This window comes from Crocodylus porosus, unplaced genomic scaffold (genome assembly GCF_001723895.1).
Source record: "Crocodylus porosus isolate Cpor-Errol unplaced genomic scaffold, CroPor_comp1, whole genome shotgun sequence".
NCBI lineage: Eukaryota > Metazoa > Chordata > Crocodylia > Crocodylidae > Crocodylus > Crocodylus porosus.
Window position 1 is genome coordinate 13395106 of NW_017728928.1, and position 70463 is coordinate 13465568.

The window sequence follows — 70463 nt, forward strand, 5'->3', positions numbered from 1 at the left end:
TAAGCCATGCATACATTTGCAAGATCACATACTTTGACTAAACAATTGCCCTTGGCACCTATGTTGGCCATAGAAAGGCCTGATCTGAAGTCTATGTTCAGTGGCTTCTAGATCAGGCCAAGTGTGTGTAGGTAATTCAAGAGAATATAGGGAGAAACACTTTGCTCATCACAGGCTTCCCTTCAGAGTAGCTGCTCCACCAAGAACCCTACATCCCAGGGACCGTGGAATCACCATTCAAGGACGCTGAAATCTGCTGTAGACTCAGCTGGGCAGACTTTGCAGCTTGGGCCTGTTTTTATACCACCCACTATACCACACAGTTTCTATACATGGTGGTCTATACCACACTGTTTCTATACATGGTTATGTCATTTGCCACAGTAGATGGAGGGAGTGGAAGGCTCACTGCCCAGCCTGATTGCTGCTGGAGGTGGGAGCTAAGTGCCTCATGACCTGTGGAAACTACAACCCAGGGAGATACACCCCATGTGATTTTTCCCCTTCTCTGTGACTAGAGGATCCACTCATTTTTCTAGCTCTTTGGGAAACCTGCTGGGAATCAGCAGCTGAGCAGAGGGGAAAAGATACTAAAAGAACCTAAAAGTGGTCACTAAAAGCTCCTGCCAGTTATGTCTTGAAAGTCTTTGATCCAGCTTGAAGCTCCTTCCAAGGCCAAAGCCTGCACTGGATGAAATAAAGACATTGGCCAACAGGAGTTTAGGGCTTTATCTGAAGACTGTTAATCAAAGGTAGTTTTTCTATTATTTTGGATGGGTTTTGGATTAGACTCATAGGCAGGGTCTCCAGAGCTTTGTTTTCAGTCAATCATATTCTAGAAGATGGGAGGTCAGGGTTTGAAGAAAGAGCCACTCAAGAGCATAAGTCTGTGCTCGTCTTGCTCATGGTAGAGCAGCATCTCTCTCCCTGGGCAGTCCCACTACTTGGGAAGCCAAGGGACCATAGCTGAGTCTACTCCTTAAGTCTTACTCTACTCCTTAGAGTCTCCTCCTTAGAGTCTTACTCTACTTTTTCAACTTCTGTTCAGATCTTGTCCCCTCAAAGCAGAGGGATGCACTGTTGTGAGGTTCTGCCATCCCTTCACCATTGGACCACCCCCAAAGTCATAGTGAACTCATTCTAACTAAACAGCTTGCTCTGCTACTCTTGAAAGACCTCAGTCACTTGGTTAACTTTTACTGTTTTACCAAAGCAGCCCTGCAATACCATCCTGAGAATTCATGAGACCTGGGGCAGCCTCCACTTGCCTCTAGCTGGAATAGCTTTCTGCAGCTCCCTTTCTTCCAGACCCATGAAAGATCAGTTTGACTCTCAGACTAAGAAACAGTGGCCAAGTCCAGAGAATAAGGGTTAAGTCACATAAGGGATCCATTAGTGCATAGGAGTGTCTAGCATTCCAATAGAACAGCCACATCCAACTCCTACAACTTGGCTTACCTACAATCTAGGATTTTATTCCGCCTTAGCGCCCAGTCACAAGCTACATCATTATAAACCACGTGTCCCCTCATGCAGACATGTCCTAAGTGCATAACCAAGTATAAGCTGGTGTCATCCACCTGCTGAGGGAGCCAAGAAAGTCAAAATCTGCTTATCCTCATCCCTGACTTCAGTTTAGATTGCCTCATGTGTAGATGACAAAGGACTCAGTAATCTTCCCCTTCCCACTCATTTATGCATGATTTCTCCCCCAGGATAAAGGACTATTTTGTTAAGCTGAGCAAACCTTGAATGGCTCTGAGAGCATCTCGGAATCGGCTAGAGATTTTTTCTCCTCTTGCTAAGCCTTGGTGCATCTCACCGGCAGACCCATGTATCATTCTCCCCATAGTCACAGCCAGGAAATAGCAGCTGCAAGCGAATTCCTACATCCCTCCCTTCCCCATAGTACAAGCCATGGTGGAAGCCTCTGCAGCAACTGGGAGCAGATGATCCAACTTGTCCCCAGTCATGGAGTCTCTTGTAGAGCCTTCTGCTACTCATACCAAACCAGGGAACCTGATGGCAAAGGTGCTATAAAGGCTGGAAACTGGATGAATTGCAGAATCAGGTCTAGCTCTGGAGGATCAAGAGACAGATTATAGCCATGCAGGTGGTATCTGTCCTGGCAAAGTCCTTCCCTGTGCATTATAGGCTCATGCTTATGTCTGGTCTCTAGCCACAGCCCATTCGTATGATAGAAAACAGGCATTTCAACTGGAGCTGTCAGCAGCTCCTGGAGGAGGGAGGGCACCCGTGCCAGACAAAGGCAGATGGCAGGGCATGCGTGAGAACCAAGGTGGCCGTGCTGGCCTTGCATCCCCATCGCTTGCACTCCACTCCCAGCCCAGTTGGAAACTCCAGCTGGGCAGATTTACAGTCCCCTGCCCTGCTAAATAGCATTTTTGGTGGGTTTCCCCCTCCACACCTGATAACTCCCCCACGACAGCCTAGCACACAGCAGCTCCAAACTCACCCGCTCTGCATACCACCTTCCTCCAACCCCTTGACCCTGCAGTGGGACAGTCTCCCCTCCTCAAAGCAGGAAAAACCTTGGCTTCTATGTCCAGCTTGCCAATTGCTCAGTGGTAACACGTGTCAGGGGACAACCGGGACACAGATGTTCCAGACTTGAGCCAGGAAACAACAAGCAGAACCTGAGAACAAGGAGTCAGAAGCCCAGAGCTACACAGAGAAACAAGGGTGCTGAAAAGGCTGCTGTTTATAGGCAGGAAGCTGCAGGTAACTAGGGTCAGATGGAGGCAGTCAGGCCAGGGGCAGCCAGACCTACTCGGGCTCCCAGGGCCAGCTGGCACTAGCCAGCCTGCCTGCTGCCCAGACTCCTGTAAGGGTATCCCAGGAAGCAGTAGGCCAGACAGCTCGGAGGGCCCAATGCTCCACGGTGCTCAGCGGCTTCTGTGGGGCTCTGAGCTGCAGCAGTCAGAGGGTGCACAGCACCTTGTGAATGCCCAGCCCCAGCCAGGATCAGGCTCTAAGAGCACTTGTGCAGCCCCCAGATCCAGCTTTCTGGTGACCGGAGCGCGACGTTCTCTCCCTTGCTCACGTCAGCACATTAACCTTGCCCATCTCGCCGCCTCTAAAAGCCACAGTTCCTCCCTGTGCTCCGTTGTTCCCACCCGGGTCTCCAGCAGCCGGGTCACTGCCTAGTGTTCCCGCACTGCTGGTGGTGGGGAGGTGGGCTTTGGTTCTGCAGCCCAGCCCATGCATGGGCCCCAGCGCCATGACGGGACAAACCTCATTTACACCAGGCAGCACCGATGCCTAAGAGCCCAGGAACATTTGCATGGGCTGGCCAAGCTGCTGTGCGAGCACGTTCAGGGCTTGGTATGTGTATATATAGAGCGAGGGAGGTACACTGCCTAATCCCTTGTGGCTCAGCAGGTATTTCCAGCCCCTGGCTGACCACACCAGGGAAGATTTACTGATATAGCGACTTGCCGGTGACCAAAAGGCATTTCCAGAGGGCAGCAGCACAGGAGACGGGAGATGTCGGTGATCAGCGCCCTGCCGTTCCTGAAGCCCGTTCACCTGATGTCTCCCCGCAGCTCCCCTGGCCGCCAGCGCCGACACACGCTCCCGGCCAGCGAGTTCCGGTGCCTCAGCCCCGAGGACGCCATCAGCGTCTTTGAGATCGAGAGGGAAGGTAAGGACCGCTCTCTCACGCTGCCCTTCCTTGCCAGGCCCCTTCCTAGGTTTAGAGCCCGTCCCTGTCCTCTAATAAAAATGCTAGAGCGGCCATGGAAATGTCCCTCAGGGCTGGAGACTACACAATTAAATCACACCTGAGAAAAAGCTGGGGATTACCACCGCAGCTTTCATAGAAACCGAAGCCCGAAGAGCTTTATGGAGTCAAAGGCAGGGAGAGAATGAGCCACCAGCCAGGCTGGGAACACCAGGGGAGTCTCTAGTGTCAGCTCCATTACAACAGCTGTGTCTGAAAACTCATCTTGCCCTTCCAAAAACAGTCACTGCTCCCTGTTCTTCCAGCCCCCAAGCTCAGAGAGAATCACAGAGATGGTGGTGACTTTGGGGTCACTAGGAAGGAGGCGGCTTGAGGGTGGACTCCTGCTTCAGGGCCACGTCAGGGTCTCATTTTGTGCCTCGAGGAATGATGCCGGTGAGGCAAAGCCCTGGCCCTGAAGCTATGTTTTTGGGACACGTGAACCTGCTCCCCAGACAGGCCTCCTGCTGTCAGATGCCAATGCGCACCTCGCAATGGCTTGGAGAGCACTTGATCCTTTTCTCCTACTACGCTAGCAAGGGCAGAGTCACCTGGGCCAGGAAAAGTCACCTACCCCCCGGCCGTGTACCTCCTGCACATTGCAGCCATCTGGACCAGACTTGCTAGCATGAAATAATCTTCTTGGCCTCCGCCCCCAGCAGGGCACAGACTAAAAGCTTCTTAGATCCAGGAACATTTGTAGTCAGTCCAGTTATTTTTAGGAGGATTCTCTGAGTCTTCAAAGCCCTGAAGGTGCTGAGCCATATCCAGTGTTGCTCCCAGAGCTACACCCTGGCTTAGCACTGGATTTAAATTTTGCTGTTTGTTCCTTCTCATGACCATTTCTAAGGTGCGCCAGGAAACCTGCACCGCCAAAGACGAGTCATTCCCAAGAGGAATTCGGCCGAGACTCGGACAAAAATGACAGGTTACCCCAGCTGTTGCTAGAAGGCAAAAGGTGTTCCTGAAGGTCACACGTTTTGGGAGCGCAACATGCTTTCACCTCTGCCCCAACTACCTATCATCAGCCCTTCCCCAAGCTTTGGCAGCTATTGCATTTCTAAACCAGCGGGGTTTGGTTTTCCCCATATCAATTAGTAGGAACTGAAATGTGAAGCTACATAAACCTTCATGCCTGGCTTGAAACCAAACCCCAATGCTGCAGGAACGATTGAGAAAACTGCTGGCAGAACAGGTTCAAGTAGCGAGTCGTGATCCCGTTGAGGACTTTTCTGGGGTCTGAGCTGTGTGGATGAGAGAGCAGGCATCAGTTCAGAGGGTGGTCCTGCAGGGAAAATGGAGGGCTTCGCTGCCCAAGGGTGAAGCACCCAGTCTCTAAAAGGTAGGTAGCTGAGGAAGGGCACATGAGAAGGGGTAGCCCTGCTGCTTCTGGCTGCTTCTACTGAAAGCAGAAAAAGGCTCAAGTTGTTTAGAGCTGGATCCAAACTCCCAGACTTAAGAGCATAGGACTAGGAAGGGGCCTCTTCAGCCACTGATCTCAATCCCCTGCATTCACAGGCAGCCGTTCGCCTAAGGATTCACCAAGACAGCCACTTCAGACTCGCATACAGCTAAAGGGCACAAGGCCAGAAACCCCCTACACCACGTGACATCTAAAAACAGGGTCATGAGGGCACTGCCATTGCAGCGACAGATCTAGCGAGTTAACTCGTGCTCAGAGGAACCTGAAAGAGGACCATGCCTCGGTGCAGTATTCTTCCCCCCTCCCCCTCCCCGCAGTCTGTGCCAGTCCGACCTGGGGGCAAAACTCTTTCCTGACCTGCCATTTGGCAGCCAGTTTGGTCCCGAGTGGAGGAGTGAGGCCCTCTAGCCCAGTCCCTCTGGGCCTTCAATCCCAGGCTTCTGGTTCATGCCCGTTATGTATATTAGCATCAATTAGCCCAAACCCAGAGGCGCTGTGGCTTAGCTCTCTTTTCACGTGGCCTTTTTGTTCTTTTCCAGCATTTATATCTGTTTCGGGCGATTGCCCTCTGCACATGGATGAGATCCGACACTTCCTGAACTTGTGCCCAGAGCTGTCACTTGGCTGGTTTGAGGAAGGCCGGCTGGTCGCCTTCATTATAGGATCTCTTTGGGACCAGGACAAACTCAGCCAGGTAAGGGCGGATCCCAATAGCTCCTCTCTCTTCCATGTGCTTTTCATGCTTGGTAGCAAGAGGAGGACAACGACGGATCTCTGGAGACAGGAGTCCAACAAACGTAGGTGGGACTGCTCCTCAGCCAGGGGTCACGAACAGTGGCGGGATGGTCACAGTGGTGTCAGTTTATCAAGCTCTGCAGCTTTCCTTGGAAAGCCAGTCAGCGAGACCACGGGCCCCATTTTTCAAGTTAGAGACATGAGTGAATTATATTCACCTAAGACATCCAAGAGGACGGTGCCGTGGTTAGAGCTCGACCCTGGGACTTAAGTCCCTACTGAGCCTCAGATCTCCTAAGTGACCATATCCCTCTATGCCTCAGTTTCCCTAGCTTAACACAGGGATAATAGCCTTGCTTTCCCTCACAGAGGGCTCATGAAGGTAAATGCATTGAAGATGATGAGGTGCTTGGATACTCTAGCAATGGAGGCCCCCTGATTTTCTAGATAGGGGGCAGTAGGTGGGCTCATGCCCCCCTGCCCCAGTGAATGCAGGGCTGCACCCCATTGCACAAGCTCTAGTGGGGGAGGCAGAATCACAGCCTTAAAGAGCTTACGCTGCAAGAGAAATGGGTCGAGGGGAAAGAGGAGTACAGCCTCTGGGCCAAGCGGTCAAAGTCATTACTCATCACGCTATGATGGATGTAAAAGCTTCCCCCTTGTCGCTAGTAGGCAGCATAGCAGCTTGTGGAGAGGCAGTTGCTTTGAGGCCCATGTCGGGATCTGTCGTCGCAGGAGCGGGGACGGGTGAGGCAAGCAGAGGAACTAGGCTTTGAGACGGATGCTCAGCCCACATCGTTAGACTTTGCTGTTAAGACATCATCTTCCATTTTGCGGCCTCAGTTTACCCCTCGTTGCATCCTGGGATTGCCAGTTACATCCCATTCCCCTTCCCTAAATAACTCCCCTCTCCCAGTTGCTTAACATGCCCAGAACAGCTCCAGACCCGTGTCTGGATGCCAGGACACCTCCAGCCTTCTGACAAGCAGCAAAAATAGAAGCGGGAGCTCAGTTCTCCCACTCAACCAACCGAAACATGACCTCACCCAGCCTGCGAACAATTAATTGCAGTGCAAACACAGCCATTCCCTTAATGACAAACACACTTACTGCTTATAAAGCACTTTTTGACTTCGAAGCACTTTACAAACTAATCAATTTCTGGCAGCCGTGCAGCACGGAGTGGGTGTAGCAGGGGAGGAAGAGGGAGTTCTTGGAGTGCTAATCTCTGCAGGATAACTCAATTTCTCTGAGAGTCTTCTCATCACTTATTTTTATTGCCTTTGCTATTAAAATGTGCTAAGTAATTTCCAGAAGTGATTGTTTTAGCTTTTAAAAGCCCCATTACAATTACATGTAGTTAAAAGTAATTAAAAAAAAAAATCCATAAAGACTTCCTTGGGGAGGGAGTGAGCTAACTTTTTGGAGTGGGGGGACAGAGTCAGGACTCCTGGGGTCTTTGCCTAGCTGTCAAACTGTCCAGGCTTCTCCGGGCTTGATCATCAGGAACAGCTGAGCAGGCGCTGCTCCCATCAAAGCCATTGGAAGACAGCAATTGAAGGCTCAGCTAGTCAGGGAATGAAGTCAGGTCCTGAGCTTTCAGTGCCTCAGTTTCCCCGTATGTAAAGCAGGGATAGTGGGAGGGAGGCTCCGAGCCTTTGCTTAACCTGCATCCAGGCAGCACCTCTCCTCCAAGCGCCTCACAGAAACGGGTGTGAAGAGGGCTGCGCCCCTGTGAGACCGTGGCACTGCCCATTCACCCCAGCTGAGTTCAACCAGCTGCCAACAGTCATCCTACACACGCTTGAGTGGAGGGGACTGCAGCAGGAACCAACCTCCCTCTAACACGCTTTGCTCCATCCCCTCTCTCTCTCGGCAGGACGCCATGACTCTGCACAAGCCCCACGGCACCACGGTCCACATCCACGTGCTGGCAGTGCATCGCACCTTCCGCCAGCAGGGCAAGGGCTCCATCCTGATGTGGCGCTACCTGCAGTACCTGCGCTGCCTGCCCTACGCGCGGCGGGCTGTGCTCATGTGCGAGGACTTCCTGGTCCCCTTCTACCAGAAGTGTGGCTTCCGGGTGCTGGGCCCCTGCGAGGTCACCGTGGGTGCATTGGCCTTCGTCGAGATGCAGTGTGCTGTGGGGGGCCATGCCTTCATGCGCAGGAACAGCGGGTGCTGAGACACCCACTTCCCCTCCAAACTTGGATGCTTCTCAGGCAATATTCCAGACCTTATGCCTACCCCTTGCAACAACCAGCGGACACTTAAGACTGCTGTAGCTCTGTTGTGCCTGGCAGTCTGCCTGGCTGCCTTTTAACCAGCAGCTAGAGACTGGCCCAAGCTCTGTTGTTTTGGACATCTTAACTGGTCCAAACCCCATAAGACCCATGGCAATTGCATAGGAGGAACCAAAATCATCAGGAGTGTAGCAAATGCCACTTCATCTTCTCCAACCCAATGCCCAGTAAGCAGGTGTGATAAGTGTTGAGTTGGTCCCCGCCAAGAGCATCCCTTAGTCCTTGCTTCTAGCTACCAGCTTTCAAGGCAACAGTGCTAGCAACAGAGCCGCAACAGCAGGTTAGCCCATTTGAGAGGGGGAAATATTACCCGAGAAGCAGCATAGCAGGGGGTCGATTAATTGATTCCCTCTATTTTCCCTTTCATTAATGGCCTTGGAGCCTTTGACATGAGGCAGGACCACGCTCTGCTGTGGCTGATGCATCTCTCACTGCTGACAAAAGCCATTCACATCTTTTCATGCTAGTTGTTCACTGTCATGTTCTGCTGAGACGTACTAAGTGCAATCTGTGCACACGTGCATGTGGTGTAAACAGGTTGAGATACAGACAGCTCTGCTAGGCTATGGCAAGCCTCCCCCTCATCCTTGCACTCCTGATGGGACAGGTTGACAAGTGATGGAAGTCTAAGAGCTGATGTAGTAGGTGCCCAATGATGGGTGTCCCTGTTCCAACAAAACAGAGCACCAGCTTCCAACCCAGCCCAAGGGATGCTATCAAAAATGCAGCGTATAAGGCCTGGTAGAGACCAAAATGACTTGCAACTGAACCCTCTCTGAAAAGCACAGCAAGGAGACAACTCCATTGCAGACTGGAGAGGCAATTCCCTTCAGCCACCCCTGCATGGTTACAGAGGTAGTTACATAAGTAGATCCATTAAGAAAGATGCATGCATGGATCTGATCTAGCGAAAAATAAATCAAAGCTACTGCTATAATGGGTCCCAAGAATCCCAGGTGGCAATCATTCCTACCAAACTGATTTCATCATTGCACAAATTGTTCAGAACTCAAGATAGCAGCAACACCTGGTTTTCTCCTTAAGAAAAAAGAGCAAGTGCTGTATCCCTCTTCACTATACAAACTAGCTCTGTAGGAAGACAAGAGCCTCTTGGATCCTGCCACCCTAGTTCACTGGACCAACAAAAGTCACCTGCAAACATCCAGTGCCGTGGTCTTCTAGTTAGTTCTTTTGTTAATCGGCAAATAAAGAACTATTTGTTGCGTTTTCTAATTAGGCTCAGGGCCTATTTATTTTGTCCTAGAATGCAATTCAATATCCTGTAATGGAAATCAGGTGAAAGGAGGGTATGGCACTCAGGCTGCATGCAGAGAAAGCCACAGGAAAAAAGCACCTTCTTTCTTTTTAGCCAATTCAGAAGTTTGCAGAAAAGTTGGGGATTGCCAGCCTGCTACACCAAGCAATGGCCAGCACACAGGTGGGGTACATAATGTAACAAGTGCCAAACTGGATCAAAGCAATCTCCTGCTATCTTGTCTCCAATGTTGTTAGTAGTGGATGTTTTAGAGGGAGAGCATATGGCCAGGTATATTTACAGTGATCCACCCTGTTGTACCTTCCTTGCATCCACCATTATTGGAGATGCCAGGGGATACATCCCTGATAGGTCTGTTTAATAGCTATCCATGGGAATGACAAAGTGCGGAGGTAAAAACACCACTCTGGTGGAGAAGCTGAAAGGTTTGGGAGCTTCCAGAACCAAACGGGAGGACTGCCCCCTCTTTCCACCCATGCCGCTGCCTTCCACTTGTTGCCCCAACAAGCATCTGGGCTTGTTGAAAAGTAAGAGGTGTACAGCTGTTGGCATGTAAGAGTCTTATCTGCTTCTGCAAGTAGTCCATAGCAGGTCTTGCCTTCTTGTCCTCCCTTCACAAGAACTGCTGAATGAGTTTTGCCTGCTGGCACTCAGAAATATTTGTCAGGAATAAAAGCAGAGTAACAAGTGTCCTAGGAATGTCTGCGGTCAGGAGGCGAGAGCTGCTTTGTAGCGAGGGACAATATGAAGGGGGCCGGTAGTGGTAGGTAGAGATCAGACAGTGCAGCAGTTATACTGCGGCAGCTCTGCCTGCAAATGCTTTTCATTCCCTGTGCCTGGAGGAGGGCAGCTCAAGGCACATCCTGTTCTCTCTCACTTGGGTCAAGCTGGCCATCTTCATTCCCACCAGTGCAGTAGTTTGAGTTTAAAGCAAGGATATGACTTCCTTCTGCCCCTACTGATGCTGTTCACACCCAGCATAACACATGAGAAGTTAACCAGCTTTCTCTCATGAGCCAGGGACACCATGGTCAGCCCAAACACTTAATGTCTTGGCTGGAGACACTGGCCAGGGAGTTGCACATATTATTACAGTAAGCGAGAGTCCTAGCCTAAATGCAGTTATACCAACAAAATATGATTTTGGTGGTAGAACTTATTTGGTTTAGGAAATGGGTATAATCACTCTTGGAAAAAGCATTTTGATACTGGTACTTACAGCACCTACCTGAGGATGGATGGACAGAGGGCAGAGCAAAGCTGACAGACATTTCCCAGCAAGGCCTTTGACCACTCAGACAGCTCCTGCCTGTTGGAGTACCGAAGTCCCTTGTTTAAATGACAGGACTTCTCAGGGTGGACAGAGTCCCAATACCTCCAAGGTAAAGTCATGAAACTCAGACACCTGAAGCAGGAGATGGGTCTTGCATATACTGTCTGCAGGAGCCGGGGTTGGAGGAAGGAAGTGTTCATTGTGGAAGTAGGTGGCTGCCCCAGCACTGAAATGGTAACGATCTACGCCTGGCATAGGCAATGTGGAATCTCAAACCTACTTGAGATGACCATAAACCACAAGGTTGTGTGACAAGGTAATAAGTAAAGCTAACTGCACTCTTTCTTGCATTAGTAGGTGCATCATGAGCAGGTCTAGGGAAGTGATCCTTCCCCTCTATGCGGCATTGGTCAGGCTGGAGTACTGCATCCAGTTTTGGGCGCCCACTTCAAGAGGGATGTGGATAGTCTTGAGGGTTCAGAGAAGGGATACTAGTATGGTTGAGGGCCTGCGGGTAAGATCCTATGAAGACAGACTGAAGGACCTGAATCTCTTCGGCCTCCGCAAAAGAAGGCTGAGAGGTGATCTTGTGGCTGTCTACAAACTCTTTGGGGGGGTGTCAGCAGGGAATAGGGGATACTGTTTATCAGGGCACACCTAGAGGTTCCTAGAAATAAATGGCCACAAAGTAAAGGAGAGTAGATTTAGATTGGATATCAGGAAGAAATTCTTTACGGTGAGGGTTGCCAAAATATGGAATACACTTCCAAGGGAGGTGGTGCTTTCCCCTACCCTGGAAGTGTTCAAGAAGAGATTACAAAGGCACCTGGCTGGGGTTATTTAACCCCAGCGCTCTTTCCTGCCTAGAGCAGGGCGTTGGACTTGATGATCTACAAGGTCCCTTCTGACCCTAGAAATCTATGAAATAACCACGACTGTCATCACTTGCCCATGACTCGGAGCACTAGTGAGACTCACAAGCACGTTGTCAGACTGAGGGTAGGAGCTACAAGTTCTTCAGAACAATATTGCAGGAACTCAGCTTAGGGTTGTTCAGAGTTCACCACCCAACCTGGCACCATCCATACAAACAGCAGCAGTGGGCGTTGTGGGCTTCTCTGTAAATACGCATTAGAGGAAGAAGAAAAACAGTATTTAAAAAGCACCAGGAGCGAGCTGTCTGGCAAGTTCCACAGAAAGCAAAACCTGGTTAAATTTGCACTAACAGATCCAGCGCAGGCAGACACTGCAGAAGGAGCTAGGAGGTTGTGAGCTTACAGCACATTAGCTATTCTGTACTCAATGCCTGTGCAAATGCTTTTAATCCTTTAATGACACTGAAGAATACTACAAACTTGAACTTTAGCTTACCTTGACATATATCTTGTTTGTGCAGCCATACCCCAAACCAATGAGGAAGAAAACCCATTTGTAGAGCACAGATTCTCCCCAAAGTGCCGCTTCATTGTGCCACGTAGTTTCATACAGGAGGGATCCAGCACCAGTGAAACTTCAACTTCGGTAGGCTTTGGCTCTGATCTAGATAGGTACAGCATGAACCACGTACAGGGTGAACTGAGAGCCAGGCTAGCGCACCGTGTTAAAGGAAGGTTTGACAGGAGACTTGGAAGACCTAGGTTTCAAGACCCTGCTTCCCCCAAGAGGTCCTGTAGGACTTTGAGGGCACTACAGACACACTCAAAAATGCAAAGGCAGCCATATAGACATAGCTAGCTAGCTCAGATGCAGCTGGGAGCACAGGAAGGGCTGTGAACTTTGCTCCCAAAAGCTGGATAAATGATTTATCCACCTGTGCTGAGCTCTGCCCCACTAGGACAACACTGTTAGAGCACCTGAGCTATTTTAGGTCAGGTACGTCTACACAGAGCTGCAGAACAGATGCACTCAGCTTCTCTGTGCCTCATCTCTTACATGCTCCAGTGAAAACAGCAGCACTATGCTTCCACACAGGGATGCTGTGACAGTAAGGACATTAAAGACTGTAAAGTGCTCAGATGCCGCAAGTAAGGAGTCTAAAATACCCTAGATAGGTACAACATACAGTGCTCAGTAATACATGGGAACAAAGCTTTAACGAGACCTCTCCTCCAGCTCTTGGCTGGGCATTAGGGTGAGGGCACCTTACTGAGAACAGAGGAAGCTGAATTTGGAAGATGCTTCAAAAGTAGTAGCTAACCTGAGATCCCCAAGAAGCCTTAATGAAGAGTACAGCCATAGTGCAACCATTTGTGTTCCACCAAGACCAACACATCAATTAAATAAGCATCAACCGTGTTTCTGCATTCCCTCCTTGCCATAATGGTGTCCTACAGAGCTCACCACTCAATCTAGTGTAATCCATACAATGGCAACATAGGTGAAGGCTGTGGAGCGTGGGCTTTTCCACAACTACACACACCAATTAATTGATTAGAGGAGGAAGAACACTGTAATATTTAAAAGCATTGGTAAAAGCAAGGAGACGTTTCAGGTTTTTTTTTCCCCCCAGAAAGAGAACTGAGAAAAGGTGTGGGACTGGAAACTGGCCAGCAATCCCGTGACTGAATGCACATACCCTATGAAAACTTGCAATCAGGCCAGGCACACTGGGATCACTGCGGAAAATGCATCTTCTTTGCTAAAGAAGGGGAAGGCTGGGGTCCAAATGCAAGGCCAGTGGGAGCAGCGTCTATTTAGAAAGAGGTGACCACAAGCCAAAGCAGCTGATCCAAGAGCAACATGTACTGGTTCCTCATTCGTTGAGGGCTAAGTGACACACAGGGCTCCATCCTTGCTTCACAGCTGGGTGAGAACAAGCCAGGCATGTATTATTCTGACTTTAACTGGTGCCATGTGCCTACCTAGTTACACTGGTGCCAGTTTTTCTGGAAAAAATTTCCAGCTGCTCCCTTTGGCTCACTCCTGGACATTATCACTTATGCATTGCTTGGGCAGTATGTGAGACCACGTGCTCTAGAAAGCACCGTCCCCCTCCTCCTCTGTAGCAGAAGGGCAGCATAGGCAGTGGCCATGAAGCCTTTCCCCTCATGGCTACACCAGAGTACTGGCTCTGGCACAAGATGGTAGTTTGGGCTCTTGCAATTATTCAGGCCTTCCCCTTGCTCCTGAGAAGGTCAGCTGAGGGGGTGGTTTGAAGTGCAGCTACGTATCTGTGGTGTGCAAGACTGACCCAAACCCTCAGGGCTCCCAGGACACAGAACAGGCCTTGCCATGACTGCGGCCTGACTCTGACCTTGGAAGTGAAGCTTGTGCTCCCATAAATCGACATGTTCTCCAGATCGGCTGAAAGGAGGTTCCTTCCACTGCTACTCAGAGGGAATCATTTTATTTATTGAGGAGGTCTCTTAAAAAAAAAACAACCAACAACTTGATTCAAATGGACTTTAAAAAGAGATTGCAATTAGTGAGACTCTTCCAAGTAACCAAGCAGTAACTACAGTAGCAACATGTTCCAAGTACTGCACGCAACTAGCCTGCTTTGTTACTCTTCCCAAGCCTCATGGTTACCAGGAAGAGAGCCAAGCCTCATGGTTACCAGGAAATTCAGTTTTGGTTGATCCAGCTCGTTCAAATGAAATTAATTAACATATAGAACAGGCCATTAAACCACAGGATAACATCTGTTATGCTGTGATAACCAGAAAGTTGGGGCACTTGGGCTATAAGAGATGAAGAAAAATAATGAACATCTGGTGTTGATGCACTTTCCTGTCCATCACAACCAGGATTTTCACACAGGATAGGGATCCTGTTGTTCCACCTTCACCCCAAACTTACCCCTTTATTTCTTTCAAGCTATGGAGGGTGGGGTAAGCACTTTGAGTCCTGCCAAGCGAGTGGCCTGGAGGACAATGAGGAGAAATCCAGAATTCCAGTAGTCTGGGGCAAAATGAGTTTCCAGCCAGTAGTGACTAACCCTAGGCTTTCAGCCTTGGGGTGAAACAGGTGCAGAGCTGTCAGCCCTGGACTATTTTGTTAGTTCATTTTCTACAATACATCAGTGGGTGTATTTTGGGAGGGGGGTGGAACTTAACTTTGGTACCAAGATTGTGATGGAGGCAAGTCCAGCATCTTGGCGTACCCTGCATTTCTGTTTAAAAAGAAACTCCACCGTAATAAAAATAATTCTATTCACTGCATCAAACTCCAAGGAGCAAATAATTTTAAAAGGAGAGATGCTTTAACGATTAAAGAAGAAGTTACTCATCAGCCAGTCTGACGAGGAAGATTAGGACTAAAGAAGCAAAGCTTTGCTGTGCGTCGGATTCTCCTTCCCTTCCTCAAACCGCGTGGTCCCTTCACTCAATCTGATTTTGGTGAATTCCCTGCACAACAAAGCAGTTCTCAACTTACGGAAAGGTAGCAAATTACTCCCCAACCCAGAACATGTAATCAGAAGCACCTCTGAAAGTCAGATTCCTAATGTCACTGGAATGAGTGAACTCAAGTCTTTTTTTTTTTTTTTTTTTTTTAAATTAAATTAGAGTTTCCTGCGATAGGAACAGCCATCCCACAATCTGGTTTCTAAGAGCCTATTCAAAAGGGGGAAGCATATCTCTTCAGACCGACCCTGCGTCAGCTTGCAATGTGTCACTAAAATGCCAACCCCTAGAATTGTGCAACAGCTTTGTTCCTCCAACGGGGCTGCTAGAACAGCCACTCCTATTCCTAAAGGCCACACAAGAATTCCCAGTCTTGTACCCAAGAGAGCAGCAAGTTCAGGCATTATGGCTGATCTCTGCTGTTTTCCCCTAAAGTGTTATGATGTAAGAAAAATATCCGCATATAAAAAGTACCCCCTGCAAAATGGGGCAAAGAGTTCACAGTATGATTCACAGTACCTGCAAGGCACCGCGGCAGGGTATGTTGCTACAAATTCTGGAGCTCCCATCTCATGCCATGAGGCATGAGAAGAACTAAGAGGAGGAGAGGACTGCAGGACAAGGAGACCAGGGCCAAACATGCAGCAGATTAAAAAAAAAAAAAAGGCAGTTTGCTGAAGGCCCAGATATGGACATCTGGTCAGAAAGGCGCTTTCAAAGCTGGCCCTGAATCACCTCTGTCTTGGGGATTCAGGTTTCAGGAGGAAGAATCCAGCAGGTCCATGCCAGAAGGAGCCATCACTGAAACCTCCACCAAGGGTGTTGGGGGTGGGGAAGGGGGGAAAATCAGAAGAGCTGGTTAGGGCTGTTCTACATAGTAGTCCTCAGGGGCAAATCTCCCATGGCTGAAAGCATAGTCTGGGGCACAAGGTATATTTCCCCACTTGGGAACAAAAGCACCAAAATCCACCTCAGCTACTCTCAACCCTCCAGCAGCCAGGCTGGGCTCCAGGCCTGCCGATTATGGCTTTTTGGTGCTGGATGTCTCACGTGGTTCTGAACAGGTGCAGGTCCACCCCTCCCTACCTCCAGCATTTTAACCAAAAGCACAGCCCCACTTCCCTGCCTCCCCACCGCATCAGAACAACAGCACCTGCCTGGCAGTCTGTACAACTGCTAAGGGACAGGTAAAGCTCCAAGGGAGTCCTGTACCAGGAGCAAATGTCTCGCAGTTCCATATGGCAGGCAAGGCGGCCAGGGCACTTGGAGGCACCGCTCTTTCCATCCAAGTTATGTTCTGACCTGAAGTTGCAACCCAGTCACCATTAAAATCCACTTGGTTCCAAATTTCCTGTTAAAAAAGAAATCTCTGCCCCATCTTGGGGGTCAATGCAACACCTGGTCCAGGTCGTACTTCTCACAGAACTTGCTGGTGAAGGGCAGGCAGGTGAGATGCTCGATCCAGTGCCAGTTGATGGGGTACACATAGAGCCAGACAACCAAGGAGGCAAAAAGCCCTGTGAACACCACCAGGGAGACGATGATCATGACCCGCTTGCGGTACTTGTCCATGGTGCCGAAGGTGATGTAGGGGAGGAAGGCGAAGGACAGCAGGAGGCCACTGAGAAAGCCAAATATGTGTGCGATGTTGTCTATCCAGGGCAGGAGACCACAAACAAAGAGAAAGAGGACAATCCCAGAGAGGTTCAGAAAGGCTTTCCAAGGCTTCTCCAGGACCTGCCAGCTCTGGAAGAGCTCTACGAAGAGGCAAGCTAGCAAACCAAACTGGGATCCTGCTGGGCCAACCTAGGAGAGACAAAGGAAATGGAAGAGGGATTTACAATGGGCTCTGCTCAAAAAAATCTACTTGGAGGAGTCAAAACAGTGGGAGGAGGAGTTTGGAGACCTGGGGTCTACTGCTTATGCTGCCAGTAGCCTGCTGTGACACCTTGGCCAGGTCAGTAAGCTACTTCCCCTCCCAAACCTTGATGACTGGTACAGAGGCAGAGGGCTGGTCCAACAGTGAGCATTGCAAAGGCTCACTGACCTTGACTAATGCCCGCACAGGTGTCAATCATTTAAATCCCAGTGAGGTAGAACTAATGACTGTTCCCTGCAACAAGACAGAGCAGAGGCCACTCATCCAGCACCAAGTGAAGGCAGTATCTGGTATGATATTGGTTCAGCGGTGATCACTTTTCTTGATGCAGACATTATCCAAGGCAGCAGGCAGCTGCAGAGGACAAGCCAGATCCTACCATCTTGTCTCCTCGGACTTGCTGTAGTTCCCCAGGCAGGTGGGTGAAATGTGAAGAGCGCCAGCTACATCCCCAGGGCTAGGAATGAGATAGGATGGAGGGGATTTTTTTTTTTTGGATATTCAAGCACACAGAAACTGGGCTCTGCAGCAGATGAGGGCCCTGGCTGCTCTCAAAAGCCCTTTAAAAGGCTCAGCACAAGGGACTGGCATAGAGATGCACGTTACCTCCTACTGCTTGGCCTTTGCTCTCTGAGCCGGGAGGCCAACCCCAGAACCTGGTCCAGAGCAAGTGCACAGAAGCAGGACTGGCAGCCTGGTATTAGTTTTCAGTTTGCTTTCCGCAACAGGTGGGGAGGAAAGAAGAAACCTGCTGACTTCATCAGCTGTGGAAACACTCTGCTGCAGTGACTACAAGAGGTGAGAGGTGGAGGGTTATGAGAGGAAGAAAGAAATGGCCAGACAGGTTTCCTGGACAGAAAGCTGCCATCAGAGCGGATGCAGGGGCTGCTCTGACCTCCTGAGAAACTGCTGGAAAAAAGACAACACGGGCCTCCAGAGTCTGTACTGTTGATAGCTCAGCAGCAGCTGTCTTCCACAGCAGGCCCAAGCCTCCTGCCCAGCCCACGGGCTGACTCCACTGCTCCCATCTGACACGCCAAGGGAGGGATTAGCTGTGTGCAAGCTGGTTTTAAGCCCAGCAGGAACTGGGGGCTGGCAGATTAGCCATCTGCTTCTCACGTAAAGCCATGGAGCATGTGCCCACTCACATGCAGGGGCTGGGGCAGAACGGGCACGTGTGAGCCCCGCACGTGGAGGCAGGGGAGGCTGTGCCCCTGGCTTATTAGAGAAGACAGAGGGGATGCAACTTGGATGACAAGCTCCACCGGCATCTACTGCACCAAGCTTTGGTGCCGAGGACTCCTGGCCAGCGTGCGAGAAAAGGAACACAAGCCAGATCCCTGCTGGCCAGGAGTCTGGGGAGAGATCTGGGTTTAAGCGGACAGTGGAACGGGCCAGTTTAGGTTAAACATTGTCATCCATTTACAGAAGACTCCAGGTCCATGATACCCCCTGGGTGCATGCTCCGAGGTGATGTTCCCTACGCTCTCTGTAGATGGTCCAAGGCAGTTCAGAGCTGCGCAGGCCTCCAGCCCCTACGGCCATGGCCCGTGAGGAGAACAGATGAATCTAACCCTGCCTCCTTCACATGGGGTGAAGTTGCAGTGGAGAGTCAGTGCTGAAACAAACAGCTACCTCTTCAGCAGACACCGCCCCTCAGCATTTTGGGGGAAGGACTACTATGATAGCCCTGTCTGATGGCCTCCATCTCTCAGGGATGTGGCCGTCTCCTCTCCCTTCTGCCCTAAAAGGGTAGGGTAAGGCAAGGCTTGTAAAGAGAGAAAACTTCAAAACCATGGCATGCAGTGGATAGTCAGTGAGTGCCCACAACCACCTCACCTGTGATGGAGACTCTGCTAAGAGGCTGCCTCGAGGTGGGGCCTAGGGCTGCGCTTCCGGGAGACTTCTCCAGGTCAGGCAGCGGATGGTGGGGTTGGGGCATGCCAGGCCAGCAAGGAGCACGAGCCGAAGACAGGCAACATCTACCTCAGACTAGGGTCACAGATTAATCCCTCCAAAACCTCCTTCCTTGCCCTGTGAGCTTGAGCTATTGATTTAAGGAGCTGAGAAGCCAGACACCAACTCCACCTCTCCCTCTGCTCCATCCCGAGGCTAATCCCGTCATCCACTGCCCTTCAAATCACAAGCCGCCAAGGCCATGCTCCTGAGCCACGGGGCAAGTGGAGGTAGCTTTACTATTACAGTGAACAAGTGTCCCCAGAAGCCTCATTAGCAAGAGCAGTGCCAGGTAGAGGATACCAAGGGAAAGCAACTGTCAGCCGAATCCATGGGGGGAGAAGGGGAAGGTAGGGGGAACACATTAGGAGGGATATCAAATGAAGTCAAGTCAAGACATGAAGTTAGGAGCAGTCTTTTCTTCCCATGGAGACTCTTCTCATCACCCCACCCTCCACAAAACAGCAGAACAGGCAAATATATGGGGTATCTACCCCAGTTCAGCCATTCCCAACCACTAGGCCAGCAAGGTGATATGGGTGGATCAGAGGGATGGACACCTGTACGGCCGATCGGTTCCTCCCTGGCCCCCCACCTATGTTCCCAAGGCACCTGGCAGCATCCTGCTGAGATTTTGGGCTTCCACGAGGGCTCTGGGCCCTGAGTGGGGAGCAAGTGAGAGCCATGCTCAGTGTGATGGGTGGGTTCATTAACACTGCTGAGTGGCAGAGTGAGTTCAGGGGTGTCTGCAGCCTGCCTGCCCAGAGGAACATGAGGAAAACAGGCTGTGGGGCTGCAGAGCAGGAAAAGCGGAGGTTGACTACAGGAGCAGAAAGGTTGCGGATTACAGCCCTACAATCTCCCATGCTTCCAGAGAGGTTAGCCTGTATTAAACCATCACTTGCCAAAAGTCTCTCAGAGCTTCAGGCTTGGCCTCTAGCTCCTGTCCCCGTCACCTCCCAGAGCTCGGGGGCAAGGCACCAGAGCCAGAGGTAAGACCTGAATAAATGGGAGAGGGAAGCTTCCTAGACCCCCCACCTCTAATTTTGAGCAGAGATGGAAGGTTGTCCCAACCCGATGGTTGCCTGGGGACCTGCATGAGGTAGGCTGGCATGTCTCTGAGTTACTCCAAGCCCATTCACATTCCCAAAGCCTCCAGCACAACCTTACACCTACCTGCTGCCTGAGCAGTGAGGCCAAAGGCTGAACCCGTCTTTGTGAGGGTAGCCCTACCTTTTCAGCCTCAGAGCTAGTCCCTAGGAAGCAGACAACTGGAGACTCTGTGGCAGGATGGAGTGGGGATGTTGGTAGGGCTGAAGCCCATCCGTGCCCAGCACCTACTCACATCTCCAAGGATGTCCCGCTGCACAAAGTAACCCCCCTTTGCAACCAGTCTCTGCCTCAGTACTGCCCCAGCCCCCATCTCTAGTATAAACACCTCCCCGTCTCTGCTGCTCTGAAGTCAGGGTAGTTGAGAGCTGGGAGGGTTAAAGCCAGAAGGGAAGAAAACACCCATCCTGCTCTGACAGGGCACCCTTACCTCTGCCCGGTACGGAAGGAAGAGGGCACTAGCCAGGTTGCCTGTGATACCACTGAGGATGAAAATGATGGAGATCCTGTGCCAGCCCGCCAGCTTCTCCAGGTCCCTGAGTACAGTCATCTGGAAAATCACCGACACCAGGCAGTGGACAATCCTAGGGAAAGGCACACACCACATTCAGATGATCAGCCCTGGGCTCCTGTTCGCTTTTGCCTTCTCCGTCAGCCAAGCCCAGCAGGGCAAGTTCTGCTCAGGCCTCATTCAGTCAAAACCAGAGGTTTCTTACAGAGATTCCTCCGGAGAAAGAGTCAGACTCAGTCTCCACTGGCAGCAGGCAGAAACCCTCCAGGTGACCATTTGGGGCAGAGGTACAGGGACTACCTCCAAGTTGCAGGCAGGGCATTGCCACACCGTAGCAGGGGTCAGGGTGTACAGAGACAATGGATGCATCAGTGTGCCAGGCGTTGCCTGTCCTCCCATGGCCTGGCTGGGCAAGGCTGCCAACTGATGCTCCTAGACAAAGACGGTCCACCTCGCTTCCCCCACAGCCCCTCCGTCAGTCAGGCCTGTGCCCCCTGCCTTACCCTGCATGCAGGAACAGGGACAGCCAGAGCCTGTAGAACTGGTCAGGGATTTCTGGGTTCAAGAAGGGCAGAAGGCCACACACCTCATCCAGACAGTGGACCTGCAATGAAAGAGGAATGTTACAGCATGGGACAAAACCCCTGCCTTGATCAGAGAGATCTTTGGGAGAAAAGAGCCTGGAGAGCAAAGCCCAGGCACGACCCACTGCACAGATGGGAAGGCACAGCCTGTGTTAATGGCAATGGATCTGGTCCAACCCAAGCAACCCAGACATGCCTACAGTGCAGTCGTTCCAATGAGCTGCCTTCCCAAGGGAACTGGCTCAGGTCCGAGCAAACCCAAGAGATTAAGAAAGGACAGAACATGGAAGTGGTGTCGATGTCCGGCAAGGCGTTTTCATTTCCCAAACTACCAATGCCAGTGCGTTCCCTTGTTAGCTGCTCTGATGCTACCGCAGGCCACTCCAAGACAGCAGGCCAACACTCCTTGGTCCCCCAACTGCATCCTCCCGTCTCTCTGCCTGGGACCAGCTAAATCAAGCCCTGTTTTTTATTCCCAACAATCCCCATGGATTTGAGGAGCAACATCATGAAGGACAGCTGGCAGAGAGCTCCAGTGTCATTTCACAGGGGTCAGGGTCTTTGCCAACAAGAAAAGCTTTAGTCACAGGGTAACCACTTGGGTTGGAGGAGTTCTGGGAAAACCCAAGGCCAGGGGTTGTGCTCACCTGTGAGCAAAGAGTCGCCTCTTCGTGGAAGTAGCCGTGCATGAACTCGCAGTATTCCCGCGTTGTGATCTCGCAGCTGGTGGAAAGGACGACAAAGGTGTCACTCGACACACAAACTCTGTCCCAGCACACTTATAAACTCCTCACCTCACTCGCCTGTGTGCCCCTGACCAGGTGGAGAGGGTCTGTCTGGTCACAGGCCCTGTCTCCACCCTGACCTATCTACAGCTGTGCTGCATTTACCAGGCCTGGGGAAATCTCTCAGCTCCCCAATTATGAATGTACAGGGGCACTTTCCACTTTTCACATGAAGGGGATGCTCTGTCCACATCAGAACAGACTTACAGGAACCCGGAGTCTCCCAGTTCAGGAGAAGGCCTCCTTCAGGTTTTTTCTGGATGAGGAGCTAACAGGAGGAGGAAACTCCACCAATGACCCAAGGCCAAAGTGGGGCAACAGCCTACGTAACAGGCCACCCAATGGGTACAATGGGACGTGACCATGTCAGCCTCCCCAGAAGGATGCACCCAGAGCCAGGTGGATCCTTCAGGAGCTCCCAGTCAGAAGCCGGCCCGGGTCAGTCCTCTACAGCGCCTCTTCCTTATACTGCTTGGGATTGACACTATGCCTTCCAATGGGCATCTGCAGAGAATGGGGTCCCACCTGGCCCGGTCCAGTGCTTTTTGGCTGCCTGAGAAGAGAAGACTAGGCACAACTTACCTGCCTTTGGTGCCAATGCAGCAGGGCCTGCCTTTGATTTTACAGTCCATGTGCAGAAAGCCGGTATAGTTGGTTTTGATCTGATAGGTGCAAATCTAAAAGGAAGAGCAGGGTGAGAACTGCAGCCTGGCAGCCTCTTAGTATGTGACAATGCACATATCAAGACGAACGGAGGGGGCCAGGTGAGGGAGTGAAGTGACATGCCCCAGAGAGCTGGGGGCATTTAGGCCCCAGTGGGGTATGCGACATCCATGGCTTTTCCTTTTGCCCCATGCTAGTTTCAGTGTGGCCAATCTGGCAGCCACCACACATGTCAAAGAAGCCCCCTCGTTTGGCACAGGAAGGAAGATGCCAGGAGTCCTTGCATTATAATGCTTTAACTTTCACAGGCAGGAAGCCCCTCCTCTGAATGCCACGGACACCTCTGACCACAAAAGGAAAAGTGATGCCGAGGAACCAGGCTCCACAAAGCCCATACAACCGCTTACCCCATCCTCTCCTAGTCACTAGCCCCAAGACTTGCCTCTTCAGGACAAGGCTGTGCACCACAAACAGGGCCCAGGAAAGGTAAGAGGAGGAGAATGGATTCCCAGCAGCTGGCAGCAACCTTACCGGCCACTTGGTAATGTCGTCCGGCCAGATGTGAGGGGGGTTGGATGCTGGCTCCTCACATGTCCTGTGGGGGAAGGAGCCACCAGTGAGGATGGTTCTCACTACACTGCCTGTGTTTGGGGTCCTCCCCTCACAGCTGGGGAGGGGAGACCCTTTAGCCAGCAGACCTTGTTGGACTGTCCTCAGGCCTAGGCAGTTCCTTTCCTGCAACAGTGTGGGGTCCCCAGGGCCTAGAATTCATTCTCTTTGGTCTACAGAGGTTGGCTGGGGAGAACAGGGAACCAAGCGCGATGACTGCTGTGGGCAACTGAAGGTGTAGCTGGCTATCACCTCGCACGTGCCCAGATGCCTGGCAATGGGCATACAATACAGGCATTACACAGGCAAACTCTTCACTCCCCTTCCTCATCCCCCATGTGAAAGCAAAATGATAGACATCCTGGATAAGGCGCAAGGCAGAACCAGGACACTTGGGGCATCTATACACATGCAATGGGGCTGCTCCAGTGTGCTATAATTACAGCATACTGAAGCAAACTCAAGGAATCGAGTCTGCTGGAGCATGATAACTACCGTGCTCCAGCATCAGGTGTATCAGCAACCCTGCGCTGAAAAAGGGAGGCAGGGGCACTTCAACTGAAACTCACTGAATTAGCTTTAGTTAAAAAGTGCCCCCACCACCATTTTTTCAGCGCGAGAACATGGATGCATGCGATGCTCCAGGTGCTTTAATTGGAGCAGCTCTTGGAACCGCTGCAATATTAAAAGGGTCCCCCGCTCCCGGAGCACACCTAGATATGCTCCTGGTTTGATTTTCAGCTCTCCCACACCGCCATCCTACTGTGTGAGCTCTGGCAAGGGCATGTCTTCATTCACTCTTTTCCACCCCTCTTTACCCCTAAAATGGATCAGATGTGTTTAGATGCAGAGCACCATGGGTATCAATATTCCCCTCAGCACCACTTTGCTGTGCTTCTTATAGAAGAGACAGAAGTCCCAAAGACAAGGCACTGATATAGATCCTTAGCAGACACCTGCCAATTCAACATCGTGATGGCCAGCTCCCTGCTCCTTCCCCAGGAGAGGTGCTTGTACCTGGGGTCCTGATGGCACACAGCCCCCGATGTTCGCTTCTGGCTGGAGTTGCTGGTAATGGCTGGAGGGTTGGCATCTGGCCACTTTATGAAAGTCGCCAGTGTCTCCTGAAAGAGGAATTTTGAGAGTGGATTTTCACTGCTATGAATGGAGGGGCTTGAGGCATTCAAACAGGCACCTTCTAAAGTGGCTCTGCCCAGTTACATGCTGCCATATCACTCTTTGGGCTACTGAACATCAACCTGGCCTGGGCAGCAGGTCAAGCAAGATGCCTCATTTCCTCTGTATGATGCTCTTTTACCCCACCTCCCTCCGCACCACCCATCATGACTCCTCCACTCTATTCACTTAGGCTCCTCTCCTTGTCCTACCACCCTCTGGGTGATTCACTCATTCCCTTCCCAGAGCCAAAGCAGACAGGAGCAGGTGCATCCCATTATGACAATCAAAGCTTTGCTGCCTGGTCAGTCTTGCAGCTGCACAAGGATCCCTTGGTACTCACTGAGCAATCCTCCCGCAGGGTCTGGATGCAGCCCGAGTTGTCATTTTGGATGCAGCAGCCTGAGTTGTGCTCGCGGTTCCTCTCGCGTTGAACAAGCTTCTCCACCTGATGGTCCTTCCGGATACATGGGGAGAATTTGGCTCCCAGGTGAATCAGGTCAATCTGGAAGGCAACACCATTCCAAAAGCGGGGTTGGCTCCAGGTAAAAGACAATCTCTACATCAGTTCCTTCACCTAGCTCAATTCCTCTCCCAATCAGCTGCCAGCTGTTCCCAAATATGCCACTACACAAGGCCAGGCCACGTCAACACTAGGAAAGGTGAGCCTGATGTCAATAGCGTGCACAAGATGCATGCATTTTATATGCCTAATAAAACTCCCTTCCTTCATGATGGGAGCTGCCTCTACCAGATCATAACCAGAATATTAGGATCCTTGCTGTATACATAGATGGTGTTAATTCAGTGACAGGAAATGCACCGAAGGGCTTTGGGGAATGGTTCTTCAGCGCCGCTCCCCCCCACACCCCCAAGAGCTCTTGCAGATCTGCATCACAAAACACAAGTAGCAATGGAGATGGAGAGAAAGCAAGTCCAGAGCTGTACTTGGCACTGCAAGACATCAAGCCAGATGTGCTGGGAAAAGCTTTGCATCTGGCCAAAGTCTGCCCGACTCTTGAGTCATCCTCCCCATATTTCATTGTACTGGCAGCTTAATTTCTCTTGGCCTTCTGGGAAGCTGGGGGGGAGTCCCAAGCAACAGCCCTGCCCCTTACCGAGCTTGGGCCGATCCAGAAGTTCTCCTGCTGAATGTACTTCACGCTCTCGTACACCCCTTTATTTCTCAGCACCTGCCAAATGGTCAAGAAGTTCAGAGGGCAAATCACACCATGGGCTGGCCAACAGGAAGCACCAAAGACCTCATATGATGCAAACAAACAACTCTGCACACCCAAGATCCCGGCTGCAGCTCACGCTGCCATCAGCAACCAAGATTCTTCATCCCATCTGTACTGCCCAGTCATTTTTACTGGGTTGCCTGGTGTAACTTGATATAAACTTGGCTCAGGGTTCTTCTTCACTGGGGGTGAGAGAGGAGGGAAAGGCCAACTTCATTTTCACGTTTGTTTAGGCACTTAGAGCCCTCATTGCTGTAGTATCTGAGTTAAGGGCTTTTACCTGCATGATACCCTTGAGAGAGAAAACAAAGCTATTCCCCTTTTTCAGACTGGGAATGGAGGATCAGAGTTAAATGACTTGTTGAAGGTCATACAAGCAGCTGGTGGCAAGGAACGGGACCTGATCCCAAGTTTCCCCAGTCCCAGCCTGGTGCGCCATCATTCTGACTATGATCCCAGGCTGTAATTCAGGAATGACAATCCGGGTAAAAACAGAGAAAACTCCCTTCTCCCTGCAAGCGGGGCACATATGCTATGAAGTCACAAATGCACTAGCCACAGAGCCATGCCAGGCCCACTAAGCTCAAAAAAAGCACCAGAAAATACAGTGACTTCCTCTGGGGGGGAAGGGAAATCAGAGTAGGTGTAAAGAGGTAGAAGGTTACGGAAAGAGGATGATATGGTGGCTGTCTTCATAGGAAGACCCAGTTCCCATCTTCCTCAGTGCTTGGGTGACTGGGGGAGAGAGAAGCAACAACCACTGAGAAAGTCAAGTCCGACTGGGACAGTGCAAAGGTAGAGCCTCTTGACGCAGTCTTGCTTTGGTCAGCAACTGGAACACTGGTGCTGTCCAGGCAGGAAGTGACAGCCAGAGGTGACACCAGCCCCATGCCCTGCTTGGCAAGATTGCACTGAAACAGCCATATGGGATCAATCAGGATCTAATAAACTTACTAACTCTGTCTTCACATGCTGGGCGAAGCCAATGGGCGCGATCCCATAGGTACATATAACCAGCAGGGTGATGATGATATGCACAAAGGTGATCCAATAGGTGAAGTATGGCCTGGGAGAGGGGAACAGAGACAGGAATTACTTTTCACAGAGACTGCGAGCGATTTGGGCGCAGCCAGTTCTCATGTTAAACCAACAGATCCTCCAGCCTGAAGTGGCAGGGATATTGCAGCTTAGATGGAAGGAGCTTAGGACTCGATATAGCATTGGCAGAGCTGTGTGGGTGTGGGGGCCAGCAAAGGATTGAAGTAGAATGGGGTGCTATAGGTGGCTGAGAAGGTCCACTGGCACATCTGCAGGACAGGGGTGAGGTGCCAGAACTGGTCTATCAAGGCACTTTGTGGGTCAGAACGTAGGTTCATTGGCAAAGCTACTGGCAGGGCAGGGTGTCAAGACAGGTACAGCAAGGGGCCTGCAGTGAGCATTGCAGTGCACTGCAGAAGTGTGGGAGGCAGGCACCACAGCTGGAATGCCAGGGGTGCCGCATGTCTGGATGGAGATGCGCTGGCAGAGCTTCCCAGGATGACAGCTGTGGTGTCCAGCCTAAGCCCAGCCCCTTATAAAACAAGTGCTGGTCTCCCTCAGGCAACCAGAACCTAGCTCTCACCTATGACTGTCAGTGTTCTCCAGCTGAGACTGCACCATGCTGCTGAGGCTGCGGCGATACGTCCTGTTCAGCCACTTGCCGACCACCCCCAGCCCGTAGTATCGCTTCTTGCGGTCGAAGGCGAAGTGTTTCACTTTGGAAGCAATCCGTTTGCCCCTTTTGGCCTCACTAGCAGTTGGCCCCCAGACCTTTACACCTTCCTTCCTGCAGCAAGAATAGCCATTCAAAAAGAGCAGGTGATTGAATCCCAGACCTCCTTGGGCCTTATCCCAGCATGAACCCATCCTCCCAGAAGCAAAAGGAGATGCCAAGATAAGGGAAATGTCTTGGCTTCATCTCTACTGAATATCAGACTCATTCAACTCTGCTCCGCTCCTTACATAATCAGCACCATCAGGGATGGTAGTAGCTCTGGGTATGCCTAGGACTGGGACGCCAAGAGCACCATGGCATGTCCGAAGGAAAAAGCAGACAGATTTCTGGGACTGGGCCTTGACATAACTCCAAGCCCAGACATGGCTCAATCCAGAACCAATACTCACTGACATGGCTGCTCCACCTCGAGGGATTGGGCTTCTTCTCCCAAATGCTGCATTCGCAAGTAGTTGGCCGAGAGGGGTGGCGACTCAAAGACGTCATCTGGCATGGAATACATCTCATCGTGCATCTCCATCTGAGGGCAGCACAGCAGAGACAACTGTGACGGCTCAGCTCATCCTAACAAGCCTCGGTTTTGCCACACAAATGCAAGCTGACTAGACCTCTGGGCTCAGATCTACAAGGCTCCAGGTTGGCAGAGGCCAACTGATTCTATGTGGAGATTAACCCCTGGGTCAGCATCACAGGAACTGGTAGTTTCTTCACTGAGCATTGACAGCATTTTGTAAGTGGGCTGAAGACTAGGCCTGTGCAAGCGGCTAGTATTTGCTTCGGATTCGGCCAATTCGGGGGACAGAAATTCGATTTGATGATTTGAATCACTGTCCCGATTCAATTCTATTGAATCAGCCAGGCCCATCCCCCCAGCTCAGCAATGGCTACCCCGCCTGCCCCAGCTCCCAGAGAAAAAAAGCCCCACTCACTGGGTGCTGCCAGGCAGGAGGCGATCCCCGCTGCCCCTCACTGCCCCACGCTGCATGGGGGGCTCAGTATGAGCCCCCTGACCCGTCCGCCACTGTCCTAGCCCACCCCATGGCTGGCCCACCCACTGTGGCTCTGGTCCTTTAAGAAAAAAAAACCCAAAAAACAAAAGAACAGAAACATAGTAGCTGCCAGGCCCCTCCCCTTAAAACTGATCCCCCACCCAGGCAACATGCAAGGAAATGCCAAAGAATTAAAATCACCCAGCCAGCATTGTAGCAGATTGGGAGTATAGCATTCTCTGCTGGGTCAAGCATCCATGCCTGTACTGCTGCAAAAGCTCTCTGGGGGAGGGAACCTGTCACATCACAGGTGACCATACCAATCTTAGAGCTAAAATCAAAGGGCATCAGCAAGAGCAAGCCCACAAGGAGGCAAGGGAGAGTGGAGATGTGGACTGGACTTAACCCATCTTCTAGACACTGCAGCTAGAAAACCAAATCTGTGAGTTTGCCCCAGGCTCTCTGTTACTTTAAGATAAAGGCAGCCCAGCCAGGGGGCATTACAGGGCAGGCAGGGGACAACTGGGCTAATGGTGCAATTAGCAGCCAGCCCAGGCAGTCACCTGACCAGAAGTAGGCAGAGCCCTGGTAGTACATAAGTCTGGGGTTTGGGCTGGCAAGCCAGTCTGGCCCTGCTTGCTACAAGGGTAGGAGCTCCTGCCCAGGAAAGGCTCCCAGGGATGCTGGTCTGATTGCTGCCTGTGGGAACACAGAGGCCCAGGGAGCTCCAAGGAGCCAGGCTGGGAGGTATGCCGCATAAGGGTAAAGAAGGCTTGCCCTCTTAAAAAAGGTACAGAGGGCTGCTTTCTCTGTTGTTGTTAAGTTATAGCCTGGGTGCTTGTTTACTTTATCATTTGTAGCAGCAGTTTCGGGTTGGAACTATAGGGGTGGCAGGAGGTCCCATTAGTGCCCAAGGGGCAGGTTCAAGGCTCGAGCACTTATTTAGCCCATAGTGGATGGAGAGAGCAAGGTGCAGCAAGCCAGGGGCCAGGGGGCTGCTGATGGAAGGGACAAGCAGAGCTTGAACCATAAAAGCCACGTCCAATTCAGTGGGTCCAGGCTAGAAAGCCTAGTGAGAATAAAGGGGCAAGCCTAGTGAGAATGAAGGAGGCCGAAGCCCCAAGCCCCACACAGGGAACAACACTGCAGTAAGACCTGCAAGGCTTGGGGCATGGTAAAGGGGAGAACTTGGAGCCATGCAATTAGCCCTTAAAGCCTGAGGTGCCCTTTGGTGGCACAGTTAGAGTGAGGCCCAGCAAGGGGCCTGAGGGCTAGTGAAGCCCAATGGGGCGCCTGGGTGCAGACAGAGACCAGCAGGGTCCAGCTGGACTGAGGCCACACAAAGACCTGTGGCAATATTCATTTATATTGCCATTAAGGCATGGCAGGCGAGGCAGGAAGGTGCCTTAGGGGCAGAGTAGGACATGATCACAGAGCCACAAGGGGGTGTCACAGCTACCCCTGGAACCCAACATGTTAGAGTTCAACCCCCCCCCAAAAAAATCCAACCAAAGGCTACAGACAGGAGTTAGGACAGAGCCAGCCTTGGGTCTCTGAGGACTCCCTGATGCCTCCTGACTCATAGGGCTGGATATGTGGATTGTGAGGCAGGCAAAACTTGGCTCAGAGGGGTCAAGCTGGGCCGTCATGGAACCTTGCTTGCCTTACTGAAGAAGGAGGAGTCCAGTGTGTCTGCTGCATCCACTGCATCGTCATCCAGGAAGCTGGGATACATGAAGCTCCGTTTGGTAGTTCTTTGTTTTGGTGCCAAGGGCTCTAATGCAGAACGCCCCTTTCAAGGGAGAACAAAGAAAAGCAATGAGTAGTGAAGGAAAAAATGACTCCAGTATTTGCACAGAGGTCAGCCCTGGGGCTGCAACTTATGTGCATAGGTTCCCCCAGAGAAGACAGACATCAATGCTTTAACCTTTGATTAAGGTATTTTGGAGCATTTCACCTACCTTCTGCAGCTCCACCAGCATCAACTGATAGTTATTCCATAACATGTATCGTTACCCCAGTGACACCAGCTCCACAAGCACCTTTATTCTCAAGTGGTTAAGCTTACACTGTGATGACTGAAGGTGAGGCCAGCCATTGTCAACACAATACACTTCTGTGTTCTGACGGTGCTAGAACTAGCAACCATACTAATTAACACATGTCAAGACACCTCTCAAAGAATGTCAGCCACATAATCCAACTACACTGCAAACCAGTTTTCTATAGCTGGTGGGAGCAGGCTTTCTCCTGCAAAAGGAGAGGAGAAAAAAAAGAACCCTCCCTCCCCCACAAAAAAAGGAGCATGGTGTTTAAGGTTGCCATCTGATGCTGATCTTCCATTTTCACACAGCCACCCAACTTCTCTCACTGAAATTCTGCTCTGAAAAAAGGGGAATTGAGGATGCGCTGAAATCTGCAAACCAACATTTTCCTATTATCATGAGGAAAAGTGAATTTGGAGGCCTGTAAGTAAGTCCTCAAGCAAGACCTGGCAAATCAAGCATTGTAGGGAACGCCCCCCCAAAAAACTGCACTCACTGCATTTGAGACCCCTGGGGCAACCGTAGGTGACACCAAGCCCAAGTGGAGATCTTGGTCTTCGTAACACAGACATGCAAGTCCAACACTCTGAGGGAATTTCAGTAGATGGTACCATATTACCACACAGAACTCACTTTGATTAGAGCTGCAGCTGCCCTGAAGCTCATGCGGGCGACAGATTGCCTCTTCCTTCGGGGCAAACGCGCATAGCCCGACCGCACACTGTTGAATGATGCCAAAGAGACGACTCCTGGGGTCAAGGGTGGTAGAACCGGGTGAGGGGTCCGAGGACGATCAACTTCATCTGGATGCCGAAACGGACGGCCCCTGGCCAAGGGGTCTACAATCTTAAAAGTTACACATAGGAGAGATGCTGGAGTCAATGAACGAGCCTGGACTGTTAGCTACCTGTGTAGAAGGAAAGGCAGGTACATATTTTGCAAGTAGATCCTAGTGTAAATGGGCCTTCTGTTGGGATTGAACTCAGACCCTTTGATTGACAAGCCAGAGCTGCTACTGCTGATACCACAAGGTCACTCTTAGATGGTATTTTGGGCAATACTTAGAAGAAAAAAACAAATTATCCTACTGGAAGACACTGGCCACCTTGCTACCCCTTGCTACACTGCAGCCTGGAGGGAATGGCTCAGATTTGGGGTCTGTTTTAACATTCAGATAAGACTGAGGCCAGGAAAGGCCCCTGAAGGTCTTACCTTGGGCATCTTGGATGGCTTTGGTGACTCGGTGCCTTGGAAGGAGAGCACCTCCTGGCTGGGGAGCTCCAAGTCGCGGTAAGGGGCCTTGAGCTTGCCATACCTCAGGCTGCAGTGCTGCAGGCTCTTGCGTTGCCAGTGTTGTCGCTTTCCTTCCCAGTCGCTGCTGACACCAAACCAATCTGCCGTCCCCCTGGAGACCCCAGGTGAGACAGAAGTCATTGCTCAGCTGAGACAGTCTGCATGCCACAGCCTGCACAGGCTAAGCACATGGGGAATGAAAAGCCAAACAACGAGGGCCACACAGTCCCTACAATACTGCCCATGACTTGGCACTGTGCCTATCTAACATCTCCCTTACATTCCTTTTACTGTTTACAGATTTACAAAGCAAGGCAGAACTGATTGCAACTGGGCTCTAAGGGACTATAGGAGGTAACTGCTCAGTTTGGCATAAGCAGTGCTCAGATCCCGTTTTTCACATGAATTACACGAGCGTGGTGATATTAGCTCAGTCACTTTATCAAGGCCGCTCACCACCCCCAGCAGAAGTCGATCTGCAGCCTCTGCCCCAACTCCGCCCTGCCAGGATGGGTTGGCTCCCTGAATGCCATCACCACCAATGGTGGCAGAGCACCAGGCAGACCTTGCCAGCATGATGCAGAAACAGAAGTATAACCCACTGTGTGAAGTTCTACGTAAGTCCTGGTAAGAAACTCTCATCCCCAAGAATTGGCTCTGTGCTGAAAAGGCAGCTGTTCTAACCCTAATTAGGGACTCTTGAATTGTTCTAAAAATAGGAATTGTCCATATGAAAACAAAAATAGAGAACATTAGCTTCTCTGGTATACAGCTTCAGAGTCCTGGATATACAGCTTCAGACTCCTGCTGCCTGGTACCTCAGTACTGTGCCTGGAGTCGAAGCAGAGGTCGTCTCATGAGAAGCAAGGAACTATTCCCCTCCTCTCAACCCAGCGCACCCAAGCACTGGCTGATGTCCTCAGCACTGCACACCACTTACTTGCGAATGCTCTGGGACAGGGAGGTCTGTCTGCGGAAGCCAGGCTGCCTCTCTGAGGGACTGTCATCTCTCCTCCCTCTGGGTTCTTGCAGGCTCACGCTCTTCTGATACACTGGGACTTTGAGAGGCTGGAAAGCACAGTAAGCTGTTAGGTGAGCCGCGCAGGGGAGAACACATCTCTGGACAGCACAAGTCACTTGGCCTCATGCTGCTCAGCCAGCTGGGTAGTAGCTAAGCCTGATTATGGTCTTCACTGTAGCTGAAACATTATGGGGTGCCCAGAGGAGACCTAAAGTCTGAACTTGATTAGCTGCATAAAGCATGACTGCTGGTGTCCTCTCCGAATAGGAGCTGCACCTCCAAATGCAAAACTGAGCCCCTTCCACCTGCCTTTCAGCAGCACGGCACCCATGTAATATCCCATGGTGGTTTCTTGGGGAGAATGACTGCTCCCAGCCAAGGGCTGAAAAGATCAAGTGTGCTTGCTGTGGTCAGGAGGAAACCACTACTAACCATCTCATACTGGCTAGAAGCCCACCCCTGGGAGGCTGTAACTGCTGACACATACCACCCCGGCAGGCAGCTGGAGAGCAGCCTGGAGAACGCAACCATTCAGGGCTCACATGGGTGTCCTACCATTCCTTAGGGGAGACCCTATCCACCAAGATGACGACCACAGTAAAGAAAAATGCTTTCCCACCTCAAGGGTCGCTGATGCTTAGCAGGTTAATCAGCCAATCAGAGCCTGGATTTGATGCCCCTGTGCACGCTTACCACTTTCAGGCTGCTGTCGTCTTCTGCTGGCACTGGTGGAATCGTGATGGAGAGGTTGGGGGGCTTCTTGCTCTGCAGGCGGCTGCTGCTGCTGCTGGAGCGGCTGCCCCCGTTCTTATCGCTGGACGACATCTTGAGCGGGTGGAGCTAGGCAGGCTGAAGGAGGAAGGGCGGGGGGGAGGGGAGGGAAAAGAGAAGGGGAGAACATAAGTTAGTCCATAGATTTTTGGGCCAGCATTGCTGACTGCGCAGGGGTGGGTGTCAATCAGTCCCCTCTCCAGGGAGGAGGCCAGGTAACGGCTGCGATGCCCATTCCATGGATTTATCGCAGTCCTTCCCTCGCTGCCTGCTGCAGAGTAAGCAGATACACGCCAGAGCCCATCAGAGAAAGTATTAACCATTAATGGTTCTTAGTGCTGCAGAGATCCTGGCAATTCTTTAAGTGCTTCTCCTGCCACCACAAGATGAATGCGGACCAGTGGGGGCCTCCACTTTGCCCCCATCCTATGAGAGATCAGCATTGTACACCTTGAAGTCTTCCTTGTAGAGGGCCTACATACTACCCAAATATCACAACAGCTTTCATGAGCTCTAAACCAGCCTCATTTAACAAATGAAAGAAGCCAAATCATCTACCCAAGGCAGGAAGTCAATGGAATCAAAAATCCCCAGTTCCCAGGCCCTTCCTCCAAGACCTTCTGCAGCTTGACAGTGCTGTGGGTCTCAGGACACCTGCTACTCCCAGCGGTCCAAGTTGTGGTGCTGCCCAGAAAGGCTGGATGTTGCTAACTCCAGGCTTTGAAGATGCTTCCCTCCAGTCCAAGCCACTTGTCTGATTTTGTTGGCCATGCACAGCCCAGGAGCTGAAGGCCCAAGAGATTCTCTGATGCCATTTCACTGCCCAAGAACTGCACTTACTCAGCACAGGCCTCCCATTAAAAAAACCCAAAAAACCAAAAATGGAGCCCCTGTTAGCCCAGAGCAATCGAAGCTGAACAAGAAAACTATTTGCAGACCATGACACCTGTTGGCCAAGGGGATGCTCTCCCAAGTGCTGCAGTGGAAGTGTGCAGTTGGCAAGATTTTGGAGAACAAAGTAGCTATGTTGAAAACAGCCCTACACTAGTGGGGAGAAGGACTAGATGATCAGAAAAGCTTCGCCATCCTTGGCTTCAAAAGGTATTCAAAACCCATGGGCCAACAAAGCAAGTCCAAAAGGGAGCATGTGAGTGGTTTTACCTGGAGCAATCTAGGAGAGAGAGAGAAAGAGAATGAATCGTCCCTTCTGCCCTGATCTCTCCAGAAAACAGAGGCCAACTTGGCCAAAAGGAAGTGGGTCTCAGTGCCAGACTGTCAGCAAACAGACCGGTCAAGGTCATCCCCCTCCTGTCTCACCGGGGGAGAGCAGGAGAGAAAGCTCTTTCATGCGGTGCACGTTCCAGCACAGTCGGCTTTAGCAAGCTCTTCAGCACTTAATCCTGTTAGTGGCACTACTAATCTTCCAGCCCCTTGCTAGTGAAATCAGACCCCCCAGCCCAAGAACAAAAGCAGCTATTACCCCTCCAGCCCAAGAACAAAAGCAGGAGGACAGGCAACGTGCAGGAACCAAAGTGGCACCCTGGCACAGCAGAGGGCAGAGGAATGGGCAGCCTGTTCCTGCCCGATGTGGACAAAGGAATTGCAAAAATCCCAGGGACCAGCCCCTGGAGGCGATATACAGAAAGCACTTGAATTTCTGGACTTCCTTTTCAAGTACAGGATTAGGGTAGGCAGACTGGGACAGCTAATAACAAACATCTCTGTTCTTTGCCTTCTGGCTATCCAGTGCAGTGCTGTGCTCATTAATATAAAACTGGAATTGCTTCTTTTATATCTTTTTTGGTAGGGCAAGCAGCAAGCCACAGCTCTCAACCCCATGCACCAGTCTACACTCCCGTGAAATGATGGCAGGAGCGTAGGCTTCAAAAGGCAGAGTAACTAAGCAAAGAGAGGGGGTCCAATACGGGGGTCCTTCAGCATTTGGATGAACTTCTTGAGCAGCTCTGTAGACTCACGCCACACAAATGTGGAAGGGAGATGGAGCCCAAGCAACTGACACACATGAAACAAGTTACCGGGAGCACGTGGAAAGCAGACACCGTGTGCAATCATTCTGGAGCAACCCAAAAGCATCAAGAGATCCATGTTGAACTCCCATTTTTGCCAACATCCTTTGCTACCCTGAGTAAAGTCACTGCCCTCTTTCTTCCCCCTCTGCTGCAAAGTTGCTTTAATGTTAGTACCTGCTTAACACTAGTACTAGGACACCAGAAACAGATTTCAGCAACAAGCAGGTTTCATGTGCTCCAACCCACCTGTCTTCTTCTCTGGCGGGTCTCTCTCCCTATACCCTGGTGTGGGATGGCAGCCTGTCAGGGAGTACAGGAAGCTGCAGCCTAGGAGCCCTGTTCTTTCTGCAGTAGAGACCTGTGGAGCTGGACCCACTGAAGGGTGGCAGTGGTTTACTAGTAATGCAGAGAAAAAGCTTGGCTTTGGTGCACAGATTGGGCCAGGGTGTGAGGAAGCAGCTCCCAGAAACAGCAGCTTTGCCTCACTGCTTTCAGGAGTGCGGGGCTCCTCCACCAAGGCACTCCAGGATCCAGTCCTAAGTGTACATGGTTTATGAACTACAAGCTTCTCTCTCTCAGCCCAGTCCCTAGGACCTGGACATCTCTCATCTCTCCTGCCACCAAGGGACTCGTCAGCCACTTCGCGCTCTGTGCAGTCCACACTGCCGTGGTGCTGGCCCAACAGCATGAAATGGTCTTTCTGCTGACAAGATGCAGCATATTTTTTTTCTTAGTACAGCTCCATTTAGCAAAACCTTCCCCGTTACCTGAAGGGATGTCAATCTAAGACCAAGGATGAGCAGCCATATTCCAGCACAGAGGGAGCAACACACGATTCAAGCTTTGGAAGCTGGTTGGAAGGCCAAATTTTATAAAGAAATTTTTTCTGCATCCAATCATGGCCCTGTGCCAAGGGGAATGAAAATATCAGGAAAGAAAGCCTGTGTGTGGTATTTAATGCAAGCGCAAGTAACCCAGCGGTCCAAACATCTTGGGTCTAATTGTTCCCCACCGACACATCCCCACTGGCCTTTTAAATAGTCATAAGACGTGACAGATCTGGGGTCTGTTTCACCTTCTAGGTGTTGAGTCTTTAAGAGGGGGAGGGTCCAGCCTTTCACCGAAACCACAAGGACTAGGAGCTTCTTGTCTTAAATCTAAAGCAGAGATTCTCCCAGAACTGCACACCATCACGAGCTGGGGTTTTAAGCAAACCATCAACTCCCAAGAAAGCTGGCTGTGCTGCTCTTGCCCTTAATGCAGGACACGAATACAAAGATGGTATCCTCTAGAAGCTAGACTGGCTATGAGCTGGAAATGCTTTAAGAAAACAGCCCCTTTCAGAAGGCTGAATAAAAAGGAAGAGAAGAAACAGGTAAATGAACTAGCAAGGCCCAGGGGTTGTAGTTCAGATGTCAGGTCCAGGATCAACAGAAGAAAGAAAGTCTTTCCATGACGTGCAGCTCTGAGCTCGTGGTGATGGGTTTGACACTTCTCAGTAATAATTTATGGATACTCTTATGTTGAAGAGGGGGAAGGAGGGTTATGAGACCAAGTGGCATTAATGCAACAGGAGACTGCTGGAAATACCTGGGCAAGAAAGGGAAATGGCGCCTCAAGACAAGACACTTGTACAAGCACTGGAGAGTTGAGGGGCTATGCCAGGACAGCTGATTCTGGGGACTTTGTCTCCTCTCCAACTACCTGCCCAGCCAGCCTGAACCAAGGCCTATAAACGCTTGGCTTGAAGGACCTCTGAGCAGGTAGAAAAGGAGCACGGCTGGATAGAAAACTGAGGAAGGTCAGCCTGCCTCCAGTACTGCCTGGGGAAGATAAACCTTTAGATAGGAGAACATTATACATGACTGCTTTACACCAGGCTTAAAATCCTTTATTTCCTTTGGTATGCACCACTTCGGTTTATGGTAGGCTGCCTCTCACTGGTCCCAAGCTCCTGACAAAGCTCAGCTGGGTGGACTGGGCAAGCAGAGCCAGAGCTTGGGGTCCAGTAAGAGTGGTGAAGAGGCCTTGTACAATTAGTTAAGAGCACAAATGAGTTACTGCAAGGCAGAAGCAAGCAGGGATTTAGCACACATCTGCTGCCCTGCGTTTGGGAACTCCCTTATGCTTGTTTCCTAGAAGAAAGTTTGCAGGTTATTTCGAGTCCCAGGGGGTTAGGGTTGCATCCACATAATGTGAGCTTGCCAGGTTCCTCCAGATCAATTCAGAGGTGCAAAGTCAGCCCAGTACAGCTATCCCTCTGAAACCAGGAGCCCTACCCATGAATAAGCCAGTTCCTGGCCATGCTATCCCAAGAGGGTTGATATCCCAAGAGGGATCTTTACGGCCTACAGAGCTTCCCCCTGCAAACCTTTCTAGGAGGAAGCAGAGAGGCAACTCAACAACAGGCTGGAACATCCCAGTCTGAGTGAAATGCAAAGCTAAATCAAAACGCAGGATCCGGTGACTATCTGTTATTTCCCCTTGAAAAGCAGCTGGTGAAGCAGAAATGAAAACAAGCAAGTTTCACTGCACCCTTGGGAACTGGACATTATCTTTAGAAGTGGAAAGGAGGCCCAGAAGCCACGGTACGTCACGGCACTTCTATTCCCAAGTTTCCTCGCACCTTAATTCCAAGCCCCGCATTCGATGTAGAGGACAATCAGTCGGAGACCTCGACCTGCTCCAAAACAAAGCACAATTCCCAATTGTGCCACTATAACCAAGTTCCTATTAACCACCGCTCCACATCAAGGCTGCGTAGTGAAGAAAATAAGACTGACCAGCAAGGGGCAGCAGCATCCAGGTTCTTCTACTCACTGCATAAGACCGAGCTCTTACCAGATGCATTTGTTAATAGCTGGTCTCATTTCAGGGTGGACAAGAGCTTGTACACAAACAGCACTAAATCAAGCTGTCTAGAATCATTAATACAAATCAGACTCCGCTCTATTGCTGCAGGCCTCTAGGAACCTGTGGTTTTCAGCGGCAGGGAGGAGGGGGAATCCAAGCTGTGATGCTCAGTTGCATGGGAGAAAGCTTGAGGTGATCAGCTGAAGACGACAATAGAAGGGAGGACCAACGGGTAGGGCCCTGGCCTGGGAGACCTGGGTTCAAATCCCCACTGTGCCGTGGATTGCGTGTGAGCATGTTATATGGGTGCTCGAACCTTAGCTCCATGTCCACAAAAAAAAGCAGCATTCTTCTAGCTCGCAACTAGGGAGAAAAAACAAGCAGGCTGGGCTGTGAAGCTACCTATGTTCAACCCTGTAAAGAGTGCAGAGGCTATAGAAATGGAGATCATATTTTGTACCATGTAGGTATGACAGGCCTCCACAGGTTGCAGCTGACAAACTTGCATGGGGTACCCAGTACAGGCTGCTGCTCTGAGACTTTAACTAGCAATTGCAATTCATTCATTATACAGCTATAAACGCTCCAAGGGATCAGAAACGAAAGGTGCCCTTCCAGGCTTGCCTCTGAGCTGGTTCTTTGCATCTCACTGCAGAGGGCCATAAGAAGGACATGGCTGGTCTACTGCTGCCCCAGATACTTGGAACAGGCCACCCATTATTGCAACACACCAGGCCAAAGCCATTACTGGGAACAATGGACGCTGCTGGAGGCTGAGCTTTGTTGAAATTTTAGTCTGAAGAATATAGCAGCTCCTTTCTCAAGGCAGGAGGCCAGAGATGTCAAGGGAGGTCAGCTCCACCTCCAGCTTTAATAGACAAGCTCAAGAGCCCCACTGTCTAATTCATGAGAGCCCTTGTCTGAAAGTCTTTCCTTTCCCTCTCGGTGGCTTACCTCATCCATAGCACTTTGCACAGTCTCTGCTTGTCTATACTATAACGGGAAATGTTGAAATGACCGATTCAATCCAACCAGTGAACGTTAAATTGCCCCCTCCCCACCCCCGATGATGGACGGGCAAAGTTTCCAATCTAAAATTAGACCATCATTTCACCATCTGAAGTCTGATTGTGGCAGCTCTTGCAAAACAGTTAGCTGGGGATCAGGAAGCATGATGCATCCACAGACCTAAATGCAATTAGATCCATCTGAGATTTTGTTCAAGGCACCATCTGAATTTCAGCTAATCAGGTGAGCAGGGTGGATAAATAATACACTGAGTCAGAACTGTAAGCAAATGAAGCTCTTTGCAACTGGAAGAACCTGCTCCCTTTTTCTCTCTCCCAAAAAAGGGGTGAATGAACCTGACTCGGCAAAACCAGAAGGAAATCCCTGGATGTTTCCGCTTATTCCTTCCAACATCCCCTTCAAGTCCCGGGGCAGGCTGAGGCCACTGCTTTTTGCTGGAGCGTGAGATCCAGCTGTCCAAGGCTCTGACTGGCAGTTAACATGCTGAGGGCTTTGAAGAGCACTGGAAGACGTTTTCCACTGGTCATCAGTTCCCAGAGGCAGAGAGAGATCTGCTGGGGACATATAGCTATGTCCTCCAAGGGAATGCACCAAAGTGGGGGACAGGAAGGGAACCCTGGTCCTTTCCCCTGGGTGCTGCTGTAGGAGAGAGATGTTCTTGCCCCACAAGGGTGTGATTCTGCATGGTCTTGCAGAGGATAGTAGGAAGACACTGCTGCACACTCTCTCTCGTGTGAGCACTTGGAAAGAGAGAACGTCTTCCCAAAAAAGCTTTAACAAGTTACTAGTCCTTTCCATGGGCTCCTTCTCAACAAGACTCCTGGCACCACTGTTTGGAGACGGGGCAAGAACTACACCCACAGTCCTGGTGCCAGAGGAGTTTTGTCTGTTGGGATAAGCCACAACGGTGCTGTTCCCCTTTCAGTGGAGGCATTGTGGCTGCCCCTTTAGTGCTGCAATGAGAAGGGACCCCAGGAGAGCACAGAGCACTGGAGCATGGCACTTCTCACACGGGAGTTTCCATGATGTACCCAAGCCAGCAGCTGCCCCTGCCCAGCCACACATGTTCAGTGCACATGCCCCTGCCCTATGGCTTGCCTCATAGAAAGAAAATGATCCTTCGTGGGGTGCCTTGACGTCAATACTTCTACTCTTTCTCCCGTCCTTCATCCAAGGGAGCTCTGCAGTACGGCTTGACCTCCTCTTCTTCTCTCTGGGTGCACTGGGAAGAACGAAGCAAGCAGGTTAGAAGAAACAGACTTTGAATGGGAAGATAAACATTCATTTTAACTTCAGCGCCATTCCTGTAGCCAGACACGCTGCAGACAGCAAGTGCAACACAGCCAGCCCCCAAGATCATGGGTTCAAGAGCACCCCTCCGTGTTGGTGATAGATGAGAGACCTAGTAGCACTGCATGGGCCCAGCTGTAGTTCTTACAGGACTAGGGAGAAGGCAAGACATCTAGAAGACCTTGGGGAAGGAAATCCAGAGATGGGAGAGGAGATGGAGTATGCGAGGTTTTCAGACACTGGCCCAGGAATCGAGAGAACAGAGTTTCTTGCTCTGCCAAGTGCGGCGTTATCTTGGACTGGTCACAACCTCCAGTGACACAGGGTTGTACTCCCCACTCTGCAACACAGGGTTGTACTGCTCCCGTCTGTCCACCCTGTCTTCTCCAGCTTCTTTGAGGTAGAGCCCTTCCCTCACCAGACATCTACAGAGTCTAGCACAGAGCATCTGGTCTCTGTTGGGACCTCCAGGTACAAGGTAAAGTGGTGAGGGAGAGGGGTTCACACACTTGGAAGAGTGACTATCGGGGCTCCTGTCCAGTTGCACCTCATCTGCTTCCCTAGCACCGTGCAGGGCTCCCACCTCAACATTTCACAGGACCATGGACCTGTGGTAACACAAGGAGGGGAAGTGCCTTCATCATCCCCGCTGTTACCAGCCATCCCCTTTCCCAGGCCTCCGGGGTGCTCTGTACAGCCCCTATTGGAGCTGCCTCTGCCGTGTTTTTGGCGTCTGCTGGATTTGCACATCATGTTGACTCTGCGATGCGTTCTCATATCATCGCCATCCTGCAAGGCTGAGCACCTACGGTACATGCCAGTGAAAGTTACTGCCCCATCGCAGACTTCAGCCCTCTTCCAGCAGCTCTGGGGTTTAGTGGCAACAGCATCAAGGGCCTGGAGGATTGGGATTCCTATCTAGGAATTCACATGCCAGCCTTCCTCATGCCACATGCAGCCCTGCTGCAGCTGCATCTCACTGGGGAGCAATGGTGCTGTCTACCCAAGGGCTGAACACTACAATTAGTCTACTAAGCACCCACACATGGAGGATCGGGGCACTGCAAGACACAACTATGTTCTGTAGGAGAGAAGCAAAGACCAGAGCCAGCTCCTCTTGCTGCAATGCTGAAAAAAAGTGGGGCCACAGGAGCAGAGAAGATCTTTGATTAGCGACACAGTCCCTATGGCACATGTGAGCAGCTTTGATTTTATACAGCAAAGCAGGAAGAGGCATAGCTGCAACTCCCACACACTGTTTATTACCATATTTTCTAGATGCAATTTCTCCAGTCCCATCAACACCAAGTCAAGTCAGATTAGGGCAATCAGGACAGGACATGCAAATAATATTCCCCCTCCCACAGGTTGTGGCTTGAAACTTGCACACAGCATCCGTCACAGCACTTGAAAGACCAAGCTCCAGCCCTGTATCCCTTTGAGCACTGGTTCTTGCTTTACCTTCCTGCAAACCTTTGCTCCCTTCAGATTACTCATTCCTAAATGCTCCTGTTAACACAGTCAAGCTCAGCTGATCTTGCTTTGCCAGCGACAAACTCCTCACCAAGGGGCATTCACAGCAGGACCGGTGTCAGTGCCAAGCGGCTGCGGAGCAGAGCAGGGAAAGCATGGCCAGGAACCAGCTTATTCATTTAATTACAACTTGCCTGGGAGGATTCCAGCACAGCATGGCAGAACTGAAGCCTGGGTGGAAAGTATCCTTCTGATAAGTTGGAGAGAGACTGCTTTCCCTAGCAGGGCAGACAGCAAACAAGTCAGAGATGCCAGCTGCAGCTGGTCCTCATCCCCAGCCTGGGAGCGAGTAAAGACAGTCACTCCAAGAGCAGCAAGCACAGGAGTAGAACAATGCACAAGGCAGTGGAGGGTAGCAAAATCAGGAGCAACAGGAAAGTGAAATCATGCGGGTGAAGACCACACCTGTTAAAATCCCCCTCCTACAGACAGCTCTGCACATGAAAAGCACCTTCCCTCCGAGGAGCCAAGTGCTTTAGAAATGCTAAGGTATGGAAATGGGACCCTGATAAGTTTTCCTTCTACATCTCCAGATGCTAATGATAGGCATCCATCACCTGGCAGGAGCTCTCACAAAGGTACAAGCAAGAGAGCAGGTCCCAAGAGACTAGTTCAAAAGCAGCGCAGGAGATGGTGCTTTGTCAGCCTTGACATTAAGCCAAGTTTGCTCTGGCCTCATTTCATTCTGGGTAGCAAGAGAATGAAAGAAAAAACAAAACAAAAAACCCTTTCCACAGTCCCCCAGGATTAGACGGCTGGCAGTCAACCCATATTATCCTGCTTTTCCAGGTCATGCCGTGGCACCAGAAGTTAAGTCCCCGATTACTCAGTTTGGACCCCAGGTACCTGGTTCAGTGCTCGAAGATGCTTAGCTGCGAAGCTGCATTAGCAGAGCACATATCTAATCTCATTGTCAGACAGCTCCCGTCTACACCGAGAAGGAAGTGTGGAGGCTTTTGCTACTTGGGGCTTTTAGGCATCAGCTCCAGAAACAAGCAGAAAGAGCCACCCAATGCAGTCACAGGAAGCAGCTTGCTGGGAAAGGCTTGCAGAGCGCAGGAAGGGCAGGGCCCCCATGGTACCATCAGCACCCGTCTACTCCCAGTGGAAAGAATTCCAGACTGTGCCAGGACTGAAGCCATAAGGGGCTCCTGCATTTCCCATCACACAGCATCATGGGCAAAGTATGTGCCAGGGGTTACAGAACTGCTCCAAGACGTCTGTTCCCATAGCTTATTTGGATCAATCTCAGCAGAAAGACAGAGATATTGCAAGGGGTAACCTTAGACACAGCGATGGGGTCTACACAGACACCATTAGTCACCGCACTGCTGAATGACATTTGTTCACCAACTGCAGACACCGAGATTTCTCCTCTTTGCTGGCATGTAGGCAGAAGAAGACATAGCACATACTTGGCTTACAAAGTGTTGAGAACTTATTTTTAAGCCTCCGTGCCTTGCATGCTTATACCAAGTAGTTCAAATGCTTTGTGGTTTCTCCCCAACTGTGCCAGCCAGCACCCATGTCCATTGTGGTCAGGGTGCAAAAGGGTGGTTATATTTGTTTGTAGCCTGTTTCTATAGCACTGCACGCTTACTCTATCATTAATCCTCTAGCGTCTTTTAAAATACCGGTGCCCAACAGACTTTCCGCACTCCTGTCCCTTCTGCCATTTCCTACCCACCGGTGCAGTTATTCCTAAAAAAAAAAAAGATGCAAATACTCAGGGCCCAAAAATGTCATTTGTCTCCACCTCTAAGGAAGTGGAAGGACCTCGTGATTTGGGCTGAGCTTTACAGTCTTCCACACAATACAATGCAAGCCATTTTGGACCAGCCAAGACTGGTCTGCACTGCCTAGTGCATACGGCTATTGCCGTGGTTCTCGGATAAGCTGTCCCCCAAAAAACTCTTTCCAGTCTTTCAAGTGCACTCTTTATGGTCACAACCCCCCATCTGCACTCCTTGGGAATCCCGCTGCTCTTGCTGGGTCCCTGGGTTATGCCTACTTGGTTGTCAACTGTTACCTTCCAAACCCAACAGCCTCATCACCCACGAGCGTTTCCCTTCAGGAGCCTGCGAGCCATCGTGGGCTGCAGCCCCGAAGCAGCACCTCCTTCAGAACAAAGCAGGAGGAAGCAGCATCCAAATAAACCGACGGCAAAAGGCAGATCCGTGTGTATGCTCTGTCCTACCTAGGCTTGGCATCACTCTTCATCCCCAGCTAGGCACGACTCAGGCTTGGCTGCTCCCTTCCCCTTCTCCAACCATGGTCTCTTGGGCCCCACCTTGCTCTGGATGGCTCAGCCTCAGTTTGTACATTAGCCTGCAGCACCCAATGATCCTTTCTTCTCCTCTTTTCAGCAGGTTTAACGCCTTAGGATTTGGCATTTCCCTTTGGTCCCAAGGTTGGCCTCAGGAGAGGTGAACCATTGTAGCCTGGGTGAAGTCAGGTAGGGGCATCCCCCAATTAACAGCTTCTCTGTTGTTTCCTCAAGGATTCTTCCCCGTCTCATTTTTGTCTTTCCCTCTCAATCCCTCCGACAGCCCCTTTTGACCCTAAACAAGTAACTGGGACAGAGACAGATTAAGGCATCCACCAGCTGGTTCCCCATTTCTCCATACCCATGTTGCTTACTCTGGTTCAAGCAACGAGGGAGGATACAGGCAGCACCTTTTCACTGGTATAATCCAATCCACACTAGGGGCTGTCCCAGCAAAGCAGTCACTCACACCCTCTGGAAGGACAATAATGCCAGTAAAACTGAACTGCAGATAAGTGCTTCTATTGCCTTTCTCCTCATTCTCATGGGAGGCAGATTACCTGTTGGCCCAGAGGGAACATGGCGAGTGTGAATGCTGACCTATACCTCCAGCCCTGCAGGTTTCAGCCATGTCTGCACCCAGAATGGGGCGAGCTGTGCTTAGAGTTACTTGGAGACCAAATATAGCAGGGGGGTGCTTATAGCTGGATACTGAATCAGCAGCACCTCCTTCCACCAACACTGTGGTTTAGCTGATTATTTGGCACATAAGCAGGTATTATTTTCTCCCCTCCAAACACACATTTTTCTTAACCAAATTCAAGAACTCAGACAGTTGCTGCATCAGCTTCACACACCCAGCACCCAGAGAAAAACTTTTTAGTTGTGTTGGTCTAAGGACACAGGCAGACAAGCTTCTTTGGGTAAATGTGATCTCTTTTATTAGACCAACTAAATAGTTGGAAAAATTGTTCTTCGCAAGCTTTTGGGTACAAACGCCCTTCTGGAGAGGGTACCACCAGGAACTCCTCCATTCCTCTCCCTCTGCTTCCCCTTTGGGGCAGCTGCAGGGGCACCTGCACACATCCCCCCTCCACCCTTTTCAGCTGAAGGGTGTTTGTATCCAAAAGCTTGCAAAGAACAATTTTTCCAACTATCCAGTTGGTCTAATAAAAGTTATCACATTTACCCAAAGAACCTTATCTGCCTATGCCAAAAAGGTTGACTCCCACAGCTTTAAGGAGATCCGCGCTGATGAGAATGAGCTTTGTAGACTTGCTCAGAGATTAGCTACAGCAGTCAGCAGCCAAGATTCCTCCCTTGGGCCTCTGCTCCGACAGGGTTATCGCTGGGAGGTGGAAACAACAGCTCCGCTGCCAGGTCCGTTCAACTCTTTGGCAGCTTCTGCGGAGAGGCCAGTCACATTAGCACTTCAATGCCAGCGCCTGCCCATGAGGATCTGGCTTGAGCCCGGCCCAGTTCCTCTTAGCAACCCCAGGGCACGCGGGCATTTGTTCTTCTGGGCATGAGGGGCTGGTTTTGGACCAGCAACCTAGAGGCAAATGGTTCTTTTAAGGAAGTCTCCCTATTCCCCGATGCAGCTGGTCCAGGCCCAACCCCCAGCTTCCCTAGGTCTACACCCAGAGCAGACAACAAGCACAATCTTAGAGGCGTAAGGAAGAAGTCAAACTTGAGCGTGGGCTCAGGGGGCTTGAGAACAGGATGTACAGCATAGGTCCTGTATGTTCAGAGCCATACGGGACCGGAAGTGAGCTCAGCACAGCTGGAGAAATGCGAGGGGAACAGCATGTGCAAACCCGGGCATGGGAAGTGAATGTTTACTTATATTTCTCCTTCCTGGGAGGGCCAAAGAAGCCCCACTACAAGGGGCTTCTGTTGGTGCAGCACCTGCCTGCGGGTTTAGCTCAGCCTGATGGACCAAAAGAGGGGGCAGTGAGAGAGCAAAGGAAAGTGCTGAGAACCTGCTCTGGGGGAAACCTCTCCGTCGTGCAACTGCTGCTTCCTTTTCGCTGCAGGCACGAGTTCTGACCGAGCTCCCTTGCACGGAGCGAGTGACACACAGGAAACCTGCACCTTCAAAAATCCCTAGCGTGCGTTGCACAAGCACCTGCTTCTAGCTGTAGGTGCCCTCTACTCATTTACAGTGCAGGTGAGAGATCTCCAGGGGAGGGGACAATGCCACTAAAATCAAGTATATGACCCCCATTAGGGAAGGAGGGATCATGTCAGCGAAGCTCAAAATACACCAGGAGGGAGAAGAGAGGTGGATCTACCATCCGCTTCTAGCAGCATGTTCCCCCGGTACACATCACAATACATGTACAACTGATACTCATTTCTCCTCTAATGTGATCCAAGTCAGACCACGCTGCTCCCCCACCAGCCAGCCATTTGGGTTCCAAACACGCCAGCAAGCTTGGGTTACTCCAAAAGTCCCGAAGGTGCACCATACACAAGTGGTAGCAAAAAGATTTAGCAGCACCTCCCAACACACCTGCTGAACCAAGGCCCAGCACAGAGCTCTTCAGAAGCTTATGGATGAGATGCAGGCTGGTGAAAGGGTACAGGAGAAGGACAGGGCTATTATAGTGCCATCTGGATCACTTTGTATACTGGGCCTATTAAACTCAACTAATTAAGTGTGGTTTAATACAAACAAAGCAAGTACAGGCAGTCTTCCGCTTACAACGTTTCGAGTTACAACGTTTATAAATTGACACCGTTTCAACTTTATGACGTCAGTTTTGACTTTACAACGCTTGATCTGATGCAACGCCACGCCAGCGAACAAGTCTGCTGTGCCCCCCATCTCCCTGGAGAACATCCGTCCAAACTTCCTTGGACACTTCTTTAAGAAAGCAGACACGACTCCAGAAAAACCTGCAGCCAGGACTCCTGAGAAGACTCCAGCCAAGAGCCCTTCAAACAGTTCAACCAAGAGCCTTTCAGAAAGTCCAAAGTCACCTCAAAGAAGTCTTTCCAAATCAATACGACTGTTATTTACAATATAAAATACATTAATGGAGCTATATTACTCATTTATAATTGATCGAGTGCAAACTTCTGGGGAATTTTTGGTGAAAATAGGATATTGGGCCCGGGTTCAGGAACCAATCCCCCATTTAGAACATTGTTTCTTATGAGAAAATTGGTTCCGAGTTACAACGTTTCGACTTAAGCTGCGGTGTTCCCAGACCAATTGTGTTACAAGTCCAAAGATGGCCTGTAATAAATATATGAATGAGGGCATAGAAGCAGCTTCTGAAAAGGATCTAGGAGTCAAGGGACAAGCAACTCAACATGAACTTCCAACATGATACTACAGCAACAAGACAATGCTTTCCGTGGAGCGGTGGGAGAATGAGTAGGGATAAGACTACCACTCTGGAGAGACTGACCGTACCCAATTCTGGTATCCACATTCTGAGAGCAATGGGAAAATTGGGGAGGTCAGAGGGAAAATATTTTAGGCCTAAAGAAAACATGTTATAGTGAAAGATGACAAGAACTGAATCTGTACAGCATACTAAAAAAAACTGGGAAGCAACTTGATACCCATGTCCTTTATGGGGAGATAATGCCAGGCACTGAGGGGGTCTTCAAAAATCAGCAAAGCGATGCAACAGGAACCCGTGGCTGGAAGTTAGCTGGACATATTCCAGTTGGGAGTCAGCTACAGGTCATTAAGCAGTAAGGGCTCTGACTAGTCGAACATACCACGGGCAATGAGGGGTTCTGATTTTAAGGCTCCAAAAGACAGAGGACTAGGCTGTCCCTTGGAGATGGGTCCTGCCCACCAACATATCGTTTGCCACACGGGGGTAACTGTAAAATTCTCTAGCCAGAGACACAAAGGCGTTCAGACTAGATGATGTCATGGTCCCTTCTGACCTACTGGCTATGAATCAAGATGAGATCACGTTACATGCCAGCCACCGGCATTGCTTCTAAGAGAGGAGCACTAAACAGGCTGGATGTCACCCATCCCTTGAGCAATGACACCATGCGAAATGGAGTGCACCAACAGTCGAAACACAAGGGCCGAACAGAGCCGTGCTGCTGACACAGATGGGATCAAACGGCTTCCAGCCTGTAAGGGAGGAGGCCAGAGCTGGCAAGCCATATCTACATTAAGAAAAACAATCCTTGGAGCTGTCAGCTAGGGTGGACTATTATTATGATTAACAGCCAACAAAGCTACTGAAGAGGATGGTTAGACTCCTCCCCAGGCTGAGCTCCAAGAATGAAAGTTTACTAGCAGAGGCAGAAATTGCAGGCGTGATTTTTAATGAAAGGGAGCTGTCACCTTTAAATAGGATGGTGGGTTTCCAACAGCTTAAAATCTCTATAGGAACTGTGTGTTTAAAAACAGTGAGGGCCAACCTTTTTTGGCAGGTGTGCCCCAAATTAGCTCCACACCCCCTTGGAGTGCCAATCCCATCCCCTTCCCTGTCTGATCCGCTGCTTTTTTTTCTACTTTCTGCCCTGCCTGCCGCTGTGCTGCCTGTCCACTCTCTCAGCAGCCACGTGCCCCACACAGGCTGCCCATGACACTCGTGGCATGCATACTGCAAGTTGGCTAATTAAACCAATCAGTCTGCTTCCCAAAGCAGGTGATATCCTTTAACTGGAAGCAGGACAAAGTCAACACAAGGTTAATTTAATGGGCAACAGAAGAACCTTCCCAAGTCAGGGAAAGCAAAAGCAGCCAGCACCTGTCCCTTCTTCTCTGCAAGCCTGCAAAAGGCACAAAAATACGTAGCCCTTTCTACTTCACTGCCTGGTACATCGCATGATCTCAAACGGGACAACTGCAAATCACACTGGAAAGTGAGAATTGCCCTGGAGTTACAGAGCACCACACACAAAGAGCAGTCAATGCCTTTCGTTTGGAAGAGTCGTTACTCATCCTTCGTATGCAGCCAACGGCACATTCACAAAGGCTTTATAAATTATTAACAGGCATTGCCAGCGCATTACAATTGCGTGCGCGGCATGGTTTGGACTACTCCAAGCATAAATAGTTTATTCCAATACATTATTGGAGGCCCTGCTTAAAAACCTAACTACTGACCTGTGGGGCTCTAGCCGCTGATTTATCAAATTACTGTATGCTTGTAAAGCGACGATTGTCAAATCAAGGTGCCACAGCACTGCACTTGGGTATGCAAACATCTACACGTTATTGGCAAAACAAGCCCAGAGATTTCGAATAGGAATCCACGGTATCAAAAACATCCCGGCTTGCTGTGGTCCGAGTTCTTGGCAACCGAAGAATTGTTCTCTCACATACAACACGCACCTGAATATAGTAGGCACCTGGTTTTTGAAAGGCAGAATGAAGGAACGGGACAGTTACAGCTTCACAGAGCAGGAACAGAGACTAATCTTCAGCAGGCTTGCTCTCTTTTTCTTGCTTAACTAATGCTGAAACCATGGCAGTAGCTGAAGGCTGGTCTCCATTAGTGGATCTATAATTCTGAAAATAGCTAGAGTCTCCAGGGCTATGAAACAGGCAGAGAGAAACCAAAAGCAGCTCTCAGACAACACAACTGCCCTAAGAAATGTTAGCTTGAATAGTGGAACAGTAAGAGTGTTAGAGAGAGAAATGATCACCAACACCTCTGGAGTAAAAGCAAGGAGCCATTAAAGTCAACTGATTCTCTCCACTGCCTGAATAGTAATGCAATAGTTCCTGCACCAAGGGGAAGGAATCACAGCAAGGTGCTTCTATCCCAGTCAAAAAAAAAAAAAAAAAAAAAAAAAAAAAAAAAAAAATCAGCTTCCCCACTTAATATATACAGCCCCCTACATTTGGGGTGATGGGGAGGGGACAGGGAATGCATGTTGTATGCTAGAAAATACAGTGTTTTCTGTAGTCAAAAAATGAGCAAAAAAGCCAAGAGCTGGCATCTTCTGAGGGGTGCCTTGAGTCTAACAAGTCTAACGCTGCCTCAAATTGTGGCTAAAAGTACCTCTGTAAAAATGGCACTGCCTCTTAAAATCTAGACGGCAGCTCCTCCAATCTGTACTAGACTCAAATCGCAAAACCCATAGGCGTGCTCAGGCCTGCAGAAGGCACAAAGGTCTGGACCATGCAGTAAGAGCATGGGAAATATACAGCCTCCAGGACTTTACCCCTCCAGAAAAGGCAGCCAATAAGAGGCCCAAACCTTGTTCCTGTAGCAAGTCCCCTTGACGAGAAAAACTAGAAAGACAAAACAATGCTACAATTTGAACAAGAAAAGGAAAGAAGTGGATGGACATGGCTTACAGAGAGCAGCCTGCAGAATTGCTCATTTAGGTCTGTGGTTTGTTTCGTGGTTCAAGAGTTTTTGCTCAGCTTTTTGGAGCAAATACACACCTGTTTGGATTTTTTATGGCAATGCTCCAGAACTGGGCTTTTAATAGCAATGAGAGCCTCCATCCCATCTGTTGCAGAACTAAGCTTTGCCTACAGGTTAAGTAACATACAGGTCCAAGACGCAGTTAAATGCATTTTAAGTATTATGACCACTCCTGGCCAGAGACCTTGGGATAGAGGAAGCAGAAAAACCAAGTCACACAAGGGCATTAGATCTATAAAACAGCGTTATATAGGGGCAGCTGTGGTTATGGAAACCAATAGACTAAATACCACTTCCAAGAACCACACTTGATTCTCTCCATCCAGTCCCCAGCCCAAAGGGGTCACATCACACCCGAGACACCAGTGGGAGCTGGGATGGGCCCAGTGTCCCATCAGGAACACTCACGTCCCCCTCCCTCAGCTCTGCTAATCCACCTCAGCCTCAAGCCGCAGCTCTCAACCCCTCCTGAAGCAGTCACGTGAATGTACTGACACACACCGCTGCAGCAAGAGAGATTAAAGCCACAGCTAGGAATCAGCCTGATGGCTTTAACCGCATTTCACTTCTGCTCCTAAACCCATGATTCCCCAGAGGTGAAGAGCCGTGTGTGCAAACCCTGCCACCAGTAACAACAAGCACTAGAGAGACCACAGAAAACAAGGGGTCCCCGTGTGCTAACAGACAGAGCTGAACGTTAGGGACAGAGACCAACAGATTTGTTTCTACAACCCCAGCACAGCAGGCTCGGATGGGATGCGACTCTGAGCACAAGTGGGATGTTACTGCAACCAGCACCATCCCCGGCACCACGAAATACTGCGCCAGCTGATGATAATGGGGAGAACGTTCAACACCCAAGAGACTTAGGCTCCCATAGGACTTTCCAAAAGGACACTTAGGTGTCTGCATCTCCCTAAAGATCATTAGGATTTAAAACTTCCAACACACTTGGGCACACTGGAAAAAGTTGAGCTCAGTTACACAACATGGCAGTGGAAATGGCCGAAATACCGAGCAGACAGTGCTTTGATCTTACTGCAGTCCTGTTAGTTATAGTTTGGAGAGAACAACCAGGTCCCGTCTCCCACTGAACTCCAGTGATGCACATACTGGAAAGTTGTTGGAATAAACCTAAGCCAGCATCCACATTCTCTGCATGTTGCTGTTTGCTGGGGTCAAGTGCCACAAGTTGTCACCACTTTATGGAAAGCCATTTTTACCATGTTTCCCTAGCACTAGCTTTGCTCACTCGAGTTTGAACAGCAAGTGAACTGCAGTATCTCTTGCACAGGTGGTCACAGCTATCACATGGCAGCATTTCTGCACTACCAGGGAACAGGTGACTCCTCTGGGCCTAGCTGCAATGCACACAGCTTGCATTGCAAGGACTTGTGCTCTGGAGTAAAACTAGAATGGAGAAAAAAAAAAAAAAAACTGACCAAGATCACAACCACAGGAAAGAAGCATGCAATTTGCAAACTGCCATGCCCAGAGCCAGGCCTGCCAGCTGATCTGATTCTTGAAGGGATTAGAGCTGCTTTTTTCTTCTTTTCATAATCAGGCCAGATGTATCAAGAGAGATGGCTCTGGCTTACTTATCTCCCTGGTTTTCATGCCCAACTAGACACCCTAGAGGAACAGGGCAGGGGGGAAGAAGGTAGTATAGAAATAAGTAGCTCAATTCTGGACATAGCTGATAAAGCTGAGGGGCCTTTTCACCCTGTTAGCAGCATACAGCTGAGAGCAGTGGAGCAAGCCCTCCCCATCAGCGGATGAGTGGGAAGAGCAAGATAGAAAGGGAGTGTGCTGACCTGCAGCTCTGCAGTGTGTCGTCATGGCAGGATATGTTCTTGCTAGAGCCAGACTGTGCCCTCCACCCAGTCCAGCTTCTGCTTTCTACTGAAAGCCACCTCTGCCCCCCTCTTGCCAGGGCTCTGTTCCCCATGAAATTCAGGGAAGTGATCAAAAGGGGATCAGCGCCCCCAAGGGCAGAAGGGCGTAGGATGGAGGGGGACTGTCCCAGGTAAACAAAAGGCTCTTGGCAAATACTCCATACCCCGCATCAAAACCCTAGTACCAGGGTGCCAGCTCGCAAGTCCCCCCACTTTGTGGATATAGCAAGAGCCCCTTGCTATAATATAACCATGGTGGAAAGGGTACCACCATGAACTACTCTGTTCCCCCCTTAGGGGCAGCAGCAATCAGGATACACCTGAACATATCCCCCCTCCAACCTTTTCACAAAGGCATCTGCTTTCCATGGAGGGACAGCGCCCAGATAAATCCCTGAAGACCTTCAGACACTTGCCCCTGCGGCTTCCAGGAGGGATGGACGGAGCTCTCTTCCACCCTAGCTTAGGGCAGATGGAGCTAATGCTTTGTTACAGGACAAGCAAACTGCTTCCCTAAAGCCAGCAAGCTGATTTCCATCTTAGGAGGGCACAAAACTCCTTTGATCCATTTCCAGGCAGCAACAGGAGGCGATGCAATACAAGCAGCAAGTACTGTCTTCCAACTCCAAGGCTCCAACCTTGCTACAGATGAGACGCAGACACACGCGAGTGCAGATTCTCACCTGGTGTAAACACCACTGAAGCCCAAAGAGCCAGGATAGTTTATGCCCGCTGAGCCTCCGCCTGGGGGCATCTTAGCAAAGGTCCTTGGGCAAGTATGGTGCGAATCAAAACAGCACATCATTAATGGGCGCAGATCAGTGCAGATCCAGGACCGGAAAAGCAGGAGATGCTGAGAGCGAAACTAGAGAGAGCCTCTGGCAAAGCAACCTGCTGCGGAAAAGAAGAGAGATGTGCACACAACCAGCCCGGCTCGCATCTCACTCAGGATTACCGAGTGAACATGCACTGCGAGGTGGGGCAGCAAGAGCCCACATGCAGGAAAGACCCCAGCTGGGCCCAGATTCACCCCACTAGAAATGCAGGCATGACCCGGGATAACAACCAAGCACCCGGTCCTTTCAGAGGGGCTGCCACTGCGCTCCTGGGAGCCTGAAGGACGGCACGGTCCAACTCCACAGGCAGACTCCACTTCCCCCCAGATCAAGAGAGGTGCTGGGGGAACGCAAGGCTGTGCGAATTGCATGGGCTCTGTTAACGCTTCTCCCCACCCCACTAAGACAAACCCTCCATAAGACCAGCACCACCCTTGCAGCTTTCTACAAAAACCAAACCCAGTGGCCAAAGGAGACGGCACAGAAAGAAACAGCAGTGTCAAGGTAAAGTCATTCAGCAGGGGCTGGCCAAGAGGGAGGTAAAAAGGGCCAGCCTCAAGGCCCCTAGCCACTGGGTTTTGAAACAGGAAACCCTTGATCTGACACAGGAAAAAGTGAGCGAGAGGGAAGAGAGCTGGGGAGGGGAGGAGGTGGAATCGCAGCATGTGCGCAAACAAGCAGCCGTGGCAAGAAAAATAGCTGTGGGAGGTAGGCTTTGGTCTCCAGGGCTTCCGATGTTAATGGCAGCCTATTATCTTTGTTACAGCCAAGCAAGAAGTTCCCTCTGGACCCATTTTCGATAGGAAAAAAAAAAAAAAAAAAAGGTCTTTTTAGCAAAGAGAGACCTCTTCAGTAAATCTAAAAGTTCTGTGAAACTTTAAAAAAGTCTCCCCTATTTTGGAGGGGGTGAGACCTCCCTGCTCCAGAGGCACAGCATCCCACCTCTGACTCCTCAGCAGTTCCCTCCCCTGCGCAGGCTCCCTTAGAGCAAGGGGACGGCAGCAGGGCTGAGTGCATCAGCTCTTTGGAAAGCAGAGCACCCTCGTTCAGCAGCTGGGCTAGAAGATGCCTGGCAGGCAAGGAGAAAGCAATATTCATGAGAGCTTCTTAGGTGGGTAGCCAAAAGCATTTGGTTTTAGTTGTTCCAAAAGGTAGTTTTCCTGCAAAATCCTCTTACAAATGGGGAGAAAATGTGGCACAGCCCCTTCTTTCCAGCCAGCTCCAATCTGTTTATATATACACTGGCAAAATATTCACTTGCTTTTACCAGGTGAGGCCATGCTGTGTTATCTACATCTCCCAGGTACACAAGTCAGACCTTAAGAGCTGCTTAAAAACAATTTAAATTCCAGCAGGGTCCAGGTGAATCATGTTATTCTGACAACCTAGGAGCAGACTGGACTAAATCAGCATCCTGATCTAAGCTGGGTAGAGAAGTGGCAGGCACGTCCCTGTGCCCACACAGAGAAGAAGAGCAGTGGCTTGGACCTCTTGGCTGATTTGTAACCAGGAGCAAGGGAAAAAGCCATAGGGGCTGATAGTCCTCAAGACTTAGCAGCTCTGGGGCCTGCAAAATGAAGTTCAAGTCCAGCAGCTGCCCCTTCAGCTCCGATCCACGTGATGGGGCAAAATGTACCTGGGTATTCCGAGTTCTTGGAATAGCTTCTAAGGAACGAGGATACAATTCAAATTTAAAGCAAAAAAAAAAAAAAAAAAAATATCCCTCATCAGAAACCCCGGGAAGAGTGCGGTATAGCAAGGTGTGTGAGGAGGGAGGGAAGAGCATAGCTCCGTGGAAAACCTCCGTGCCCCCGACAGGCTGTAGATCTGCAGGAAGCACAGTGACACTGCCCCAGTCAGCAGCAGGCACTACACAGGTCTACAGCCACCGCCTAGGGGCTAGACCCAGAACGCCAGGACTACGAAACGCCTTTGGAAGATGGCCCAGCTTGCTACTGCACCTGCACAGCACTGGGTGCGAGATCAACTCCAGGACAACTGCATCAGCCCTGACTCACTGGGTGAACTCACTGCACACCCAGCAGCCTTGGCAGGGGAACAACCCCTCCCTAGTACAAGGGCCTAGCTAGCAGGAAGCAGCCAGCCGGTTTGGCCTTGGAACTAACCACATGGCACGGGCTGAAAACCAGAGTGCATGCTTGGGTCTGCTGCTTGCTCCAGGGCAGGCAGGGCACCACGAGCAGACACAGAAGGAAAACCAAAAGCCAGGCTGCCACATGTGCCAATCCTGTACTTTAAAGGGGTGGAAGAGGAAAACCACGTTGCACTGTAAACGCCAGCCCAGGAGTTAAAGGGTTCTTTAAAAAACGGGAAAAGAAGCCAGTTTAATTTAGAGAGGCCAGGGACGGAGAATGTTTTAAGCTGGGCTAGGAGAGGGCAGACAGAAGAACCTAAACCAAGGTCGCTTTGCCTATCCCAGTTTGGAAATACTAGACAGAACCAAGGAGAAATTAAGTGCTGTACGTTATGCTGGTTTAAGTGATCATCTCCCCACGTCCATCTGAGGGTAGTGGCTTGCAGAAGATAAACAAGCTGTTACCCGTTTCCTCTACTGACTGGTGGTGTGGCATAGTACTAGTTACGACTGAGCGAGCCAAGCTACCCTAGGATAGCCACATGCAGAGCCGTCCCTAGGGTATGGCAAATCAGGGCAACTGCCCTGGGCCCCACTGTTTGGGGAGGGATTCATAGATTCATAGATGCTAGGGTCGGAAGGGACCTCAATAGATCATCGAGTCCGACCCCCTGCACAAGCAGGAAAGAGTGCTGGGCCTACATTACCCCAGCTAGATACACATCTATGTATCTAGATGTGTATATGGGATGGGGGGGGGGTGGCACGGAGCCAGGTAGAGCAGCTGTGGTCCATCCCATGGGGCCCACCTGAAGCTGGCAGCTCAGCCCTGCACCATGGAAGAAGCATGGAGAACACTCCCACCCCCTTGGGAGGGGTACCATTGCCCCACGCACTGTTAAGGGGGCCCCCACACAGGCTGATCTGCCCCGGACCGCACCCCCCCCCCGGGGTCGGCTCTGGCCACGTGTCTATCTGCTCTTGATCCAGATGTAATAACTGCACAGAAACCTGATGTAAAAGTATACCAGGGCACGTCCACCCCCACCCATGCCCAGCAGGAGCTTAGGCAAGTCATCGTGACTAGTCTTGGGACCATCAGCTGACAAGCAAAACCGTTGTGGACCAGTCAGTTCCAAGTTGTCCTCTCCAGCAATGCAGTAAAAGGCACCCCTGCATGCTCCTAACCCCCTCGAGGCTCCAGTGCATGTACTGCAGGAGAACAGGGATGGCTCTCATACCCTCAAAAAGCACTTCTGAGAGGAAATGCTGCATTTGCTAGGGAAAGTCTAGCACCCAAGGTCCAAAACACTAAGTCAGACTCTGCTCTCAAGTACCTCTTGCTAGGTCAGGTGCACTGCTGTTGCCAGCCTGAGTCACAGCCCAGGCCCATCCACTCCGGTACCCCGTCACCAGCACAGGAGCCTCCAACCCACAGAACGCAGGTGAGGTGGGATCATCTGCCCAAAGCCCCTAATAGCAAGGTAGCCCCCAAAAGTCCTTCCTAAATCTAGTTACATTTTACCTACGGGTAGGAAATGGCCTGGAACGAGCCCAGAGGACTGCACTCAGTCACTGATGAGTGAAACTGTGGCAGACATCCCAGTCTACAAAACAGGATCAATACCCCCCACCACCAAGGCAGGACAGTTGTGGGGGCCAGGATCAGTGAGGAAAGCACTAAGTGCCATGCTATTATTTTTGATCTTTTATTAGACCAACTCAAACATTTAAGTACAGCAGGAGAAATATTTGAGTTAGTCTAATAAAAGATAACCGGATATACCCAAAAAACCCCATCTAGCTACGCCCTTAGTAGACCCACACGGCTACAACCTACGCCCCGACACTTATTTTAACACTAGCTTCTCACTCTCCTCAAGAGCCATCTGAGGCTCTTGGGTTTCAGGGTGAAGAAGGTTTGGCTTGTGAAAACCAGCTGATCCAGAAGAACATCACTAGTGATGGGCTCCGCTTCAGTGGTGCCGCCCTTGGGGGCATGGGAGCTAGGCTCCACGCTCTGCTCCGCCACAGCAGCTACCACCTCCGCAGGCAGTAGCTGGGGCTTGGGTGCTGCTGGGGGTGGGGGGCAGAGGGCTGCAGCCCTGGGTCCCTGGCACCATGACCCTGGCAGCTGGGGGCTCCCTCCAGCAGGGCTGGGAGGGGGCAGGCGGCTGTGGGTGGGGAGTGAGGGGCAATGGCACAGGCAGGACACCAGCATGTCAGGGCTGCTCAGCACCACAAGACAGTAATGGGGGGAGAGCCACAGCTGGACCTGCATCCTGGTGAGCAAAGGGGGTAGGGGAACTCTGATTTTCCATGAATTCCCCCCCCCCCGCCCAAAATCAAACACCAATATTTATAGGTATTCTGAATTAATTTTATTATAGTGATTGTGGCACCGGTAGGCTTCCAAATTGCTTTAAAATTGTAAATATAGCAATAAAACATTGTGTTCAACTGATACCCATGTATATAGTAGTGTTTCATTTTAATCGTGGAAAAATGCAGATGTGGGTGTTTTAAATTAGAGAATTTGCCATTTTTCAACAGAGAAAACCACGATCCCTGTGGGCCCTCAACTCGCCTGTCCACTGCCCAGGATCTCCTAGCACTCGGTTCTCATTTTCCTGGTTGGGAAGGGACCATGGAGTGCATTCGCACGTGTGTTCATACCGGGGATGCAGCAGTCACAAGAGGATGTGGGAAAGCAGCAGTTTGCTGGCAGTGCCTAAAGAGAGGGGTCGCTCCCCTGCATTGGGGTTCTCCAAGCCTCTGCCTTGACTTATTCAGAAAAATTACCTGCGCTGCCAAGCTCACACTTCACAGCATTGCACAGGACTCCTTTGAAACATGGAGAAACAGTGCACTGTTGTGACAGTTTGCTACAAGGCCCCATTAGCAGAAAGCCTGACTCCAACTTGACACCACGGCAGACGAAGAGGCACCAAGCATACAGAGCCCCCTCCCCGCCAACCGATTCAGCAGAAACCGCGGGCGCCCAGCACCTCTCGGGAATTCTGTTCTGCACCCGTGTGTGACCAACAATAACTGGTAACTGAGACAGGGCAGGAGTCCAGCAGTCAAGACAATGCTGTTGCAATAACACTACCATGCAGCTGAGCTTAAATTCACCATAGACGCAGCCCTGGGAGCTACCTTGTACCACCCATTCCTGAAATGCAGCTGCCTCTGGGGCTGAACACGCCAGACAGTGTTATGTGCTATCATGCACTGTGGTTCCAAGGAATACCAGATCCCACTGAACCGGCGGGAAGGATATCAGGGAAGCCCAATGCAGGACACAGGAGTTGTTCCCTGCTCCCAAGGAAAAGAACCTCAAGATTCTTAGGGACCCACAAATGACTGGGCTTTGCTTTTAGATTTTACCCATGAGCCAGCACCTTTTGCCCCCCAGCTCAGCACCACGTCAGGACACAAGGTCTGAACCTGCTGGGAGGAAAGAGGGCTGCCTATGGGATCCACCCACCCCAGGGGAGCCCTAGGCTACATCCTAGCCAAGCACTGGCCTGTTCCAATCCTGCATAGCCGACAGCATCACAGGCCCAGGCAACGCAAGAGGCAGCCAAGCACGGCACAGCAGGAAGGAAGCAGACAGTAAGGCTACTGCCATGTGAGCCACAAAAATGCCACGTACCCACCTGCTGCTTCAGCCTCAACCAAAAAAAGGCAGTCGGAAAACCTTCAGCAGAAACCCGGCAATGGGCCTCAGGGCCAGCCTAGTCTCTCTTCCCCAAGACCTATGGAGTGAGATCTGGGAGCCCTGGAAAGAAATGGAGGCATGAGCCGTTCTGTGGCTTCTGCTGTGCCCTGGCCTCCCTCTCGTCCAGACTCAAGGAGAGGAGCCCAGGGGCAGGGCTTCTGCTGCACAGTGACGCCATGCAGCAACCCACGCTGCTTCTCAGCAGCTCAGGAGGGGTGGGGTGGGGAATAAAGGAACGAAGCCCCGAGAGCCAGAAACCGTCTCTACGAGTCTGTGAACTGGGCTCTGCGTCTTTCAGATGTGTGGGACCGGGGGAAGGGGGGGGAGGGGCAGGAACCAGGAGGCCACATTTGCCCTGTGAATTATCCACTCCCACACAAGGGCTCAGCAGCGGTGGCTCGCTGGAGAAGGGAGGATGGTAGGGGAAGCAGCAGCAGCAGCAGCACAGCTTCTGCTCATACCAGACTGGGGGTGGGAGGAAAATGCAGAAGCCAGAACAAAATAAGCTGAGATAAGGGCCTGGAGCAGGGCAGCTCTCAGAAACCTGCAGGGAAGCCGGCTTTCCTGGAAGGGGTGCGGCAGGAAGCGCCAGGCAGGGCCGGATGCAGGCATGGGCAATCTGGGCAGCTGCCCAGGACCTGGACACAAAGGGAGCCCAACAATGGTATTCCTCCCCCACCCTTGTCCAATTATCATCATCATTATTTCTGGAGAAGGGGGGCCTGATACTAAAAGCTTGCCTGGGGCTGCCAGGAGTCTAGGTACGGGACTGGCACCAGGCTGACGGAGGTGCAGCCTGGGCACCTGGCACAGCGAGAACGCTCTAGGAGCCAGGCACAGCTCTTCAATGCAGGGTACAGGGCAGTTGTCTGCTGCTGTTGATATCCAGCCAGCAAGAAACATGCGCCAAAGTGGGAGAAGCCCACTATCGGGAGGAAACGGGCTCACCTGCTCAAAACACTTTGGAGCCCCCTGCCCAGGACAATCCTTATCTGCCCCACGGGCCACAACCAGACAGTTCCTCCTCTGCCTTTTCTCCTGAGCAGATCTCTAGGCCTCTCCATTAGGCAGTACTTTTGCACTGGATTCATCCCAGCTGGTAACAATGCATCATGCATTAGGAAGCCCTCAAGATGCAAGGGTTAAAAGCCTCTGCTAACTTCTGCTCCCACAATCTCTCTCCTATCTCTCTATTCTCAAACCTCAGAGCAGATCATGTTTCACAGCCTATTACCCACCCCCGCCACTGGGCTCCTTTGCACAATGAGCCAAGAGGAAAAGCCTACTACTTGCCTGTCAAAGCTGTATAAAATGCATGCAAAACACGCCTGCCTATAAAAGGGAAGTTTCCTGGAAATGGAACTAGAATAAACCCCTGGTGAGTATAAAGTCCTCTTTAACGTCTTTCCAGTATTGCCTGTCTAGTTGCTTATTTATCTTGGTTACAAACAGGAGCCACAGGAACCTGCAGAGCAGAAAGGCCATATGGTTTTACTACCAGTCCTTGGCAGTCCCAGGACCTGCTCACTTTGCTCCATGTTGCCTCAGCCGAGTCTCCCGAGCTCCACAAAGACAGAAGAATCGGGTGCCCATGCGACAGACAGGAGACAGCAGCAGTGCAAAGCATGGCTGAGACCACAGAAAATCCACTGGCCGTGAGCCCAATGCTTTAGGGGGGAGGAGGGGGAAAAAACAGGTCACAGGTCCTGCTTGCCTGCAAATTACAGGGATAATCCAGCCCCAAATCCTCAGCTGGAGCCATCATCAGCGCTGAAAAGGATGGGCCGAAGCAGAAGGTGCGCCCCTTTGACAGAGGCCAGCCTGCAGCATCAGAAAGCACCCAGTCAGCACTAGCGCCGGTGGGTGGGAAGCAACATTAAGGCAACAACCCTTAGCCCACCTCAGAGGGAACAGCATGATGGTACCATTGAGGGAGCGGAGCTGTGCCAAATCCACGCGGCAGGGCACGGGTGGCAGGAGCTCCAGCCCACAGGAGATCAGCGCAATCCAGGAGTTGCGGATTGCCCAGAACAATTTGGTTCGAGAGAAGTGGCTCTTGCCACCCCCTCCCACCTTCCTAACACTCTAGGTGCAAAACCAGCTTTTAAATAACAAGACCATGTGCAGCCTACATGCAAAAAGGTGCCCACCCCTCAACCATCCCTACTGCAAGGGAAGAAAAGAAAAGATTTTGCAGACAGGCAGCAACAAAATGGGACCAGAGGAGCCAGGATGCTGTAGAACGGCACCATGCAGCTGGTCGCTGGCTGGGAGTGCTCTTCCCAGCCTCCGGACTTGCATGGTACTGTATGAGGCTGGTGCCATTTGGTGTGCACTACGCTGGGGAAGTGAAGCTGATAAAGGGCAGCCTTATGAGGACAACAGACAAGCTTGTGACTGGCACAGCATACGTGTCCCTGAGAACGAAACTGTGTGTGTGTGATGAAGAGGAAGGGAGGGTGCCCAGAGGAAGGATCCTAGGCTCACGAGTTCTGATCCTCCACCTAACATGAACTGGTGGCTTCAGATGAGTCATCTCCCCTGCTCCTTCCTTCCCCGCCATCCCCAGTTTGTAAAGGCACCTAACTTGTCTCCGCTTCTCCGTGGCCCTAACAGGAGGAGTGCTCTGGAGAAATCTGGAAGTGAAGCGCTGGGGACTCTAGCACTGAGCTCCAAAAGAGCCCGCGGTCGCAGGAGTTCAGCACCTCCACAATACATTAGCCTTCCCCAAGTACACCAGGGCTGGATATCCAGGTAAGGGGGCTCTTCTCTTCCCCTCTTAACTGACTTTTTGTAGACCTACCAAGACCTACCTCTGCTTGCGTGCATAGCCACAGGACTGGGGGGCGGGGGAGCCATGCTCTTATTAGATATGTGCATTTTACCCACACTTAACATGAGCAATGCTCATTAAGCACAGAACAACCCAGTGCAACCACCGTAGTATTGGCAGCCCTGAAGCCTACTTCCTTGCAGCTCTGGTCATTGTCAAACTTCCAAGAGCAGCCTTTTGACAGCAACTTCTTGATGGTTTCTGGTAGCAATTATCCTGCTTTCAAGGAAAACAATTACATTACCAATCAGACAGTGGGGCTGAAAGATGCTTTGGCACTACATGTACTTCACCAATATGCTGGTAACTGATGTTGGTAAACAAAAAATAAAAATGGGACCCATTTCCTGTTACAAAGATAAGCAAGTGATGCACTTATTTAATAATCAGTAAGATTATATGCAGAAGTCCCATTTCACAGATGAGGAAACTGAGGCCCAGGTTAAATGTCATGTTTAGGGGCACCCAGGCAGCTCAGTGGTAGAACCAGGACCAGTACTCAAGCCTCCTGAGTCCTAGCCCAATTACAGGAATAGGAGACCTGATCATAGCCCTCCATGATTGAAGCTCAGAGCAATGGGACAAGGCAGCTGAGTTTGATTCCTCTTCCTTGTGAGGATGATGGGATTTGCAGATCAGTGTAGCAACAACTGCAAATCTGTGCATGCTATAGCCCAGGATCCATGATTCCTTCTCCAAACCCTAGGTTGACCCAGGCATGACAGGAAACGTGCTAGCAAGGAAAACGTCAGGGTGAGGCCCTGCACTGTTGTTACAAACACTGTGGGAAAAGCAAACACGCAGCAGCCTCCTTTTCAAACAGGAGAGAAATCCAGCAAATGGGCAGGAACCGCCCCTGCTCTGAACAAACCGGGTTTCTCTATCACTTGCTTATGTAGCATTTCTGGATTTCCCATAACCAGGGCAAGCCACATGCATCTGGCTCCGTCCTCGGAGCTGGCACACATCAGCCCCAAGAGGTTATTTGCAGGGCTCAAAGCCAGGTCGTAGGACAGGATCAGATCCACCGCAGAGAGACACCTATTCAGAAAGCTGGCGAGACTGCTGCTGGGAACTTCCCTGTGGGTGTCTCGGCTGCCAGGCATCAAGCGGCATGGCGCAATCTAAGCCTGGCTCAGAGGCGGGCGCCCTCAATACCGTCGTAAACTGAACCCGGGGGAAAAGCGAGCTGCCTCCACACTCCTTGCCCGCATTGGGTTCATGCTGCTGCGGCGTGCGTCTGACTGCTCTGGCCCTGCTCCTGGGGAACCTCCTTTTACGTGCTCAGCCGGATCTGTGGCAAATGTGGCTTCCTGTCACCCTGCAGACACACCGTCAGCACCATCTGCTTTGCCAACTCCTTGGCCTCCCTTCCGGGCAGGCTCACCCACTCCGAGGGAGACAGCAGAACCAGTTAGGGAAGCAAAGTTACACCACGGGCTACTGAACCCAGTTACACTCTCAGATCTCCTAGCGGCCTGTACACCAGGAAGGAGGCAAGGCTGGAGATATTTAAAGGCAGCTCCCTGGCTCACACAAGCTAGTCCAGTCCAGAGGCACTTCCCTGCCTGGCCAATGGGACTTCTAACCAGAGCCTCCTCAACAGGCCCCAAATGCTGCTTTGCAAACTCAAAGGCTTGCAAAAAAAGCAACTCAGTCATTATGCTGGCATCCAGAGATCAGGCAAGCAAAGCAAATCCACCTTAACGAAGCAATCATTTCTCCAGGGCAGCCTTTTATTGCTCAGTGTGTTGAAGCGTGAGGGCATTTGTAATTCCCCACTGCAAACCAACGGCTTACTCCTCCCCACCCCCAAAATAAATGTGCCATGTTAAAGCCATTTTCAACCTCTGAAGACAGAGGTTAGGCTCCTGGATCCCCACCTTGGTGCTAAAGGGGAAAGCAAATCAGAGGGAGGGAGGCTTGGCTCCCACTCCCAGTCTGTGGGACCTCACACAGCACCTCCAACGTGCACTGCTGCTCCAGTGTACGACTAGGGATGGGTGAGCAGCGTGCAGTGTTGAGGAAGTGCTAAAATGGTGGCCCCCAGGGAGCCTGCGACACCAGGTTTCCTAAAGCCACCATGTGAGGAAGTCCCAATTGCAAGACAGGGCAGCTGCTGCAGCCAGGGCACGATGACCCCATACCCTCCGCCGGGGTCTCTGACAAGAATTGCTCAAACCCCACAAAACATCCCCCCTTCCCCTTCCACTCTGCCCAGGGCACCAAAATAGTTAGTTACACCTCTACCGCAGAGATTCCCCTGCATCGTGGGCTGGATTTTCAGAGCGCAGAGCATCCTGATGGATGCAGGAAAACACTCACTGATATCCAGGCTTGTATAGATCTTAAAAAGGAGAACTCAGACAAGTTACCAGAAGAAGCATGAGAGTAGCTCAGCAACCTGTCCCCCAGAGTGTAGCACTACTCACTCACGGCGGCAAAGCACTGATGGTGGACATCAGTGTCATCTTACAGGTGTAGGAAGCCAGGGTTAGAGAGGACAGCGAGTGATGGGAGGTCAGCCAGCAGAAGTGCTATTGGGATGAGAAACGAACCCTCATCGCAGGCCATGTTCCAGCCACTGCTCCAACCTGGAGGCTTTGCTGGTGCTCAGCTATGTTGATTTGGCTTCGTTTCTGCCGTCTAACGTGCAATCCCTGAAGACTGCACACCAGCCTTGCTAGAGAGCCACTAGGGTCCCGGGCCGTCTATCCTGGGCCAATCATAGCTTTTCTACCAGTCCTCCCTTCCATGCAACTATAGGCAAAATGTGCACAGATGCACTTAGAAACCAGACAGGGGGGTTGAGAGGTGGCGAGTCCGATTCCTGCCATTTACCCAGCAAACATACGCGGGCAGCAGCCACTTAAAAAAGCCCCATCAAATTAAAGTGGCCCATGTATACCATGACCAGGCCACAGACAAGCTATTAACACTTGAGCAAGCAAGCAGCATGCTACAGCCCAGGTTCAGGAAAGTGCCTCTGCTGAAGCCCACGCCCCTCTGAAGTTGCGGGGTTTAAGCAAGTGACTTTCTGAGTCAGGGCCCAAATCTGCTCTATGCCCCTCCAGCCTTATGTTGAGCAGATGTGTCAGAATATAACAAAGCCCTTGCTAACCAGGCAGCCAGCAGACAGTCTGGGCACACACAAGACCAAAAGACAGATCTAGACCCCTAGCTAGAGCCTCAGCCATCGGGGAGGGGGGAGGCAAAGGCTTATGATTATCAGGTTAAGAACGTTAACCCTAAAACAGGCTTCCTGGCCGAGGCCGCTCCCGAGGCTGCTGACATTTTAGACCTCTGACCCCATACAGCTGATTGGGGTTCTCTCACCGCACTCAGCCAGCGCACCCGGTCCCACCAGCTCCCCATGCTTTAGCCCAGGGCTGCCACGTGCAGACTGCGAATGCTTCAGGGAGGCGCTGAATGCTAAGGTGTCAAACTCCAGTGCAGTATGAGGAAGTCCGTGCTTACAAACTACCTTCCTGCCTCCCCCAGTCTTGGGGAAAAACCAGCTCTGTGCCAAAGGCAAAGGAGCAGCAGCGCTGAGTCTCACTGATGCCATCTGCCAGGCAGGGAGGGGAGCAGTGAGTGGCAAAGCCAGTGATACTGCTGATGAGGGAGGGGTCCCCATGCCATGACAAAGAGTGATCCTATCTCAACTAGCAGGCAGAAAACATGAGAATCTGGAATCAGCCGGAGTCATCAGCCAGGGCTCCCAGTCTTCCTGCTCCACCCCGCTCCCGGCTGTGGAGAGGGCTGATCACAACCGCGGTACCCTGGCAAGCCGCTCCCTGGGGTGCTGCTGTGCTTGCTCTGAGCTCCATCTTGACAGGCTGGCCCTTGGCTAGTCACCTCCCCTCTCTGCGGACTTCAGGTCTCCCGTTACACACTGCCCTCTAACCAGCACTGGCATAAAATCGCCTCGTGTGTGACCATTAAAGCTAAGGCAGATTGGGCTGCAATGATGGAAGATCTCCAGGAAGAGCAACATGCGCATTCCTGCACAGATGCTTGTTATCTGCCTTCGACAGGCCGGTGGCAAAGTGCCCAACCCCCATCGTTTCAACTGAATGGCCTGGTTCACCACGGCATTGGTGCAGCCAAGAAATGCTCTGGCTCCCACCAACCCTGTGCTATGAAAGCAGCTCTTTCACTGGGGAAAGAGCCCCTTGCCAAGCCCATCCGGCTGTCCGTGTGCCCTTCAGAACGGGATTTAGCTCGGTCCCTCGCAGCAGATTGACCTATAACATCCCTTATCCGTGGAAAGGAAGCTGCACAAAAGAAACAGTGGCTTGAAAGCCATCCTAGAGGCTTCAACAGTGAGCAACCCTCAGCCCTGGCCTGCGATTTGCATCTCTGGAGTCAGAGCCAGGCAGAGATGCCAGGCATGGAAGAGGCAGGATAAACCAGGACTCTGTCCACATCCCAGCCCTGAAGAGAGAGGTTCCCTTCCTGCGGTACCCCCAGTTCTTGGAGAGACATGGCCTCCCTGGGGCTGGACCTTGAATCGGGAGACCCACCGGAGGCAGACTGGACTCTAGCCCCAGCACAAAGGCCTCCTGCTCCACGCTGATGGGGGCTCTGACAAAGGGAGAGCTGCTGCATAAAAAGTCATTCAGCATATTCATTTTGCCTTTGGTTTCCCATGAGGGACGTGTCGGGTCCAGGCACATGTGCACATGCATCCCCTCCCCCCCCACCCCAACACCTGCACAAGCCAACAGGGTCTCTCAACAGGGACTGCAGGAAACCACCAACCCTTCCCCTCCCTCCCCAACACAGAGAGAAGTAACTTGGGGGCCCATCTTGGTAAAGGATTCAGTTTAACCCTCCATTGGCAGCTCCCACCAGTAAACAGAGGGTTAGACAGGAACTGGTGTGGAACCACAACCCCAGACTCTGGGGCTCAGGCTGCTTTCTATTGGGAAAAATATAAGTTACCCCTCCCCCCCCCCCGCTTACCAGACTGGTGTGGTTCAGAGTGGTGAGGCGCACAGCATGCTGGACAGACACCCCCCAAATAGAGCCTAGCCCCAAGGAGTCTCAAGGGCACTGCACAAGCATGGCCCTGGACTGAGTATCCATCCATCACGGCATCATGCCGTGCCCCAAGAGCCAGGCAGGCTGCAAGGAGCTGACAGCTCTGGCTTTGCTCAGGAAAAATAATGCAGCCATAAATAAGGGCAGGGGTAAAAGTACAGCTGAAACAGAACAGCAATCTAAATTCATAAGGGGTTTGCCACCAGGCAGAGACACCAGGCATGGATCTGGATCCACTGCCATGATGTGCTTTATTTGGAGATCTCAAAGTGCTTCATAGACGCTGAGCCTCGCAGCACACCTGATGGCCGAGTCAACTGGACCTGCCCACTCTGGGATTGGGGTTTTCGGCATACTGGTGCCAACCTGTAGCATAATCATGCCATGCCACAGCGAGAACCAAGCCAGCCTCACTAGCGCATGGCTAAGTATCGTTCACTGGCATCAGGAGCATCTGTAAGTGCAGCTGCCTTGTATCGTTACCAAGGCCTGCGATACAGAGCCACAAACAGACCAAGGGCCTTGCCTCGCTGCTATGCTCTGCGACACCTTCAAAAGCTGCTCTGTTGCTGAATTTCCACAGTGGCCTGTACAAAGCTGATGGCAGATCACCCCATCTACCCCCCTCTATTCTAGGTAAAAATCTTGCAAGCTACTCTCCCAGCAAAGAGCAAACGGGTTTCTTCTTTCCCCTTCCCCACCATGTTTTTCAAGTGCTAATGACCAAGTGGCAGCGAGTCTGAAGATAACACCGGCAGCAAAGTTGTGTGTACTCTTTAGAGGAGAAAGGAAATGGGTGGTTTTTAAAGGGGATTATTACTACTTTATTACATTTACCTATTAATTCACTGGAATACTGGCGGATGCCAAAGCACCAGAAACATGCTAAACAGGAAGCAGGAAGGTTTACAAAGTCTCTCTCTAGATTGCTGGATTCCTTGGCATAAGAATAATTGGGCCATACTCTCCCAAATACTTTGGAGTTCATGCCATTTTACAACAAACCTGGATGGACTGGATAGAGTAACAAGGCCAGTGGTTGATGAGAGGAAAAGCTTTTCAATAAAGAAACCACCGGGACTTGTGGTAAAGGTGATATCTTTTATTAGACCAAATAGATTTTTGCAAAACAATTTCTTTAATTGCAAGCTTTCGGGCACAAACACTGACATTAATAGTGAGCCTAGACCTGCAAAGAGTGATCATATTAAAATGGTTTCATTTAACCATTTATTAAATGGTTTCATAAACACGGCCCAAGTTAGAAGCCCACCAGTTTTCCCTACTCCAGCTGATAAATGCCAGCTTTAAACTGATGCATCAAGAGTTTCTGCCCAGAAAGCAGTCATTCATAAAACATAAAACACCTTGAATCTTCCCAGTTTTGGATTCAAATCTGTCACAAAAGAACTGAGTTTAAGTGACCTCTTAAGCCAGGGGCAGGCAATTATTTTGGGCGGAGGGCCAGCCTATGGCTTGCCAAAACTCAGCGTGGGCCACACGACAGGCAGCCGGGGGTAGATAACTATTAATTTTCTAAATTTTTTAGGGGCCACGTGGGCCGGATACAATGGCCTGATGGGTTGCATCTAGCCCGTGGGCCGCATTTTGCCCACCCCTGCCTTAAGCCCTAGCCCCCAAGGTAAATTTACTTACGCTTGGAAGCAGCTAATGCCTGAAACAACAAGCATTTCTGCTTGTCCAGATTGGGCAGCAGTGATGACGTAACTAGAAATGAATTCATACAAGCTGTGGGAGCCTCTGTTATCAGTTTTGGTTTTTGGACAATACGTTCATTGCCTCCACGTAGCTGCCATCAGGATATTTTTAAATATGAAATTAAAACTATTTTCCTCCGTAGAAATTAGTCACAGTCATAAGTAGCAGCTTTGAGGGACAGAAATAAAACCCACCACATTGTGGGGTTCTGGGACTCAATTGAGAATTACTAAATTAGAAGCAAAAAAGTTTTTCTTCTGCTCTTTCTATAGACCAAGAGCATGTGACAATAAGTAAAAGGCTTTAATTCAAAAAAAAAAAATCCCCGAGTCCGAATCAAATCTGTCCCTGAAAGGGATGGATGATGTCAGGGGTAAATACAGACACTAACTAGGCTGACTCTCAAAGTGGCATCCTCCTTATAAACAAGGTTTAAAAAAAAAAAAAGTTTCCCATCTGACCCTGAAAAGCCACACGCATACCAAAACCAGCAATTGCATCTCGTCTGTTGGGTGGGTCACCGATGCAGCACACGGATGGCTGGTGGCCTCGCGTTCCTTGCTCCTCTCTGGACTCAAACTAATCTAGTGAATGTTAAAACCCCATCCTCATTAACCAGCCCCCTGCAATCCTTCCACATTTCAATACCTTGCCTGCCTACAAGGCAGAGCTGATGAGCAAGCATCACATGGCCATAAGCCAGAACACCAGCTTGCTAAGCAGAGCTGTGACAAGAACTGATTTTTCAGTTTGCTGGGTGACCCAAAAGTAATTTCCCTTCTGGGTCAAGCCAAAACCCCACAGCTTTCTGGTTTTCCCCTCCAAGCCAAAAGGCTGAAAAGAAATGGCCTCATCTGGGGGTTCCCCTCCTTCCAGCCCTCCCCCCAGTTTTTTTTTTTTTAAATTAGATTGAAGCAAACTTCAAAACTATTGGTTTATTCTGAAATAAACTTGCATCAGAATTCTCCCTGCCCCCAGATGAATTCAATGAATTTAGTAGGAATTTGAAAGCTGCTTTTCTCAACCTAAATAAGTCTTTTCAACTCAAAAATCATGTTTTACCAACCCCCCCCCCAACCATACCACTAAGGGGAGGGGGAAAATGCAGCTGGGCCCTGAAATTAAAGTTTTAGCATTTAAAGCCTGCTGTGTAAAAGCATAAGCCCGTTCTTCTGTTGCTCCTTTGCACTGACAATTGGTGGAGAATATTTCTGTGAAGTTTCCTGGGATGCAAACAATGAATTTGATTGATCAGCACTAACACATTATTTTATTTTATTTTATTTTTTTACAGGCACCAGGTGTGCTTGCATGTGGTGGCTGAATAAATATGGTCTTGCCTACATTATAGGACTTGGCACCACTGTCATTCCAGTAATGAAGAGTCCCCATTTCCTGTGCTGCAACAGACCCTAGGAAAAGTCACACCAGGCACAAGCTATGC

General features: G+C 50.8%; 2 protein-coding genes across 2 annotated transcripts; one reads left to right on the forward strand and one right to left on the reverse strand.

The window, feature by feature from the left end:
* Window positions 1-3150: 3150 nt before the first annotated feature.
* Window positions 3151-9456, forward strand: AANAT (aralkylamine N-acetyltransferase). The gene is made up of 3 exons (XM_019542657.1): window positions 3151-3664; window positions 5705-5859; window positions 7780-9456. Exons 1-3 carry the CDS (start codon window positions 3508-3510, stop codon window positions 8083-8085), a joined length of 618 nt encoding a protein of 205 aa, XP_019398202.1. The 5' UTR covers window positions 3151-3507; the 3' UTR covers window positions 8086-9456.
* Window positions 9457-14082: 4626 nt separating this feature from the next.
* On the reverse strand, window positions 14083-59552 carry RHBDF2 (rhomboid 5 homolog 2). Its single transcript, XM_019542658.1, has 19 exons — window positions 59360-59552; window positions 40513-40636; window positions 33425-33580; window positions 32651-32778; window positions 31630-31822; window positions 31051-31263; window positions 30036-30164; window positions 27773-27903; window positions 27231-27434; window positions 26564-26675; window positions 25487-25561; window positions 24712-24873; window positions 24210-24316; window positions 23115-23178; window positions 22503-22597; window positions 21783-21858; window positions 21055-21155; window positions 20471-20624; window positions 14083-16901 (listed from the first exon to the last, which is right to left on the reverse strand). The coding sequence occupies exons 3-19, from the start codon at window positions 33554-33556 to the stop codon at window positions 16482-16484; spliced, it is 2496 nt and encodes an 831-aa protein (XP_019398203.1). The 5' UTR covers window positions 33557-33580; window positions 40513-40636; window positions 59360-59552; the 3' UTR covers window positions 14083-16481.
* Between the last annotated feature and the right edge of the window lie 10911 nt (window positions 59553-70463).

Excerpts from the sequence above, each read along its gene's own strand:
- AANAT (XM_019542657.1), top strand. The coding sequence starts at position 3,508 with ATGTCGGTGATCAGCGCCCTGCCGTTCCTGAAGCCCGTTCACCTGATG. Across the intron at positions 3,665-5,704 it reads CTTTGAGATCGAGAGGGAAG|CATTTATATCTGTTTCGGGC; the intron begins GTAAGGACCGCT and ends GTTCTTTTCCAG. Across the intron at positions 5,860-7,779 it reads ACCAGGACAAACTCAGCCAG|GACGCCATGACTCTGCACAA; the intron begins GTAAGGGCGGAT and ends CTCTCTCGGCAG.
- RHBDF2 (XM_019542658.1), bottom strand. The coding sequence starts at position 33,556 with ATGTCGTCCAGCGATAAGAACGGGGGCAGCCGCTCCAGCAGCAGCAGC. Across the intron at positions 27,435-27,772 it reads GAGGTGGAGCAGCCATGTCA|GAAGGAAGGTGTAAAGGTCT; the intron begins GTGAGTATTGGT and ends TTCTTGCTGCAG. Across the intron at positions 26,676-27,230 it reads GAGAACACTGACAGTCATAG|GCCATACTTCACCTATTGGA; the intron begins GTGAGAGCTAGG and ends CCCCTCTCCCAG.